The 63,829-nt window shown below is 57.5% G+C and overlaps 3 protein-coding genes across 7 annotated transcripts in view; all 3 read right to left on the reverse strand.

Moving 5' to 3' along the window:
- The window catches only part of KIF21B (kinesin family member 21B), a 41,519-nt gene extending 29,275 nt beyond the window's left edge, over positions 1-12,244 (reverse strand). For all 5 annotated transcript variants that reach the window (XM_017821388.1, XM_017821387.1, XM_017821385.1 and 2 more), the window contains exon 1: positions 12,183-12,244. In XM_017821388.1, the coding sequence (XP_017676877.1) occupies positions 12,183-12,220 (38 nt within the window). In that variant the 5' untranslated portion in view covers positions 12,221-12,244. The remainder of the gene's footprint in view (positions 1-12,182) is intronic.
- Positions 12,245-15,237: 2,993 nt separating this feature from the next.
- On the reverse strand, positions 15,238-57,875 carry CACNA1S (calcium voltage-gated channel subunit alpha1 S). Its single transcript, XM_017821382.1, has 44 exons — positions 57,638-57,875; positions 53,956-54,061; positions 47,542-47,681; positions 46,946-47,079; positions 46,216-46,368; positions 45,810-46,015; positions 45,124-45,227; positions 43,370-43,518; positions 42,310-42,391; positions 41,632-41,792; positions 40,863-41,088; positions 40,090-40,297; positions 39,642-39,762; positions 39,104-39,218; positions 38,884-38,977; positions 38,074-38,143; positions 37,712-37,844; positions 37,296-37,425; positions 36,446-36,505; positions 35,748-35,854; positions 35,261-35,348; positions 34,908-35,015; positions 34,049-34,101; positions 33,644-33,790; positions 33,177-33,378; positions 31,661-31,819; positions 31,260-31,370; positions 30,681-30,764; positions 27,253-27,309; positions 25,341-25,469; positions 24,681-24,746; positions 24,085-24,176; positions 23,470-23,629; positions 22,877-23,004; positions 22,357-22,453; positions 20,969-21,071; positions 19,958-20,059; positions 19,716-19,840; positions 18,786-18,914; positions 17,923-18,122; positions 17,168-17,232; positions 16,627-16,724; positions 15,945-16,061; positions 15,238-15,727 (listed from the first exon to the last, which is right to left on the reverse strand). The coding sequence occupies exons 1-44, from the start codon at positions 57,796-57,798 to the stop codon at positions 15,449-15,451; spliced, it is 5,559 nt and encodes a 1,852-aa protein (XP_017676871.1). The 5' UTR covers positions 57,799-57,875; the 3' UTR covers positions 15,238-15,448.
- A 2,763-nt stretch (positions 57,876-60,638) lies between these two features.
- Positions 60,639-63,005, reverse strand: LYZ (lysozyme). The gene is made up of 4 exons (XM_017821327.1): positions 62,809-63,005; positions 62,306-62,464; positions 61,988-62,066; positions 60,639-61,631 (listed from the first exon to the last, which is right to left on the reverse strand). The coding sequence occupies exons 1-4, from the start codon at positions 62,963-62,965 to the stop codon at positions 61,571-61,573; spliced, it is 456 nt and encodes a 151-aa protein (XP_017676816.1). The 5' UTR covers positions 62,966-63,005; the 3' UTR covers positions 60,639-61,570.
- Between the last annotated feature and the right edge of the window lie 824 nt (positions 63,006-63,829).

Here is a 63,829-nt window from a genome sequence, read left to right on the forward strand (position 1 = left end):
TTTCTTCCCTCAGAGGGTGGTTGGGCACTGAACAGGCTCCTCAGGGCAGTGGTCACAGGCCCAAGGCTGCCAGAGCTCAAGGAGAGTTTGGACAGTGCTCTCAAGCGCACAGTGAGATTGCTGGAGTGTCTTGTGCAGGACCAGGAGTTGGGCTGGATGATCCTCGTGGGTCCCTTCCAGCTCAGGACATTCTACAATCCATGCTGGAACCATGGCTGCTGCCGGCAGGGGATGGGCAGCACCTCTGCCTGTGGCATGGAGCAAACAGGGCAGGGGATGCTTCAGCTCCTGCATCCTGCCAGGGCAGGGGTGGGCAGCCAGGCTGCAGCACAGCCCCACTCGCTCCCAACACAGACAGATCAAACTGCAACTACAAAGGCTTGAAATGCAAAATGCAAAAACACGACGAGACAGTCCCAGCGCCAAACCCACCGTCTGCACCAAACCCCCGCCCAGCCCACGGGCTGTCCCCAGCCCCGGACCCGCCGACGGGACAGGGACAGGCTGGGCTGGGCTGGCTCCTGGCTCGGGCAGAGAGCAGGACCCACCCGCCTCATCCCACCCACCGCGTTCAACCGCTGCCGAGAAACGTGGGAGCAGAGCGGCAGGACCCGCACAGACCCCGCTCCGCCTCAGGGCTGCGCAGCTCTGGCTGCCGGTGGATTCACCAGCTGCAGGAAGCTGGGGACTCCCAGAGGGCTCTTAGAGAAAGAGGGGGTTTGGAACCAAGTGCCATGCAAATAGCTCTCCCCAGCGCTAATGACTGCGCGGCTCCCCTCCCCGGGTGCTCCATAAACACAGCTATTAATTCCTCCAAACCGCATCCCTGGCAAGCCACATCACAACCTGAGCAGCCGCTGTGGGGACTGGGACTCAGAATCATGGAATCTCCCGAGCTGGAAGGGACCCCCAAGGACCATCGAGTCCAACTCCTGGCCCTGCACGGGACACCTCCAACAATCCCACCATGGCCCTTGAGCTCCTTGGCAGCTTTGGGGCCGTGACCACTGCCCTGGGGAGCCTGTTCAGTGCCCGACCACCCTCTGGGGGAAGAACCTTTTCCTGACAAGCAGCTTAAACCTCCCCTGGCACAGTTTCATGCAGGAGCCACTGATCCATGCCCAGAGGCAAGCAAAGCCTGGAGGGGGGCAAACCCCTGGGCCGTGTTTGGGGGCACAGGGTGTCCCTGTCGGGGACAGGCAGCAACGGGAGCACCTCTTCACCCCCTCACCCTGCACAGCAGACGCGTGGGAACAGCTCTGCGCCTCCCTGGATATATTTAGCTCAGCAGCCACAACAAAAAAGCAGTTTCTGATGTGCTCAGTCCCAGACTCGCTCCTGTCGCCTTCCCAGGTCCCACCCTCCTCCAGGAGAATTATCCCCGACTTTTAATTACTTTTGGACCAAGATGATGTGGTTCTGCCACCCCCACCCCAGACACGCACAGCAACTGCAGCCCCAAGGAATGGGCAGAGGAACAAACTGGAACCACAGTATGCTTGGGAATTCTTTTTCCTCTCGGGAAAAATGAGAGCAGGTTTTCAGCAAAATATTTCTTTCCCTCTCTGCCCCCCCCCCCTTCACTCCTCCAAGGGGAGTTGGCAAGAGGATGAGCAGCAGCACTGGAGGGGTGTGTGCATGTTAACTTTCCACAGGGCATTTAGGAACCCACCTCCAGTCTGGCCATGCTGGGCTGTTCCAGTGTCCACACACCAACACCAACATCTGCCCCACTCCCCACAGCATCATGGGGTCTTATGTGGCCACCAGGAGACATCACAGAGGGTTTCTCTAGGCCAGTGCAGCTGCTCCCCTGTGTTCAACTGCCCCAGCACTCCCACACCAGGGTGTCCCATCCCTGCCCTCCCAGGAAGCACACCACCACACTGGGCACCAGGCAACGTGAGACTCTGGTTGGGCCAGGGAGGTGCTCATGTGTTGTTCAGGTCATGGCCAGGCACCACAATACCTCCATCAAACAGAGAATCGTGGGATTATTTAGGTTGAAAAAACCCTCTAAGATCACCAAGTCCAACCATTCCCCCAGCACTGCCATATTCACCACTAAACCATGTCCACAAGAACTGGGTGTGACACTGTCAGGGCCCAACCTGTGGACGATGGAACTGCTCCCTCACCTGCCTCTGGACACAGCCAGCCAACCTGCTCTGCACCTGGTCATGGGCCACCAGCCAGGAGGACAGCTTGTGCCAACCACCAGGACCCACTGCAGAGCCAAGCACACCAGGGTGCTGTGGCCAGAAGGGCTGGGACACCACCGAGAGCCCTTCTGCCCCCCTGGGAGTCCACAGCACAGGCTCCTGTGGTTATGTGGCAATTAGGGACATCCCTGGTAAGCAGCAGCCAAAATTAAGCAGCAGTTCACCAGCAGGGTGCTGCCTTGACACCCTCCAGCTCGGCAGGAGCGACCCGAGCCCCAGCTCTCCCAGGCAGCCCCACACTGGCACTGGTGATGGCTCTTGCCCAAAGCCAGCGTGGGGAGGACACAAGCTGTCCTGGGACCAGCAGGGTGCTCAGCACCACCCCCATCTCCCTCCCACCCATATGGATAAACCGACCTCAGCACAGGCAACACCCCGGGCAGGAGAGAGCCAGCAGGAGCACAGTGGTACCGACCACCACCGCGCTCCACCCCACCCTCAGCCCCCTGCGAAGGGACGGAGCACCAGGACAGAGCTGCACGGTCCCAGCCAAGTGCTCCTGCCAAGAAAACCTTCCCAGGCACCCGGCACACCGGGCGGGAGGCAGATGGATGAACAGACAGACAGAGGAGCCTGCAGGGGTGGAAAACATCCCTCCCCAACCGGCAGCTATCGCTGGGGCGATGACGGGCGGCGCAGCAGGAGCCTCATCCAGCATCAGCATCCAAACGCGGCAGCACAAGCGACATCCGTGCCAGGAGAGCTGCAGCCGGCACAGGGACACAAAGGGGACCTCGGCTGGAGCCTCTCCATCGCTCCCCTTCCCGTCCCCGCCGGGCTGGCAGGCTCTGAAAGCGCGTCTCCACGGCTGGGCCGCCGGGGACACCGAGCATCTGGGAGGAAGGGGGGAGCGGGTCCTGCACCCCCAGGGGCAGGAGCTCCGGCAGGCACAAAGGGCGAGTTGTTCTGCACCACTGCCCTATGCCAGGCTTGGCTGGCGGGAGCGGAGAGGGGCCGGGAGCCAAGTGGGCACTGTGAGGCAGCTCCACAGGAAGGGTCAGCTCAGGAGTCCCTGACCCCAACAAGAGCAGCCTCCCGGGCAGGCACCTGCCCATCCCAGCATCTCGAGCCCTGCAAGAGGCACGGGGGTGGGACTGACCATATGGGGCACAGCCCCACTTCAGGGCTGCACACACCACAGACACCACCAGGCTCCTGTACTCTGAGGGGATGCTGTCTCCTTGCACAAGGTGGCACAGTTTGGCTGACATGTCCTCCTCACCCACGTGTCTGAGCTTCCACCCTCCCAGCCCACTACTATGGCAGCCCCAAGGGGCTCAGAGCATCCTTTGGCCCCCACCAAACTGCCTGCACCCATGGCTAGGCATATGCCAGGCCACAACATCCTGCTGAGACATGGCTGCCCTGGGGCACGGCAGCCCTCCCATCTCACTTGGCCATCCCACTCAGCATGGCCCACAGGAGAGGGTGGGCACAGGGACCCAGCCTCCCCCAGACCCATCACCCACGTCACACAGGGGCTGTTCCCGCTCCCAGGGAGCCTGAGGACACACACCCCTCCCAGCATTTCCCAGTGCTGGCAGGGGGCTGCAGGGCTGGGGGCTGCACAGACTAGGGGGTCACCGGGAGCTCCTGTCCCTCCGAGACCTCTCTGCGAGGCAGGGAGGCTGCCTGCAGACCCTACAAGGAGCCTCTCCCTTCCCAAGGAGGCTGCCCAGCCAGGCAGGGCTGGTTTCCCAGGGAGCAGAGCCAGGGAGCGGCGGGTGGATGAGTTCCACGGGATTTTCCCTCTCTGTGTCAGGCCCCGGAGGCTTGGAGCCACTACCCCTTGTCCACCTTTTCTGCAGAGGGGCAAGGCTGCCCACTGCAATGGTGGTGAGGGGCTGGGCACTGTGCCTCACCCAGCCACGGCCATCAGTCACCATGGGGTGGCAGAAGCTGGAGCTGGCAGATCCCACCAGGGCACAGCCCAGCTCTCTGGATGAGCCTGCCAGGACAGGTGGGCTGGGCAAGCCCAGACAGCGCCTGGCTCCTCTCCCCACATTGCCTGCATTCATTCTGCTCCCATCCCCATTCCTTGCATCACCTGTGTTCACCCCGCTCCTGTCCCACAACACCCCACTCCCCACATCACCTGCACTCACCCCCCTTCCCCTCCCCTTGCATTCAGCTCACTCCCATCCCCACATCAGCTGTGCTTGCCCTGCTCCCATCCCCACTCCCCCCATGGCCCCATACCTGCTCCCCCTGTCACCAGCCCCCTCCAGCCCCCACAGAACTGCAGGGGCACCTTCCCAACTGCCCAGCCTCACACACAGCCCCTCTGCCAGGCTTGCTGTCACCTCTGCTCCCTGCCCACTTCACCCTCCTCTGCCCCAAACCTGTCTTCCATGCTTTGCTGCTGCCCTGTAATCCCACCAAGCAGCACAGGGCAGCCAGAAGGGGCAGCTCTCACATCTTCCTGTGCTCCCCCAGCTCACCTCAGGGGTCAAGGACACCCCAGGCATCACAGAGCCAACAGGCAAGGCGGTGTGTGGCACATGGGGCACGGCGTGGCAGTGTGTGGGGCACTCAGCTCCCCAGGACAGGATCAGAACAAAGTGCTCCAGGTTTTCCCATGTCTCCAGGCCAACACTGCAAGCTGCCCACAGCCCCAGGAGCCAGCAGCTGCCCCAGGCCCAAATCCCAGGGGGGGATCTGCCCCCTTGCCCGCAAAGGGATCTCCCAGCTTCATCCCCCCTGAGCACAGGGTCCCAGGAGAGGGCTGGCTGCCAAGGGCTGGCTCTTTGCACACAGGTTACATTGGACCCAAACCAAGACAAAGTTCAGCATTTAATTATTGTGGCAGGGAAGTGGCTCAGCAATCAGAGAAAATTGAATCAGGCTCCCTGGGGACTGCCAGGTCTGGTCGGCAAACGTTCCAATTAAGAGATATAGCCAGGCACCTCCCAGCAGGAGTGAGCACAGCACAGAGCCACCTGTGCCACTGTGCCCCAGTCAAACCCTGCCAAGGCAGAGGGTGCCACAGCCAGCGCATCTGGACCAGCACTGGGGCAAGACAGAGCTCCTGGGCAGCCTGGGGACACCCCACAGAGCTGGGGTGCACCCAGAGCCTCACTGGGCACAGCTCTCGGGGGGGAAATGCCTTCACCCCACATCCATCCCCCAAGGAAGCTGCCCCAATACCACCCAGCCTGCTCCCCTGCAGGGCAAACCCCGCCACCTTGGACCCAAGAGCCCCACGGGCTCCTCCTAATCCTCCCACTCCAGATTTTCCCAGGCTTAGAGAAACCTTTAAATCAGGCCCTGGCAGGCACCATGTGCTGCTCATTAGCTCTGGCAGGAGCACGTGGCGCTGAGTTGCACCATCTGCTCTGAGCTGAGACCCGTCTAGGGCAGGGATGAGGGATGTGCTGCCTGCACAGGGCCAGCACTGGGGACACCCAGCCCGTGGCAGTGGGCACAGACCAGCAGGGCCCAGGGGGATGCACAGGGTCGTGCTCTGCCCAGCCTAGAGGGGAGCAGGAACACACTGAGTTTGGGATCTCCCCAGATCCCCCATAAACAACCGGCCACGCCATCGGCTCCATGTGGGACCTGCCCAAGGGGAACACCACGAGGATGTTTGCAAACAACAGACCCAGGACAGTCACTTGTAAAGGGCTGCAGTGTCCCCAAACCCCAGGCAGGGTGGGAAGCACACGTGTGGCAGCACACACAGTGTGACACATGCCTCAGCAGGGCCCCCACTCCCTCCAGCCCATGGGGTTGGCAGTAGCTTCAGCAATTAAGAGAGAGGGAAAGGAAATCATCATTCACCAGGAGACCCCGGGCCTGATGGGCACAGGAATGTCACGGGTCCCATGGAGACAGCCAGACAGACTCCCTCACCCAGCTCTGCACCCCAGTGTTGAGGCTCCCACTTCCTCCCAAGCCAGTGAAGCACATCCAAAGGCTCCCTCCCTTTCCCAGGAGTCCCTGGGAGGTCCCCATGCCCCAGTTCCACCCCAGTACTGGTGCACCCACACTGGAGATAAGGTTTCCCTAGAGCTGGCATGCTGGCAGCCTCCTGGCACGCTCCAATTGCCACTGGGAAAACAACAACCCCATCTTGGCAGAAGATACTGCAGACCCAGAGCCCACAGGGAACAGCAGAGCAACTTGCCCACAAGACAGGGGAGCAGGTGGCACAAAAGAGGTTCTTCTCCAGCCCCTCCCTAAAAAATAAATAAATGTCAAGCCCTTGGCCAGCAGGATGGGGGATGCTGCAAAGCACCCAGGAGCAAACCCGGTCCTCTGGCTGGGCAGGGAACAGGGAACATTTTGCCCTAATGTCTCCCTCAGGCAGGTTCAGCCTGAAATAATGGATGAGCAGAGACCACAGCACCATGGACTAAGAAACCACCCCACAACAGGAGGGGCCAGGCTGCACTTCCCAGCCCTGCAGTGTTGGGCCAGGGAACTCAGTGCCTGGAGGGCAAAGGAAGATGAGGAGGAGGAGCTCTGCTCCAGCCTTTCCCCTCCCAGACCAGAGCAGGCATGGAGACATCCCACTCTGCCAAACAAAGCCAGGCATGGGCGGTGGGCAGAGATGGCCCCAGCCCCGCACGGCTCCATGGCACGGAGGGACAGGGGAGCCTGGGGCCAGGCTCCACTACAGCAAGCTGTGACAAGAAATCTTCCCTGCCATGTCAGGCTCCAGGGAGCTGCAGAGCAGGGGAAGGGATTCCACTGGGATCCCCGAGACATCGGGCTCAGCCCTGAACCCTCACTGGGAAATGGGGGTGATGGCTGTGTGGCATCCACATGGAAAGAGCAGAGGGGCAGATCCCAAGCAAGATGAGGCAGCCCCCAGACACACAGCAATGCAGAGCCAGTGGGGATATGGGGACATGCCAGGGCAGCACTGGACCAGCTCCTGCTCTGCCCAGAGGGGGAAGGGGTGGCAGGCAGACCAGTCCCCTTCCCTCCCACCAAGCCAAAGTAAAACCCATCAGCAACTGACCTGGGTGCACAGTCACTCCCAGCACGATGATCTCCTGCAGCAGATTCCAGCACCAGCTGCCCTCACAATCCACCACATCCCAAATCTGCTGGCTGTTTAACCAGCAGCATGGAGTGTTTTGACAGCCTCCAGCAGAAAACAACCCCGTGGGACCACCAGGGCCAACCCCCTGCCAGCAGGAACAGCAGGACAGCCACAGGCCAGGGCTGGTTCACACCAGGCCCACGGGGGTATCGCCTTCCCTCTCCCGGGGCCAGGAGCCATGTTCCTGACAGCTTTGTTTGGGGCTTCATCTCCTGCAATTTTCTCCTGCCTCCAGTTTCACTGCTGAGGTTGCAGCTGGTTAATCCAGCCCCAGCCTCCCAAGATCTGAGGCTCCATGGCATTCAGTTAAATCCCCTGCCAATGGGTGATGTGTGCAGGCACCAAAACCCTCCTCAAGCTGCTTGAGGCACATCTGGTGGGACCACGGGGTGCAGCCCTGCTCCCCCCTCGCAAGGTTCTGTCCCCTGTCTAACATTTCCGCTGTAAAAGCCATCGAGTGCCTGACACAGAACCCCCTGTGCCCACACACCTGGGCTCAGCGCTGCCCTCTGAGAGCCTGCCATGGCCCCCAACACCACCCTACAGACTGGAGGGCACTACACGGTCCTGTCGCTCCCCAGAACATGCACCACCTCCTCCCAGAGCTGCAGAAGGCTGAGAATGCCCAAAGTGAAAGCAAAGAGCAGCAGAGAGAGCAAAGGCTCAGCCCTGCAGCAAAACAGGCACAGGATGGCAGGGGGGGAAGGGAAGGGGAGGGGAAAGGGGGAGGGCCGCTGCGAGGGCTGAGCTGCCCTCATTAGGGGCAAAGGATGAAGAAAGGGGCTGGGGATGCTCTGCCTGTCCAGCACCCTCAGGATAAAGCAGCCTCCTGAGATCTTTCCTTCCTGGGATCAGGGCTGCTCCCAGCCCCTGCAGATGGGAGAGGGAGCACCCTAGGGCTGTGCCCCACACCAGGATGGGCTGTTAGCCTCATCCCACAGGAGCCTGGCACATCACATGCCTTGGGGTGGGATTGCCTTATCTCTCCCTGCATGGCCCTGTGATATCTGAGCAAAGCCAACCCAACACCAGCCAGACTTGGCAAGAGAGTGTCCCATGCACTGCTCCACAGTGTCCCCCTGGGACCACACCGAAGGGGCTCTGAGGTGCCAGAGCAGCAGGTGGGCAGGAGGTACCAAGCTGTACCCCCACCTCTCCCACTAGAGCCCTTGGACAGCACGGACACTGGCCTGGCACAAGTTGGGTTGAGACCACCTCTCCAGCTGGACCCAAATCTGTCACAGAAGAGATGGTTTGAAAGGGCTACAACACATCCACCTCCTCGGGGACCGACCCCAGCTGGTGCTGGAGATTTCGGATTCACAGAAAGCATCCCGGCAGGCAGAGATGCCAGGACTCTAGCAGGGCTAGAGCCCAGCTGATCCCACCATCTGGCCTTTGCCAGCTCAGTCCCTCAGCCAAGGCCCCCACAGGGTGATGGGCACACGAGTCTGTCCAGCCCTCCTTCCCAAGGAAGAGTTGGGGGTCATTCCCCGGGGCAGAAGCCAGCACGGGACTGCCCTCGTGGAGCACAAAGCATCGCAGCAGGAGTGTCTCCGAGAGCAGCAGAGCACTGGAGGTTGCAGAGTTTAAATAAACTTGAAATCCGACTCAACTTCCTTCCCCAATTTCACAAGCTCCGTTTCCTGCGTCTCCGCAGCCGGCCACGCGTGCTCAGTGCCACGGGCAGCTCTGGCACAGGGGATGCCACTCTCTCTCCGATGAGCTGGCCAGTTTGGAGGTGCCCTCAGGGAGCAGCTCTGCAGCCAGACAGGCTGCTCAGGCCTCCAGCCAAGGAGTTTAATGGCCTCTGGGGTCAATACGTGCCATCAGCCCTTCCTGACACTGCAAAACTGCTCGTGCGCCCAACAGGGCTGAGCTCCGCTTCCTGCAGCCAGCACGGGGAGTCCCGTCCCCAGCCCACTGCGGCTGCCAGAGCTGCCACCACCTGACTGCAAGCCTGGAGGGGGCTGCGGGGAGGGGGGCTGCTGAGCCTGAAGGCACAGGCCTTAAATCCCTGGCACAAGCCTCAAATCAAGGCTGTGCTCCCGGACAGAGGGCAAGGAGCGGGGAGCTGCTGCGCTGGCTGCACCGCAGCCACCCTTTTGAAGGTCACCTACAGAAGGAAGCGGCAGTTGCTGCCTGAGGAGCGTGGGTCCCCAGGCCCCCCCACTCAGCACCATCGCGGCAGGCGGCAGCTTCCTGCTGACACCGTTACCCCGGCGCAGGGCACGCGGGCACCAGCCCCAGCGCCAGCCCCAGCACCAGCCCCAGCACCAGCCCCAGCACCAGCCCCAGCACCAGCCCCAGCGCCGCCGGCAGCTCGGCCCCGGCGGTTCCTCCCCACGGCGTCCATCGGAGCCAGCAAGCTCAGCCGCGCCCATGGAGCCACGAGTCAGACTCGAGGCTAAGGGGCAAGCGAAGGCAGACCCTGCTGGCGGGGAAGGCGGCGGCCGGGGCAGGACCCAGCCCTGCCCTTGCAGACAGTGCAGGTCTGAGCTGCAGGTACAAGGTACACGGACAAATCAGCCCCTGGGCCAGGAGCAGCTGCTGGGCCTGCATTTCCCTCTGCTGACAGCAGTGCTGCTGCAGGTACTGGCCATTTCCCTCCTGGCACGCAGAAAGCCTAAATAATGCCCCTGCACTCCAATACTGGGCTCAGAAACCGGATTCTTTGGACTCCCAGTGCAAAAGGGGCAGATGGGGGTCTCAGGGGTAAGATGGGAACCTGTGAGGTCAACAGTGAAACACCACAGCGTCGCTCCTGCCTCCTCCTGCCAGGCCAAGAGAATCAGCAAGAACTGGGGTGCAGAGCTCCAGCACTCCTGTTCCTCTGTCCCCATTCCTCCCACCCTGAGGGCTCTCCACCCTGGGACCACAGAGATGGGTCCTGGTGGCCTGTGGCACCTCTTGACATCAGCTGGACCAGCCCCAGTCTTTTGACCCCATCAGCCCACAGTACCTTCCTCCAACACCCTCATCACCTCCCAGTGTCCCTGGCCCTTCCCCAGGTCCCACCTCACTCCCACCAGCAGCACAGACACACAGACCCCGAAGAAATGGCACAGCTGGCCCATTCATGTTATTATGAAGGGACAAAAGGGGAGCTTTGATCCGTGTCCTGCCACACCCCAGAGGCATTCAATCCCCTCCACGCTCCGATGGGCAAGGGAGGCAGATCTAGGGCAGGTTTGCTCCAAGGGTGGGGGGTCTTGGAGACTCCCCCAGCCCGGCTGCTCCACCGGCAGGGTGTCACTTGCTCTCACAAAGGAAAATCTCACTCTGCTCCCAGCCCAACACAGGACAGGACCCAACCCCAGTCCCCCAGGGCTGGTGTGTCAGAAAAGGTGAGTGGTCCACAGGGAGAGCATCTCGGCCCTTGCACACTCATCCCTTGCACACTCAGCCCAGCCTCGGAGCCACCTTCCTGCACAGCGCTGCGACCTGCCGGCTTTGTCTGGCAGCCTCCCTGCTCTCAGCTCTGCTCCTTTGTCCTCCCAACTCACCTCCACCACCTCATTGCCCCAGCTGCCTGGCTCCCACCGGCTCACTGAGTGGGATGCTGGCTCACTCCCTCAAGGAAGGGACAGGAGAGGGTTGGACCTCTCTCCTCTCCCTGGTTCCTCACCATGGACACTCCAGCCCCACTGCAATGCTGCATATCCCAACCACCTCCCGGCTGCAATCCTTTCCCCGAGCACCAGCCAGCCTAGGATCCCACTGCTGGCAGACCCCGGAGGGATTAGGAGAGCCCAGCAGAAACGACCCCGCAGCCGCCATCCCGAGCGGCACCCACCCCACCTCCCGCATGATGTTAAAAGGCATCATCCCGAGACAAATGCAGCGCGAAGAGGGGAACAGTCTGGCCAGGAGGAAATCTCCACCCCCAGCGCCGGTATCACTCGGTTCCCGGGTCAATGTCCTGGCACGGACACTCTGCCTTGGCACAGCCCACCCTGCCCCTGTGCAGGCACCCCAGCAGCACACGCAGCAGGGGCTGCCGTCACTCCTCCTGCAGCTCCCCCATCCTTCACAGCCACAGCCTGGCCTCAACCCCCGGCTTCTCAGAGGAGCACGGCAGAAAATCCCCTCCGGCTGCTCCCCGGGCGGGCAGGCTGGAGGGGCAGGGGGAGCTGGGAGGTGTCCCGGTGCACACACACACGCGTGTACACACGCACACAGCCCTGCACACCCGCACGCACAACACACACCCAGCCCCACACCCACCCGCTCTCCCTCCATCACTGCCGCTGCACCAGCAGCATCTTTTGTGCTCCCGCTCTGCCCAGGCAGGGCCAAGGCAATGCCCCCCGAGCCCCGGCGGGTTCGGAGGCCGCCGGCAGCTCCCTCTGCGAGGTGCGGGTCTGGAGGCGCATTGTTCCCAGCACAAAGACACCGAAATGCCGCATCGTTCCCCCACCACCCAGGGACCCCCACCCCGCCCCCGGCATCCCGGTGACACCCCGGGGGGGGGATCCAAACCCACCCGCGCCGCAGCCGGGAGCTGCCCGTGCTGGGTGCCAGGCGGCTCTGCCGGCGGAGGGGCCGGGGGATGGCGGGGGGTGGAGGGCAGCGCGGGGCTGCGCGACGCGGGAGCCGGTGGGGAGGTGGGGGGAGACACCCCGAAACGGTGCGGAGAGAGAGCGGCGGGGGGGGGGGGGGGAGACACCCCGAAACGGTGCGGAGAGAGAGCGGCGGGGGGAGTGCGGGATGCGGCAGAACCCGGCTCGGGGGACAGGAGGGGGTCTCGCAGCCCCGGGAGGGGCACCCGCCAACCGCCGCCTCGCACCCGCGGCTGTAGCGCCCGCCCCGCCGGTCGGGCATCGGTCCCGGGGCGCACCGAGCTGCCCGCGCCCACCCCCGGGATGCACAGCCCTGCCCGCGCCGGCAGCGCCGAGCCCCGCGCTCACCTCACGGCCACCTTGACGCAGCTGTCCGGGGTCGCCATGGCCCCGCCGCCGCCGCCGCTACCCGGGAGCATCCGCGGGGCGGGGGGGCGGGGCCGCACCAGGTGCGGGGCGGGGCCGAGCCGGGGCCGCGCCCCCGAGAACCCGAGGCGCGGGCACGCGGGCGGTGTGAGCGCGCACGGACACACGGACCGAGCCGCGGCCGCACTCGCTCCCGCACGGTCTGTTAGACCCGCACCCGTCAGTCATCGCTGCCGCCTGCAGGGGCTGCTCCGGCTGTACCGGGGCTGTACCGGGGTTTTTCCGGGTGTACCAGAGCTGTACTGGGGTTGTACCGGGGCTGTACCGGGGCTGCTCCGGGCTGTAGGGGAGCAGTACTGGGGCTGCTCTGGGCTGTTCCAGAATTGCTCTGGGCTGTACCAGGGCTGTACGGGGGCTGTTCCGCGGGTACCGGAGCTGTACCGGGGCAGTACTGGGGCTGCTCTGGGCTGTTCCGGGGTTTGTCGGGGCTGTGCCAGGGCTGTTCCGGGCTGCACCGGATGGCATGTTCCGACATGGTTGGCATCACTCAGACACTTCCATGGCTCCACTGGATCCCATCCCAGAGCTCTGTGGTGTTGAGGGGCGACACCGTGGAGCAGCAGGAGCCAGAGCAGGTCAGGGATGAGCTGGATGCTCTTGCCAGACCCGCTGGGACTGGGGGCTGGTGATCCTGGGGGCTGCCCAAGGCTGTGGCGAGAGCCCATCCCAAGAGGACAGGGGATGAGGCTGATGGCATGACAGCACAGTGCCACAGTGCCCAGGTGCCAATACAGCTCTCCAGCAGGCACAGTCTGTACTGCAAGGCTGTGGGGCTCACACTGCAAGCTGGACACCCACGCAGCAGAGGACAGTGCCCACAGGGCCACTGGCTCCATCCTATGAGCTGGTCTCGGGAGGCTGGTGAGGGAGACACGTACAGTGGCCATCAGGGAGCAGGACTGGGCACAGGCAAGCACTGGGGAGCTCAAGGAACCCCTGTTACGACATCCCTGAGTTGCATTAACTTTGCTGGGGCTGACTGCAGTTGGACACACTGCCTGGGGACATGGCCAGGCCCTGGCTCAGCAAGAGAAAGCATCTCCCAGCAGGTGAGAGACCTACAGGGGACCCTCAGCTCTGCAGGTTGGTGTCAATGTCAGGGCAAATAGCAATGGAACCCAAGGGCAAACTGAGGCATACGGAGGTTTCCTTTGAGGAATCCAGACTGTGTCCTGGGAGAGGGACAGCCAGGACACGCCAATCCTGGTGGCTGACAGAGCCCAGCACCTGCCCTATGCTCTGAGGTCTGGGTACCTTCACCCTGTCCACTTGTGCTCCTTCCAAGGCTCCCAAGGTGACATCTCTGCACCCTGTGGAAGCTTCTCAGCACCTGCTGGGATGGGTGAGTTGCAGGGCACGTTATGCTGGTACAGCAGCATGGGGATGAACAGGACACGGCCTGTCTGTTCTCCTGCAAGGATGTGAGGAGCTGGTATTCCTCTTCCTTTGTCCCATGTTTGCAAGGACACCTGGTCCAGGGTGCACTTCCCTCCCTGAACTGCTGATTTTTCAGAGGCTGGACTCTTCCCCACTGAAGCTCCAGGCAGAGGGGCAGTGACTGGGCCGTGATGTTGCTGTGCCTCTCTTCCTACTCCCACCTATGTGCCAGCTGTGTCACAAATCTCATCTGTGCTATCACATCTGTTCAGCTAGAATCAACTCAAAAAGGACACACCAAAAACACACACCTCCTGTGCAGCCCCAGACCCTAGGAGAGGGTGCAGAGGCCTCCCCACCACCGTATGTCCCCACCACAGTGTCACCCTTCATGTTTAGAGTCCCTGGTGAGCACCCACCTGTCTTGGCAAGTGGAACATGCAGTCCCACACCTCCCTAAACCCACTAGACCATGACCACTCATCTTGTCACCCGTAACATCCCCTGGTAGAGCAGCTGCCAGAGCCACACTGCCCTTCCTCAGCAAGGTGTGCATGTGGGAAGGAAGGGGGGTGAGTGTGAGGGCATGTAGGTCCTGCCCCAGGGCAAGGAAGCAAGAGGAAGGGATGCAGCAGCTGCCCTCACCATCCATCCCCGCTGGCTGCACGGCACAGGGGGAAGCTGCTCTGCCATGGCCCAGCACCAGACTGGCTCTGGTGCTCAGCTGCAGCTGGAGCTCAGAGACAGCCGGTTCTCTTGATTGAGTTAACAAATAAAAGCCGTGCTGGAGAGCAGGCCGGCTCATTGATCGGCTCCTCCCTCGGGACTCATCCCCTCACTGCATTTTAATATATATTAGGTGAGGAAGAACCCTCCTGCTTCCCAGTTCTGCTTGGCTGGGAGCCCTCAGGAGCCAGATCCCAGCAAAGAGCTGGGCTGGGAGATGGGGCTGCTCCAGTGCTCAGCACCCAGACCCCATGGGGGCATTGCAGTCTGTAACACAAACCCCTGCACAGCCCCACAGAGGAACCACCTCAGCTGCTGCTCAGCAGGCAGCACTGGGAGCACTGGCAGGAACAGGCACTGTGCCCCCACACTCTCCTGGCCCGTGCCCTGCTGAGCCGTGGGGATGGCACGGGATGAATGAGATGTTCCCACACACCAGGACGAGTGATGGATGCCTGACCCCAAGAGCGGTGCCTGGAGACAGTGGGAGAGGCAGAAATGGCATTGCAGTGTCCAGCTCTCTTGGCCAGCCCCAGGGCTGGTGCCCCAGCTTGGACATGCACTCATGCCTCTGCCCCATCCTGTTTCACACCCAGCTGGGATAGGGAGCCAAGAAGCCCCCAGGCCCCATTTTGCTGCCCAGCCTGTGACAGATCCCCTACTCACAGGCCGGGCTCAGCTGCAGGCAGGAGGCCGCAGGGTCCAGCTGCTGGGATACCAGGAGACCCCCAGAGCTTGGACTGGAGGCTGCCACATGAATGGTTCAACATGGTCTCAGGTTTGCAGCCCCGTCCCCAGGCTGGGCAGCCAGCAGCTCTGGGCACAGGCTGTGTGGGCAGGGGGGCAGAGGAAGGAGGGGACTGGATCCACAGGGTCACACAGCAGGAACACTTTAATGACCTGTCCAGCTCTTGCAAGAGCCTGCTGGCACAACATTGTCCTGTCCTGCACCAGCATCCTAGAGATGTCCCAAAAATACTCCTGCAGCTGGCCAGAGCCCCCCAGGACTGCAGGCAGAGCAGGGGAGCAGTGCAGCTCTGCCCCAGCACCCCCTGCGGGCCCCTGACAGGACTGTGCCTGCTGGGCTACTTTGGCAGGTGGCTCACGGGCACGTGGGCAGTGAAGGTCTTTTGGGACCGGGCTGCACTGAGCCCTGGGGAGCTGGCTGGTGACGTGGCTGAGGTGTCCGGGGGGGCAGAGCAAGTTTTTGTGCCCTGCAGTGTTTGTCTTCCCTTCAGCAGCTCCACGGCTGCTCTCTCCACTTCATCCATCCCCAGCTGGCTGCTGGCTGCCATCTCGTCCCTGGTCACTGCTACAAACGACGAGTCACGGGCCAGGCCCGGAAGGCCCCCAGAGATCAGAGCCTGTGCAGAGGACAAGGTCACAGCCCGTGGGTGCTCGGCCTGGGCAGGTGCCCCACTGCAAGAACCTGCCCTCCCCTCCTCCCTGCTGCCCCCTGTGCTGGCACATACCTGCTGCTCACCCTTGGAGCTAAGCTTTGCCCCCAAACCTCCCATCAGGGGCTGAATGTGGTATCCCTGGAATTCCTGCCATCCCTGCCCTTCCCTCTGCCAGACTTACCTCCTGAATGAGGAAGGTGATGGCTGGAGTGGAGGATGTGCTTGGCTCACCACTTTCTGCCTGCTGGAACCCTGAGCTGGATGCTGTTCCTGTCACAGTGCCATCCTCTCTGGGCAGCTGGGTGAGAGGAGAACAGAGCTGCAGCCTGGGCTGGGACACTGCCCAGGGAAGATCTCTCCTGTGATAGTGTGGGGGCTGCAGGTTCTGTCCCCTGTCCCTGTCCAGTGCCTGGCCAGGCACTGCCACCCTGCTTGAGCTCCCGTGTCCAGGGCACCCCAACAATGGGACCAGCAGGGCCATGTGGGCAGAGAGCTGGGAACCATCCCTGACCCCCTTCCCTGGCACCAGCCAGGCATGAGGCACTGTGGCCAGCAAAGGGCAGCCAGGGAGTGTGGGAGCAAACCTGATGCACCCCTTCTGTCTGTCCTGGCTCTGAAGGCAGCTGGGGAGCCAGAGGGATGCTGCTTCAAGCTGTCCCAGCTTGGAGGAGCCCCAAGTGACTGCTGCAGCAGTGAGGTTGGGGCCCACCTCCATCCCCAGGCTGATCCAAAAGAAAAGCTCTAGCAAGGCTGGATTCACATGAGGAGCCCTTCCCAGCATGGCTGTGACAGCCTTTCCCAGGATGGGAGGTTCACCCACGTGCCCCACATCACTGCCTCTGGACATACATTGCCCCTTTTACCTGCTGGGGCAGAAGGAGTGGCCCCAGCGATGAGGGACCCCCAGAGGTGGCCCTTCGCCTCCTGCTCAGCCTCTCCATGGGTATGGGGTGGTTGTGCTCTGCAGGAGGGAAAGGTAGGGATGTCAGATGGGTACAAGAGCAAGGACACCACTACCATGCAGAGCTGGGAAGGGGCTCACTAGAGTTCAGCACCACCCAAAGTCCCAGTGCCTGCCCCCTGCCTGTGCTGGCTCCTCACCCACAGCTGGGAAGGAGAATTCCCTGTTTGAGGAAATGAACGTGGTCTTGTGGCCCTGTTGCCTGGGGGTGGCCAGTGCTCCCCCAACCCGAGGCACTGTCTCCATGCTCCCTCACCCCAAAGGGTGGAAGGAAGGAGATGAGTCTCCAGACAGGTCCTTCTGTGCTCAGGGCTCTCAGCAAACCTCCAACTTGTTGGAGTCTGCATCTCCTCCTCCTGCCTGCCAAACATCAGACCCTTCCCCCTGCTCTGGCCCCTGGGCTGGTCCCAATCCCCCAGAAGAGAAATGAAGCCAAGACTCACCCCGTGCCCGACGCCGGGGTGCTGCTGGTACCGTCTTCCTCAGCACCTCGTCCTCATACTCCACCCTGGCAAGGACAGGCAGGTGGGTCAGCCTGACTGGGGACCACGCACCAAGCCCAGCTCCACCCAGGGGTGCAGCCCTCCCCACATCCTCCACCCTGGGGGGACAGACCTGGAGGGGTGCCTAGGACACATGAATAGGGTGGAGACCCCAAGAAATAGGGCTAAGTACATCCTCTTACATTGGTGAGCTTTGCCCCTTCTACCCGTGCCCAGGCAGTGCTGCTGGCCCCAACCTGGCCTTGGCACTCAGAGACTGGCAGAGAAAAGGGAAGGGATGGTTCCTGCAATCCCTGGAGCCCTGCTGTCCACCTCCATCCTCATGGCATTGAGACGAAGGAGTGATGGGAAGGACAAGAAGGGCATGTAGGGAGTGCTGGAGCCACCCTGCATGTTCAGAGGACACCTCTGGGACTGTGACCTCAGGCTGGTGACCGGGGAGCAGCATGGGGTGTCTGCTCTCCCTGTCCCCTTGTCTTGTCCCCATCTCACACCCCAAGGGCTGCCCAAAGTTCCTGTGTCCCCTTCCACAGCCAGTGCTCAACTCTTCCCCCACTTCTCCAGCCCTTACCTGTCCATGAAGAGCCCCTGGGCAGGACAGGGGGCAGCCAGCTGGCAGGACAGCCCCAGGGGAGCCACTGGCATGGCCAGCTCTGGCCCTCCTTGCCTGCCCACCACAGCTGACCAGCCCTTACCCCTCCAGCCAGTCGCTGCTGTTGGCGTTGTTGATGTTGGTGTTGCCTTCCTGGGGGAAGTCATCAAGGAACACGGGGGAGTCGAGGTCCTCACTGCCCACCTCGGTGAACTGCAGGGGCCTCTGGCTGGCCACCTGGGGCTGCAGGGGGCTGCTGGGCTCCATGAAGCTGTCAACCTGGCCAAACAAGCCACCTGTCCTCTGCAACCAACAGGGAGGGCATCAGGGGAGGCCTGGAGCTCCAGGCTGCTCTGGGGCCATTCCCATGGGAGCAGACACGTGGAGGTGCCTGTTGGAACAGCAGTCGCTCTGCTCAGGCCTCAGAGACCACACAGTTCCAAAAGTTATAACCCAGATGGAAAAACTGAGGCACTGAGAGTTGATGGCCATACAGCAGCACTGGCATGAGCCAGCCCCAAGCTGACAAATCCTGTCACCTCTGTGGGATAGCCTGAGCTGTATCTTTGGATACAGCAAGAGGGTGCAACCCTGCAACCCCACAGCTGCCCAGGCTGTCTCCAAGACGCTTCCCAGGGTGTGGGAAGTGAATGTGCTCCTGTGACACCTCAGTGTCCTGCCTTAGCCTGGCAGACTATACGAGTGGGAACTTCCAAACCAGCTGGTGACAAATGCAGCACACCCCTGCCAGGCACACGAGCAGGGTCCTTTCACAGAGGTGAACCAGGCAGAGAGCAGCTTGCCCAGGATCACACAACCAGGATGTCCTGATGCTCACAGAAAGGGAAGAAGTGCTGATCCATATCCATCCTTGTGGTCCACACTCTGTGGACTGTCCCCTGGTGTTAGTAGCCATGCTGACCCACCACCACCACTTCAGAGCTGGGTGGCCCTGAGGGCACTCACCCTGTATATCCCTTCCTCCATGGCAGCCTCCACCATGGCTCTTTCCAGCTCCTCCTCGGCAGTCAGGTCCCCAGAGATGGCCCGGTGGATTTCAGGAGCAGCTTCTTCTTCAATACTCCTCAGCCCAGCCTGGAGGGGACAGGAAGGCTTGGTGAAACAGCTTCTGGCCTCCTGCTGTCCCACAGCTGCCCCACAGCTTCTGGGCTCACACAGTGCCACAAAAGGGAATGCCAAGGGCAGCCTGACAGAGGGTCGGGCTGGTGATGCCCAAGGGGTGGCTGTGCCTCTGTCCCTGATCTGGGACCTGACTCTTTTCCCTGCCTTGCACCTTTGGGGCCTGGTCTTTTATCTCTACAGGTGATTTCCTCCCTATAATATCAGGAGAGGCTGAGGACATCCTAGCTGCTCTGGCCAGGCACATAAATCCTCCCCCAGCACCCCTCAGGGCTGCTGTGCAGAGAGACACAGAGAACAGCAGGCACTGCTAGGGGGAGAGCAGGGAGAAGGCCCTGGGACTGGAGCAGAGCAGGTGGATAAGGGCCTGGATGAGCAGCATTTGGAATGGACATTGCTCTGTGGTGGGAATTTCCAGGTCTTAAAACTACTTGGTGAGGCACCAGACCCTGCCAAGCCCTCCCAGCAACGGGAATCAGTGAGGCAGAGAGTCAAACCCCTCCTTTGCTTCTGAAGTCACCTGGACTCTGGACACTAAAGTCACCCTCAGCAGTGGGGTCTCATGGCCAGTTAAGTGCTGGTTTACTTGGGGCCACCTCACTTCCAGAGCCTGAGGCACAGGGGTCCCTGTGTGTCACTGCAGCTCTCTGAGTCACTCTGGACTTCCTCAGCCTGGGGGAAGCCTCTCCCTGACCTGCTGAACTTTCTGCCCACCTCCAGGAAGGGTCACCCCTCCGGCACCACCAACACACCAACCTGGATCTCCACAGGGTTCTTCTTGGGCCGGTATCCATAATACTCCTCCTGGCGCTTCATGAACTTCCTGAAGTGCTCTTGGATCAGGAAAGTAGCGTAGAATTTGCCCACTGTCACCTCATCATCTGGAGGGAGGAAACCAACAGGATGATGCCACCTGTCACAAGGTCTGAAGTGGTCAGAACAGAGACCCTGACCAGGAGTCGCTCTGTCCCTCTGGGAAGTGCCACCTGGTGACATACCTCCAATGGGTGGGATGACCTGGTCCAAAAGTTTCATACTCGTTCGCTTCCAGATTTTTTTGATAATAGCTCGGAGCTCCTCATTGGCCTGTTCAAAGTTACCTGTGAGAAAAGCCAGCAGGACAGAGCAGTTAATTCCCAGGGAAATGAACAGGAGTGAAGACAAAGCATGTGAACACCTGTCCAGTCTCCTCCAGGGTGTGACAGTTCATCTGTGTCCCCAGCCAAAAAAAATGAGCTTTGTAAGAGCAAGGCTTTGATTTTACTCAAAATATTTTAATTATAGAGTGAGTCAGACCCAGCCAACGGGTGAAGCATTAGTGCCACTGTCTCTGTTCTCATGTTCAACAGCAGATTTTGACCTTTGGTGCTCCCACAGGCTTCACCATTCCTGCAATCCCAGTCTGCTCCCATGTGTGCTCCAAGATCTCCTGTGCTCCTCCCAGACTGCTGTGTTCCCACCCCAGCCAAAGGGATGCACTGCACTGTGGAAGGCACTGCCAGCACTGCCTGGTCTCACCTGCTGCCTCAGCCAGCCCAGCCCAGAGCCAGTCGTGGGACAGGCACAACCCACAGGCAGGGAAACAAGCTGGAGGGACACCTTCCCACAGCAGGGCTCAGAAAGTCACGCTGCTGGCAAGGAAGGGTGAAAGCAACTCCTCCCCAGCACAGCTAAATTCAAAGGATGGGAGCTGGGCCAGCCCCACTCCCAAGCTGTTCAGGGTGGCACTGGTGGTACTGGTTGACTCCTCAGGGCTGCAACACCTGTGCTTGCAGCTAATAACGTCCTCCAGGTCAGCCTGAGCAGTGCTGTGGTCTGAGCCTGGACCACGGGCTCTGGTCCAAAGAGAGAATTAACAGCATGGAGCCGAGGGTTTGTCCAGAGGGTCTGATCCCACAGGCAAGTGCCTTGAGGTCCCCAGACAGTGGGGGAATGGTGTGTAACCTGCACCCAGCAGCACAAGGAGGGTCCCCTGGCAGGCTATAGAGGCAGACAGGATCACCACCCACCTTCTGTCTTGATCTTGAGGGCTGTCCTCACCAGCGCAAAGAGGGTGGCGTTGAAGGTGACGGTGCCGTCGCTGTTCAGGGGCATGTTCATGCACACCAGGCGCTGCACAGCAAACCAACAGCTGTGACCCCGGCGGGCAGAGCAGGCTGGCAGCCCCCCAGACACGCTGCCTGTCCTGGCCAGAGGCTCTGCTCAGGGCATGGGGCCCTCCCAGCCCTGCCTGCTCTGCCCAGGCCAAGGGGCTCTGCACACCCCTGGCAGCACAGGGGCCAGAGGCAGTGGCACCCCTTGTCCAAGCCAGCTGAACCAGCAAGTGTCAGGGAGAGCCACAGGGGAAACAACCCAACCCATGGGGCATGGCTGCCATGGGAGAAAATCATGGAATCATGGAACTGTTTAAGTTGGAAAAGACCTTTAAGACCAAGTCCAACCATTCCTCCAGCACTGCCCAGACCACCACTAAATTGTGTCCCCAAGTGCCACATCCAATTCAAGTGTCTTTTAAATCCCTCCAGAGAGGTGACTCGTCATTCCCCTGGGCAGCCTGTGCCAGGGCCTGACCATCTTTAGGTGAAAAAATTTTCCCTAAATCTCTCATGGTGCAACTTGAGGGTGTTTCCTCTTGTCTTGTTACTTGAGAGAAGAGACCAACTCCCACCTGGCTTCAGCCTTCTGTCAGGGAGTTGTAGGGAGCAAGAAGGTCTACTCTGAGCCCCCTCTTCTCCAGGCTGAGCCCCCCCAGCTGCTCTCAGGGAGAGAGGAGTCATTCTGCACTGTGCTCCCCCCTTCCAAACATGCTCCAGGCTGCTGTGAGGGATCTGGGGATCAAATCTCCTGATGCCTTTGCCCAAAACCCAGGAGGAATTACACCAGTGCCTGAGGCCCTGCCCATGCATGTCACATGTGAGGCCCTGGATTCCAGGATGAGCTAAGCCAGGAAAAGTGTATTCCTGCCAACAGTCAGGGTTTCCCACTCCCTCAGTGCTATCAGCCCTTGGGAACAGGCTCCCACAGCCCAGCTGACATGGCCACATGCTCAGGCACCCCTGCACCAGCTGAGGATGTGGGGCCCTGCAGTGTGGCTTGGGAGTGCCCCTGTGCTGAGGGCTCCGGGCAGAGCCCAGCCCACCGGTGCCACCCTCTTGGGGTGGGGGGTGAGCACAGGGAAGCCCTTATCTTCAGCAACCTGAACCATATCAGCTCCGTGCAGGTCAGCAGCACCAATCCTTGCCCCTCAAAAGACCCCCTCCATTAAACAGGAGAGGCCAGAGCAGGGTACAAGCCATGGCACTGGGGCACTGCCTGGACTGTCATTCTCAGCCTCCTGGGGACAGCCTGGGGAAGGTGTCCCTGTGCCCACACACCCCGTCACTCCCTTGGCTCTTACCTTACAAGCTACACGGTGTGGGCAGAACTTCCCAAAGCCCAGGGGAGGTTGGATACGCCTCAGCAGAGTCACCACATCCAAGTGTTTGATTCTACCCCTGCAGAGGAAACCCACATCAGCAGGGAGGTGGCAGACCCATGGTGGCTTGGGGAGGGGCTATGGGGGCTCATCCCTGGGGTCTGCCCTGTGCTCCTGCAGTGGGAAAATCCCTACACTTCCATATGTTCCTCTTGAGGAAAGCAGCTGCTCCCCATGGCACCTGGCAGCAGGTAACAGTGTGAAGTGGCATGGGAAGAGTTGGCAGCATCACCAGAGCTGGATGAGGAGGGAACTGAAAGTGTCATATTCCCGAATATCCTCATGCCTTGTATCAGCCCTGGAATATTCTGGCAAGTCCACATCCACCCCTGAGATGCTGGAATCTAACTCCTAGGCAGTGCCACAGCTTACCCTGCCACACATGTCTCAGGTCAGCCCTCTCCATGGAACCTCTCTGTGCCACTCACCCCCCAGCACTCACTTGGCCTCGGGGTCGTACTCAGCCCAGATCCGTTTGAACTCGTCCAGGTGATGGGGCCCAAGGATGGACCAGTCCCGGGTCAGGTAGTCAAAGTTGTCCATGATGACAGCCACGAAGAGGTTAATGATCTGAGGGCAGAGGAGTGGGTGGGAAGGACCCAGTTAGAGCAGAGACCTGCTGGCAGGTACCATGAAAACATGGGCAGATGTGTTCAGAGGCAGAAGGGGCTTGGGATCCTCTGGGATCAGGGGATGCAGAGTGAGGGTCTCCCATGCTGGGAGGGACCTCCTGCTCAAGCAGGTCATGTGAAAGGGCAGGCACAGGGCATCTCATCCCTCTCCACCCTTGCAAAGGTCAACACAGACACATCTGGAGGGCAGCACATGGAGGCTGTGGGAAGGAACTAGAGGGGGATCCTGGGTCCCCCAGGAGTGCAGTGCCAGTTTATAGCATGGCTGGGTGGGTGGGCTGGGGGATAATGCCCCCAGGAGGAGGGTGCTGTGGGCCCACCCCATGAGATGCACAGCTGACAACACCGGGGCTGCCCAGGCAGGACAGGGGTGCCAAGGGGAGCCCCGTGGGAGCTGGCATACCAGGAAGGCACAGAGCATGTAGAAGCTGATGAAGTAGAAGTAGGCAAAGCCGGTGCCACAGGTGTACTCCTCGCCCTCGGCGTACTCCGACTCGGGGTCGCAGCGCCGGCCGTAGCTGCAGTCCAGCAGGATCTCCTGCCACGCCTCGCCGGTGGCACACCTGGGGACAGGGGATACCTGCTGTCCCTGCCTGTCCTGGGCACGAGCTGGGCATGTGGGGAGGGCAGGGGCCAGCCCAGAGTGCAGGTGAACGGGAGCTGCTGGGAAAGCAGCAGTCAAGGCTTGCTGCTGTGGGGCCACTGAGAGCTTCAAAGTGAAGTGTCTGGAGTCTGTCTCCTGCTTCCCTGTGAATTTCCCCACAATACACAAATTAAAACCCGGCCTGGGAAGGGAATATTCAGAACAGCAACCCCAAAATGCCACTCTCTTCTGCAGCCCAGCCACACCAGGCAAACCCACAGCTTCTCCTAAAAGCTCCCACTGAGGCAGGAGATCGTTCTGTGGGACAAAAAAGAAATCAGCTGAAGAAACACTGGTCTCCCTCACTCCAAAATGGGGGTTCCCACTGGCTCAGAGCCCAGCTCACTTCTGGAGCTGCTCACAGACAAGACTGACCTGAAGAGCAGCAGCACAGCTTGTGGAAAGGTCTGGAAGTTGTTGTTTCGGTTGATCTGTGTCCCGTCCACCATGGCAATCTTCCCAAACATCTGTAAATCACAATTGTGAGGTCCTCAGCACCCTTTCTCAGGCACTGACCATCCTCCAGAGCACCTCTGGTCCCTGAGCTCCTTTTTCTTTTCTTTACATGGCTTTGGGCATCCACAACAGAGACTGAGACCAGGGTGTGGGCGCTCTGCAGCTCAGGAGCTACTTGAACATTCCTGCCTGTGCTGAAAACAACACTGACTACAACTGCACTTTAGCTGGGCCAAGGAAAGGAGGCCTCAAGAACCAGCAGAAGCACTGGTGCCTGTGTGTCCAGGTTGTGCCATTGACTCCCAAAGTGCTCTTTGCTGCCATGGCTACACCCGGGGATGGGAGGCTGCTGGGGTGGCAAGCATCCTTGCAGACCAGGGTAAACCATCATGTGCAGGTCCTATCATGTGCAAAGTCCCAAAGAGGGCCTGGCAGAGGACCCAGTCCCTCCCTGTCCCACCTCCCCAAGTACTATCAGGCTCAAGGCACTTGCTCAAGACCAATTCCCCTCTCACCTGCATCCCGATCACAGCATAGATGAAGAAAAGCATCACGATCAGCAGGGCCACGTATGGCAGAGCCTGTGTCAAAGGGACATGGCTTGTGTGAGACACCAGCCCAGCACCAAGGCAGGCCAGACACAGGGGGTTGGCTCTGGAGCTGCTGCACAAGGCCAGCATCCATGTCCCCATGTGGGGAAGGGACAGCTCACCTGCTGCTCCAAGCACCCTCCTGTGGTTCTCACACATGGGAGGCTAATGCCAGCTCCCAGAGGAGCACCTGAGCACACCCCAGGGCTGAGGGAGCTGCCCACGTCAGGGCTGTGAGCTGATGCTGCAGCACACCCCGAGGTACCCACCTGGTGCAGAGCCCAGCCTTGCTGGGCCCAGGGCAGATGGGCCTGGGCAGGTGCTGCCAGCGCCCAGCCCAGCTCTGACACACAGTGCTGTCAGCCAGGGAGTCCCCACACCCCACCCACATGGGCAGTGATCTCCTACAAACTACAAACCCCCAGCCCAGACTGGAACCTTCCTGGAACCTTCCCTGCCAGCACTGGAGCCTTCCTCCTGTGCCTGGTGAGGATGGGCTGCTCACCCCGCCAGCCTGAGGATCAGCCATTGCTGCCAGCCCCAGGCACATGCGTGTCTGAGAGGGGAGCACTGCTCCTCACACACCTGGAAGGACTTGATGAAGGTCCACAGGAGGGTCCTGACACCTTCCCCACGGCTCAGCAGCTTCACCAGCCGCATCACCCGGAACAGGCGGAAGAAGGTGATGGAGACACGGGAGTTGTCATCAGAGTCCTGCAGGCAGAGCACAACAGCTGGAGGGCAGCGAGTGCTGAAGCCTCCAGGCTTTCAAGGGGATGTTCAGGTCCTGGGGAGAGGAAGGGTAAGGAGATCCCACCCCCAGGCACCAGTCATGGTCCCCACAGCCTTTGCCTGCACAGAGGATCAGGCTGCAAAGGGGATATGCAGGCACTCTTCCCCCCAGCCTTCCCAAGGATCCCATCTCCCCAGCCCCCTGACTCACACCTCTGACACTGGGACACTGCAGGAATGAAGGCATGCTGCCACATGGGCTGGGAGAGCTGTGAGGGTCACGGGGCCACCAGGGACAGGCTCAGTCCCACCAGGCTCTCACCCAGCATGTCCTGTATTTGTAGGGTGAGGTGCAGGGTGGGCACCAGGCACAGGAGGAGTTAATGACAGCTGTTTAAACACAGAAGGGCTGTTTTGAGAATGGCCCAGCAGGACTTTCACATATCAAAGGAGGGACTGAAGGCAGGTGGCTCTGGGGGTGCTGCCCAGTGTCACCCTGGCGTGCAGTGATGCCTACTCTCTGTGGGCCTGCCCTTGGAGGGGTGAACAGCCATGTCCCAGGGGTTCAGGGCAGACTGGTCAGGCAGGAAGAGAGCCAGCAGGCATGGCTCCTGGCCTGACAGGACCAGTTTTTGTCTGGGAGCACCTAGGATAGTGGCAGTTGGAGATGCTGAGGGCTTGGTCACCTGTGGCCTTGAGTGCTCCAGCATGGCACAGCCTCAGCCCCAGTCTCTGCCACCAGCAGCCACGATCAGACCCTCCTGGCACTGTCTATCTGGACTCAGTGACTGCCTGTGATACTTTTCCCACTGCCCCCTCAGCCTCCCAGAGCTTTACTGCTGCCACTGGATGCCTCTCACTCCCATCATCCAGCCCACCCACTCTCAGCTACTTCAGGGCAACAAAATCCAGCTGCAAACACCCCTCCCTGCAGCTCCACCTTCCCCAGTATGGCACGTGTGAATTCCCAGGGCTGCACTGGATAACTCCCATCTCCTCTCCTACCTCTTTCTTTTGCCTTTCTCTTTCCAGGTGCCTCAAGCCCATCCAGTGAGTGCAGTGGTCAGGAACATCCCATTATCCCCAGTACACCACATTCCCACCACCAGGACCTGGGCAGTGCCCAGGGGAGACCAGCCTGCACTCCCAGCACCGGGGCCCTGTGACCCCTGGGAAGAAGGTCCAGCACGTGGGAGCCCTCAGCCAGCCCCCTCCACATTTTCAGAGCTCCTACAGGAGCTCCTGTGGGCCAACCCAGGACACCCCCACACCACTGCACCCTCATGGTGATCTCAGCTTGGCCCACTCAGCCCCCAGGACATCAGGATGCAGCCACGGGGCACAGCCAGCTCCGGGGGAAGGCACAGTGCAGAGGTTGCCCCTCTAGCCGTGGTTAACAGTGCAGAGGCTGCATCCCTTCAGGCTTATGGAGGCAGGGTGATGGGCAGAAGGACCCAAGGCCAGCTTTCCTGCCCTACAGGGACACCTCTGATGGCTGTTCTGAGATGGCAGTGCCAGGGGGTGGATGGCAAAGGGCAGGGCTGGGCCACCAGATGGACCCAAGAGGACTGGGGAACAGCCCAGAACCTCTTAGGGTGGGAAGGGGTGTCTGTGTAGCTGGTGTGTCACCCCAATTCCCTCTCAGCAAAGGCAGAGGGAACAGCTGGGTGTGGTGTGCCTCAGTGACATGCAGGACACATGCAAACACTGGCCAGGGGCAGCAGGGCAGCAGGATGCACAGCAGGCACGTGCAGCTCATATTTACAGTGCCATCACAGCCTCCGCCCAGGCAGTACAATCCACCACTGGGGGCAAGAATAGTCTGTCAAGAGAACAAGAGAGTCAGCAGAAGTGAGGCAGGATGGTAAGGGAGAGGGGGAGGGAGGGAGAGAGATAGGGAGGGAGGGAAGGATGGGTAGTTGCACAAGAAGACAGACAGAAGAAAGGGTAAGATGGAAACTGGGGAGAAGAGGAAGGGCAGAGGGGAAGGGCAGGCAGAGCTCCACCATCCCTTGGGGTCACGGACAAGGTGATGTGACTGTTGACAAGCAAAGGCAGTATGTGGGTGGTCAGGGGAACACACTGACCATGAGGGACTCGCCCACCTCTGTGCCCTGCTGCATCTCACCTGCTGTGACACACATTTAGGGCAGGGCTGTGCAGGCCAGGAAGGCTGGTCCAAACCTCAGTAATTCTGCTGCCTCCCATGGACACCTCTAGTCAGGCCCATGGATCTGGAGGCAAACTGACCCACTCAGCCAACACACAGCTCCTCCACAGCAAGCTGGGCTGCCCCAGCAGGGCAGCTCAGACACTGAGGCAAACTGGCACAGGTTTGCCAGGAGTGAGCACCAAGACCAGCAGTCCCATAAATGGGCAGTAGGAAAACCCTCTGAGGCTCCTCAAAGCCAGCCAGAGACATGCTGCTCTCTGCAGAGAGCCCAGGACACGCTGGGGGACTGGGACTCGACACCAACCCCTGCCCCTCAGTGGGGTGGTCCAGCCCCAGGACAGCCCAGGCTCATTCCCGGGGTCCCAGCAATTAAAGGGGGGTTGGGTAGGTGGAGGGGGTTGGCCCTTGTCAAGGGGCTGAGCTTCCAGGGCAGGCAGTGACAGGAGTGACATAGCAGCAGGAGCACTCCAGTCCCCTACACTTCAGAGTCTGGGGTAGCCCTTTCAAAGGGGTCCCCATCCCTCCTTCCCTCTTGTCTCAGACCCCTCAATATCCCCCAGGATCTGGGGGGACTGAGATTAGCTCAGCTGGTTGGAGCATGGTGTTAATAACACCAAGGTTGTGGGTTTGATCCCTGTATGGGTCATTCACTTGAGAGCTGGCCTTGGTGATCCTTGTGGGTCCCTTCCAACTCAGAACATTCTGTGAAATTCCTGTGAACTCAGCGACTGAAGAGCCGTGAGGATATGGCTGGGGTGGGTAGCAGAGGGCTCCCAACAGCACAGCTCTCCCCTGCTTCACCCTGACAGGGGAAGATGTGAGGGAGGAGGAGAGAGGCAGAATGGAGAGAGAGAGGAGGGGAGGGGAGTGGAGGGGAGAGGAGAGGAGAGACTTCACAAACCGGTGTCGGGTGCCTGGGTGCCACCAGGAGTGGCCCGGCTGCTGTGGGGTGTCACCCACCACCCCCACACTGCATTGCTACCTTGTGCTGTGAGAGCACTGCAGCCCCCCAGGGGAGCTCTGGTGGGTGCTCTGACAGCTGCAAACAGCTTCTGGGGACCAGAGGTGACAGACCCACCTTGTACTGACCTCTGAGCAAGGAGGAGACTCACCGGAAGGGGAGGTGAGGTTGTCCCCACCCCAACCCCTCTCTGTGCCTCCTAATCCTAATCTCAATCCCCCTGCACACCACCAGATGGTTGAGAAACACTTGGTGATGCTGGGAGAGTTGTGGGCTGGATGGAGGAAGGAGCACATGGAAAAAAGGTGGGACAGCCCTGGGGGACATAAATGATCACTGCCAGAGCAGAGTCCTTGTGACAGAGATCCTGGAGACCTTGGGGGGCTGGGGAAGGAGACCAGTGCTCTTAGTGCCCCTGTGTACAGCCCTGGGGAAAAAGACCCAGGAAGCTCAGCCCACACAGGACCATTCTTGACATTCTGCCTGGCTCTCTGCACAGCCCTACTGTCAGTGGTGCTGTGGCACACAGAGCACAGTCCCTGGGCCAGTCCCTGCCAGCCCAGTGAGGGCATCAGACTCCTCCAGGCACCTGTGACCTGTGTCCTGGGCATCCCCACAGACCCATGGCCAAGCACAGCAGGATTCTGGCATCTGTGCCAAGTGGTCTCTTGCTCCCCAGGGACTGAAAATCTCTGCCCAGTGCAGGGCCTTGAGCACCCACTTTGAACTTCAGTTCTGAGTGACAGCAGGCTGGGGAAGGGTGCAGTGATGCCCGACAGGCAACAGGAAACCAAGTCACAGGTACAGAGAGCTGGGGGCAAGGAGGGGACCTGGGGGAGATGGTGACAGATGAAAGCTGCTGGCACTGGCATAAAAACTGGGAGCTCATCAAGGCTGAGAAGCCCAGAGGCTAGAGGATGGCTGTACTAACATGCAGGTCTGTGCAGAGAGGAGCACAGGGCTGTCACAGGAGAGGAAGATGGATGGTTTTTGCTTATCCCAGCTCTGTGAGGCCTGGACCACCCTCCAGAGAAGCTGATTGGCCCCAAAGGCCCCTGAACACCCTCACCTCCCTGCACAGAGAAGGTCTGAAGGCGACCCTGTGCAGGGGTGGCAGGGGCAGCAGCTCTGCCAGACCCAGCCCTGCAGCACACTGGAGCTAGTAAGGAGCTCCTGCAAGGAGACACATGCCAAGTCACTGGAGAGGGTGAATCCATCACCTGCCCCATCTGACAGCTGCTTCTGGAGTTACCATCAGCTCTGCTGGATGCAGCACACACCTCCCAGGGCAGGGGGGCATTTTCAGAGCCAGACACGGGTGTGGATGTCCCAGTGCTATGGAAGGCAGGGGCATGCTGGCTTCCTAGCACTGTTCTGAAAATGCTCCCAGCAGAGCCCTTACTGTACAGGCACTGCCTGAGGCACCAGCCCCACAGGTTAAATGGTGCAGAGCTCCTGCAGTGGTGCCTGGAGTACACACAGGCTCACATACACCACCAGCTGTGTATGTGGACGGGCCACTGTGTAAAGGCACAAAGAGGACACCAAGCAAATGCCTTGAAATCTGAAGCACCTGATCCTCCCCATGGGTCAGCAGTGCTCTGTGGGGACAGGGAGCTGTGGGAACCCTTTTCCTCCCACCTGCACTGATCTGAGGCTGGATGTGTGGTTGCCTGGCCAGGGTGAGTGGGGCAGGGGCTGGCATGCAGCCTGCTGCTCGTGGTTGAGTCCTGAATGACTGTTTTCCATAGGATCCCAGCGCCTACAGATCCAGGAGACCACGGGGGAGGGGGCAATGTGACATGTTGGCCAGCTGGGGATGTTCAAACAGTGCTTTAAGGCTCAAAGGGCCACAGCTGTGGCCCTCTCCACTCACTCATGCCATGGGCTGATCCTGGCTTGTCCCTCCTGAGAACCCAGCAGGGCAGGCAGAGAGGAGAGGGCACCAGCACCCTGCAGAGCTGGACACGACCCCAGCACCCCTGGCTTGTCCCAGGGCAGGTGCTGCAGTGCAGTCCTGGGTGGGGACACCCTCGTGCCCGAGCCCCCTGACACTCACATCAATCTCACTGAGGATGACATCGATGATGCTGCCGATCACTATGAGGAAGTCAAAGACATTCCAGGGGTCTCCGAAATAGCCCTGTCAGGAAAGAGCCAGAGAAGAGGAGTGAACATCCAAGGGTTTAAGCCAAGGAGGAGACAGATGCTGGAGTCCAAAGGAAGGGGTACCAGAAGGATCCTTGCTGACTCTGCCCCTCACAAGAAGGGATGGTGGTCAGACCTTGCATCCTCTGCTCAGTTGTTTGGTCCTGTCTTGCAATGGAGTGAAATGAGGAAGGTGGACCAGGGTAGCTAGAGCTGTAACCCCACCAGTGACATGACCCTGAGGATGGGAACAAGGGCCAGCGGGACTGGGTCAGGTTTGGCTAGCAAGGGTAGCCCTGACAAGCAGTACTCCTTCTAGAAACTTCCAGGTCCTGCTCATGGGGATGCCTGAGGGTCTCACAAGAAGTTCTCTGGAGCTGCAGGGCTAGGAGTGCTTGTACTCCAGAAATGCCAAATGCAGGATAAGTGAACCCCCTGGCCTGGCCTGAGACCCCTCCTGCCCTCCATGCTGACCATGCCCTCCTCTCACCTTGGCTTTAAAGGCCATGAGCTTGAGGACCATCTCCAGGGTGAAGAGGACGGTGAAGGCCACATTGAGGATGTCTGAGACGTGGTTCATTTCTGGAGACTGGTTGTAATGCTGAGGATAAGGCAGAAGGAGCCATGTGAGCCGATGGCAGGTCCAGCCTCCGCTGGGAGCTCAGAGGTGTGTGCTGCATGCAGACCCCCCTCCCACAGACAGGCCTACGCCTCAGCAAAAAGGAAATTTCCCCCCTGCAGCCCCTTCTCTGGGATCCCCACATGCCACCAGTCCCACCATGAGCAAACTCCCCCTAACCAGAAGCTCTCCTGGGGGCTGCAGGGCCGAGCCAGCCCACCCGCTGCCACAGACACCCCTCCACCCCCCACGGTGGGCACTGTGCCCCTCACCTGCATGCCCAGGCAGATGGTGTTCAGCAGGATCAGGAAGAACATGAGGTACTCAAAGTAGGAGGAGGTGACCACGTACCAGATCTGGTACTGGTAGGGGTTCTTGGGGATGTAGCGGCGCAGCGGGCGAGCCTTCAGCGCGTACTGCACACACTGGCGCTGGGGAGGGCAGGGAGGCAGGAGCTGTGAGCCCACCACAGGGCACAGGGCACACACTCAGCACCACCAACACCACTGCACATCCCCACAGGCCCAAGCTGGATCCCCCTTCTCCTCCAGCCCAGCCTCATGGGCCAGGTACAGCAGCGGGTCATTGTATCTGCTGTGCTTCCTGCAAATACACCCCAGACATGGGACAAGTTTCCAATGTCACCTCTTGCCTCCAAAAATGGCCATGTTGCCCTTGGCCTGACCCCTCCAGCCCGGAGCCTGCCTCCTTATCCTGGCTCTTCCCCATGGTCTCTCAGGGCTAGTCAAGAACATCCTGAAGACATCACACGATCAAGGGCTGAAGGGGGCACTGAGATGGCTGTGAGCAGGCCTGTCCCACCCCAGCAGCCCAGAGCCACCTCTGCTGGGTTCCTGTGTGACTCACATCACCCCAGCACCCTGAGCTCAAACTGCCTCAGCACAGGAGCATGACAGCACCCCTGGGCCGGCAGCCACTCCTGCCCAGTGTCCTCCCCAGCATGTCCCACGTCCTCTGCCAATGCCTCTGCTGCTTTCAGCCTTGCTGTCCCCAGCCAGAGTGACAGCACAACAGCATCACAGCAGGGCTGGTGGCAGAAGGTGCCTCTGGAGATGGTCTAGTCACAGTTCCCTGCCCAAAGCAGGGCCAGCTGGAGCGTGCTGCCCAAGACAGTTGGCTTTTGAATACCTTCAAAAACGGAGACTTCACAGCCTCTCTCTGGGCAGCCTGTTCCAGTGCTTGACCACCTTTACCACGAAAAGGGCCTTTTTTAATGTTTAAATGGAATTTCTTGTATTCTTCAGTTTGTGCCTTTTGTCCTGTCACTGGACACAACTGAAAAGAGCCTGGCTCCATCTCCTCTACACCTTCCCATGAGGTATTTATACCCATAGGTAAGATCCCCATGAGCCTTCTCTTCTCAACACCAGACTCAGCTCCCAGCCTCTCCTCATGTGACAGTTGCTCCAGCCCCTCAGTCATCTCAGTGGCCCTTTGCTGCACTCACTCCAGTACATCCATGTTACTTTTGTACTGGGGAGCCCAAAACTGGGCACAACCCTCTGCTCCAGCTCACTCTGGGCACCCTACCTGTCCAGGGAGGCCCACTCCCTGTTCTGGTCCCCTCTGCCCTTCCCTCAGAAAGTTTGTTCTGTGCCAGCCGTGGGTCCAACTGGCCCTGCCCCAGCAGCAAACAGACCCGGGGGCAGGTTCAACTCATCTGAGTCAGCAGTGCCACCACAAAGAAGGGCTGATCCAAATCAGCCAGCCCCAGCAGTGCCAGCTCCAGGGCTGGTCCTCCTTGTTCTGCCCCAGCAGTCCCATTACCTGGTTCTTGTCCAGCTCACAGTTCTTGTACTCATTCTCCCCCTGCTCCTGGAAGGTGACAATGACAAAGCCCACAAAGATGTTCATCATAAAGAAGGCAATGAGGATGATGTAGATGATGAAGAACATTGCAATCTCCATCCTGTAGTTGTAGATAGGGCCTGCATCCTCAGCATTGGTGTCGATGGCCATGTACAGCAGCCTACAGCAGGGAAAGGGAGAAAACAGAGATCCTAATTAGGTGGGAAAGACCATGTCTCCTCTTGAAGGTCATGGAGAGCTCTGGGGACATGCCAAACCCAACAGCACTGGGACAGAGCTGCTGGGATAACCTTGGCAGCTCCACAGCCACTGCCAGGATGGCTGGCCCTGCTCCTCATCCTGGGCAGCTCTTCTTGCTTTACCCTGCCCAAGGCCTGTGGCAGTGCCCTGCTCCCAGCACAGACCTTCCCTTGGCACAGACTCACTCGGGCCAGCCCTCGAAGGTGGAGACCGTGAAAAGTGACATCATGGCTGAGAAGACGTTGTTGAAGTGGAAGTTGCTGTGCACCCACATACGCTCCTGGACCTCAATCTGCGTGGGGTCTGCGTCCACATAGTTGATGAACTGGCCCCTGCAGCAGAAGGGACACGGTGCTCACTGGCAGGGCCCCCTCAGTCCACACTGCAGTGCTGGCCCGGGCCTCCTCAGTCCCTGGGAGGGGAGGACAGCCCTGTGCTTGTTCCTGATTCACCCCAGGGTGAGGGAGAACAGCATGAGACCTCTTTTTGGATGCAACATCCCCATGCAGGAACACAAGCGGCCCCCACTACATCCCATCCAGCTCCCATCCCTGGCCACTGCCCCGCTGGGAGCTGCAGAGAGCTCTTACCTGCACTCCTTCTCTGTCAGCTTGGATGGGTCTGTGCACCTGTAGAACTTGCCCTGCATTTAACAGAGACCAGAAGTGGCCGTGGTGTTGCTGTGAATTCAGAAGCCCTGGGGAGTTCTGACTTTTACCCAGCCCACAGTCAGTCCCTCCTCTGCCACCTCCCTGCAGACTCTGGCCCTGGCCTCCCACCACCACTGGCCTCTCCACTCTGCCCTCCAACACAACCCAGCTCAGGAGCCAGCCATGGCAGACCTGGGCTGAGATCAAGAAATGATGCCTAGTGATGGGAAAAAACCTTCCAAGGCCCTAAGTTGAGGCCTACCTAGCTCATCCTATCTGGGAGTAACTATTTGGAAAAGAGAGAAGACAGCAGTAACCTGAGATTAACTAAAAGCTAAGGTATGCTGACAGGTCTGCTCAGTCTGCAGAGTGCCCTGAAAGCTCTCCCCACATCAGCTGAGAATTTCAGCTCAGTTATTAGAACAAAGCTGAGCTCAGCCAGGGCCAGCTCTGCCTTGGAGCCGCTGAGGCCCAGACGGCAGGAGTGGTGCTGTGAAAAAGGAAACTGTTTTCATCCAAGGCAAATCAGTGAGAAGCACTTGCTGCCTCAGAAAGAGGAAACCAATGCACTAAATGAGGTGAGGCAGCTGGGCCCTTCACAGGTGCTGTCTGGACCCTGAGTGCTTTCTGCCCTCTCCTCACTGCAGCCTCTTCTGCCAGGGGGGCTGGTGCAGCTGGGTCCCCTTACTGGGGAGACCCCACTACTGGCAGACACCACCCCCAAGGTGATGCCTAGGAGAACCTATCCAAGATGTGCTCGAGCAGAACGTCCCTCCTGCCCGCCTGAGACACCACTCACCTTGAAGAGCTGGACCCCGATGCAGGCAAACATGAACTGCAGCAGTGTCGTGACAACCACGATGTTACCGATGGTCTTGATGGCCACAAACACGCACTGGACCACGTGCTGCAGAGGAGGAGGACAGTGCACACGTGAGCGTGTTTGGGGAGAGCCCCTGCTCTGTGTCCCACACCCTCCCACTGCGGGGACGGGCCCCAGGAAGGGCGGGAGCCTGTCAAGGGCAGAGGGATTGGGCAGACCCCTTCCACAGGTGGGGAGTGGGAATTGGGAACAGGGTCCAATGCCTGCCCCAAGACCTCCCAGGAGGACTGGCACAGGCTGAGGGCCCCCAGTCCCAGCCTCCTGCTTACCTTCAGCCCCTTGGCCCTGTTAATGGCTCGCAGAGGCCTCAGCACCCTCAGCACCCGCAGGATCTTCACCACAGAGATGGTACTGGACCTGGGGAGGAAGGCAGAGCTGAGCTGGGGCGATTTTTCTGCCCGGGCCAGGCTGACACAGCCCCACCAAGGAGCCACAGAGGCCAGGCTGGAGCCAGGGCTGAGGGGAAAGGGACAGCAGAGTAAAGCAGATGTCACTAGGCCATCACCCCACATAAGGCCAAGGGAGGCTTGCAGCTGGTGAAAGCAGCCACAAAATTTAATTTCTACCCAAATCTTCTTTACCTTTGACACTCAAGGAGTTTGTCTGTCTCCCATTTGTCCATGCCCTGTCCCCTCAAGCACGACATTATGAACACATGGGCAGCCCTTGGGCAGCTCCTTCCCCACCCACCACCCCCAGCTGCCCTGCCAGCCTGAACAGACCAGTGCCCGTTCCGTGGCATGGGGAGGTGCTTACTCGAATCCCATGGAGATGAGGGAGACAGCGACCACCAGTAAGTCAAGGATATTGAAGGAATTCCTGCAGAAGGAGCCTTTGTGCAGGAAAGCACCATAGGTTGTCATCTGGGGAGCAGAAGGAGTTAGGAGAGAGGCCGGGCAGGGCTCAGGGGCATGGTCCCTCCAGAGCCCTGGGGTGCACAAGGGGGTCCTCACAGCTCCACGGCTTGGGGACCCTGTCCTTGGGGACCCCTGCAGCCTGGCAGGAAGTTGGCTTCAGCTGGAAATCCTCTATGTTGCACTGGCTGGAGACAAAACTCTCCCAGTCAGTCAGCAAATTAAAGAGGAGAATAGTAAGGACATTCGGAGTGGGAGCAACATACAGCAGTGGCTTGGACTGCTGTTTTTCTCCACAGATTCCCACTGCTTTCTCTTTCTCAAAGTTTTTCTTAACGGCACGTCAGGATGAAAGTCTGATCTGTCCCCATGTCACAGCACAGCTGACTTGGCTGCCTGACCTCACTGGAGGGCTCTGGGACAGGTCACGCACCACCCACACTGCATGAATGAACTCTGGAGATGTGAGGGTCAGCCAGCAGTTTCTCCTCACTGGGATCCTCAGCTTGTGCCCAAAGTGCATGACTGTCCCTGGCCAGAGCAGTCTAGACCCACGTGCTGGGCCATGCCCATGGCAGGACCATGGGGAGAAGGACTCACCTTCAAGACGATTTCGACTGTAAAGACGGAGGTGAAACCAATGTCAAAGTATCCGAGAATCTGGGGACAGAAACACCAGAACTGGATGAGATTTGGGTGACATGGGAGATGCTTCAGTGTGTTCAAACATCCTGGAATTGTGGTTTTGCTTCCACGCTGTGGACTGGGGAGCCCATCTAGCTCAACTGAGTCTGCAAACCCAGTGCCAAGAAGACTCGTGAACTTCCCCCAGCTTCGCTGGTTTTCTCCAGTGCAGTAATCCAACCTGCAGCTGGGACAAAGCTCTCCCTTTCAAGGTGAGTTAGGCTTGACCTGATTCACCTGAAAGCATCTGATCCCCAAAAGCACTGAGTGCCCTGGGAAGGGGTTGTATGTGAGATCTCCCAGTCCCTGCCAGATGCATTTGTGCCTCACAGGGCTGCAGCCACGGCTCCCACAAGCAGCATTCAAGGCCCAGTTTGCCACCTCACAGGACATCTGTCATGGTTTGAGATAGCCAGACTAGGGGATTGGATTTTGGGGCTATCTCAAACCATGACAACATCCCTATACCAAATAAGTCACCACAGGCTCAAAACAAGGTAATCTTGCACAGCACTCCCAGGTGGATCTCTTCACCCAGAAATAAACTGAGACACAGAGCAGTAAAAACTTGTCCCAGAGGCACCTTAAATGGAAAACACATCCAGCCTCCTCTGCCAGAGTGCACTGCCCTCCCAGAGGCAGGGTTGGAATCACAGCCACCTGCCCAGGGATGGCACCCAGCAAGTAAGTCCCTGCTTACTGGGGAGCTGGGGGACTCCACGAGATCTTCCCCACCCATCCCAACCCTCCACATCTCCACGGGCACCTTGTTGCGGAAGGACTCGGCCCGGATGGGATCCTCAGCTGCCAGCGAGATGCTGCTGAGCAGGATGAAGAGCAGGATGAAGTTGGTGAACCAGGTGGCATTGACAGTTCTGTGGCACAGCACCCGAAACCTGCCAGGGACGGAAATGCCATGAGATGCTGCAAGAGGCCAGAGGGAGATCAGTCAGGGCCATGGCAGCCTTGAAAAGGGTTATGGCTAAACCCTGAGGACAGGAAGGCCCTAGGCATGGAGGGATGTCTGTGTCAGTCCACCCACACAGAAGGCTTTTCCCCATGAGCTGGTTCCCTTCAGAGCTGGCACAAACACACGAACAGGACCCCACTGGGAAGGGTCAGTGCCAGAGGCACCTGGATCAGGCCTGGTTTCACAAGGCAGGGAGAAGGGGCAGCGCCTACTTGTTGGTTGGGCTGAAGATGAAGAAGGAGCTGGCTTCAGGCATGGGCACAGCCTTCTCTTTCAGCTGTAGCTCTGCAAGGGGACGTGGCCGAGGACTCAGGGGGATTTCAGGCTCATCTTCCTCATCATCACCTGCAGGGTGGCCATGAAGAGGGAAAAGGAAAGAATTATCCAGAGAGGGAGGGGGAATATGACCTTATGGCCAATCTTCCGATCCTGTGATCCTGATTTGGCACCTGTGCCAGAAGGACCTCAGTGCCCCAAGGCTGGCAGAGGGTCACCACATTCTTTGCTCGTCACACACCATCCCTCTGCAATGCCTCCTCGTCTTTCCTGCTGCCCTGCCAGGGACAAGTCTTACCTGGGAAGTCTGCAGAAGGGTAGGGGTCTTTGATCTCGTTGACATTGGATTCAAATTCGTCCACTTTCAACTGAAACAAGGGAGAGGCAGAGAAGAGGATGTGCCAGTTGGCCAAATCCTCTCATCTTGGAAGCCATGTGGGACAAGCAGCATCTCTGCATTTGGCCCATAAAAAGCACACGAAGTGCTGGCCCAGGTTGGAGCCAGGTGAGGGTAAACACTCAGGGATGCTGCAATTGAAACAAAGAGCAGCACCAAGAGGATGGGAAATAGGAATGTCTGCTGGGCAAGAGCCTGGGGCTGTGCAGATATACCAGGGGTGGAATAAGATATGGAGCAACTCCTGGGTGAGTTCCATGAGGCATCTCTGGAAAGTGGATAGGGAAGTAGTTGCTGGTGAGATGCTTCTCAGAGGCAGCTCAGCACACAGTCAGCACAGATGAAGAGGTGTTTGCATATTGGGGGTGCTGGTGTGGACATAAGGGAGATCTGGAATGCTTCTGACTTGCTCTGCTCCCCCCCACCAGGGTGTGCACCAGCCCACCTCAGCCACTGAGAACTGGCTGTGGCCAAGGAAATGAACTGGAGGAAAAGGATCCCCAGCAATGGAGCTGTTTCACCAGGCAATGTGTCCTGCCTGGGCCCAGTCACCAAGAGCCCCCATCAGCAGTGGATGCTAAGGTGAGGAGACACTCTGGCCAAGAGTCCAGACCCAGGCTGGCTCCAAGCCTTTGTCCATCCTGGCTGGTGGGAGGAGAAGCCTGGTCCCTCCTCAGGAGCTCTACATGGCCCAGCCCCACCAGCACTGACCTTGGCTGTTGTGGGAATCCCTTCTCCCTTTGCTTTCTGCTCCAGCTTCTTTGCCAGCATCTGCTTCTCCTCTTCAGACTTCTCCGGGTAACCTCTGAGCGCAGAGGAGGGAAGAGCAGGAAGTGAACCCTGGGCAGGGGCTGTAGGCAATGCCATTCTGTCCCCTCACACCAAAGCACCAGGTCTGGGAGCTCCCATGGGCAGGGACAGCAGTGCTCACCGGGACATCTTCCGCCGTTTGCGTTCCTCTGCTTTGGCCTTCTGGGCTAAGGTCAGGCTCTCGGCCTCAGCCAGGTTATCGACCGCGATGGCCAGGAAGACATTGAGGAGGATATCTGCAGGAACAGTGCTAAGGACATGGACTTGGTTCCTGGCTGGAGGATGTGGCCAGAGCTGTCCATGGTGTCCAGGGTGCCCTGAGAATTCTTCCTGGAGCTGAGCCCTTGAGATAACCCTGGTTGGTAATCTTTAACCAGCACCCTGTGAGCACTGAGCTCTGGGCTGGCTGCCCCCCCTCTGACTGAATGTCTGCCTGCTGGGCATCCAGACCTCCTCCAGGTGTGCCTTCCTCCACATCCCAGCCCTCAGCCACCAGTAGTGGAAGCCCTGAAACCCATGGTTTGTTCCACCGCTGTTCAGAACTGAAAAGCCTTAGGCAAGCCCTGAGATGCTGACAGAAGGTTCTCCCCTTCCCAGTCCTGTGCAGCTCTGGGACTGGGTGCAGGGAGCCCGGGCCTGGCTTTGCAGACTGAGGATACAGTTCCCACAAACGAAGAGGATGATGAAGTAGATGCAGACCAGCATGCCAGGAAAGGACGGGCCCCCGTAGGCCATGATCCCATCGTACATGATTGAATTCCAGTCCTCTCCAGTCAGGATCTGGGAGTAGAGAAGTAATACAGACTCAAGAGCCTCTGCAGCACAGCACAGCAGTAGCCCACAGGCCAATCCTGCCCTTCTGGCTCCAGTCCCAAACCCTCACAGCCCTTCCATTCCCACGATCAAACCCTCTTCCCTGCTCAGCCCTGAACCTGAACTACTGCTTTTGACTCCAGTTGCATTTCCCTGCTCGTGTCTCAAAGCCACATCACCCCCACAAACCCACATCCCCCTGAGACCCAGCTCCTGCCTGGAGACCCACAGCCCAGGTGAGACTCCCAGCCCCCTGCCCTCCAGCCCCCCACTGCCCTTCCTGCAGCCCCAAACCTGGAAGACACTGATGAGGGCCTGGGGGAAATTGTCGAACGTGCTGCGCCGCACTTCCATGTCCTCGAAATCAAACTTGCCCCCAAAGAGCTGCATGCCCAGCAGGGCAGCAACGGTGATGAAGAGGAAGAGGAGGAGGAGCAGAGAGGCAATGGAGCGGACTGAGTTGAGCAGGGAGGCCACCAGGTTGCTCAGTGATGTCCAGTACCTGAGGAGAGGAGAGACAGGAGCGTGTGGGAGGTGAAAGAGTGGGGAAGGCTGTGGGCAGGAACAGGCAGGCAGAGGGAACAGACCAACTGGCCCAAGGGGATGTGCCAGCAGCCCAGCAAGAGGGACTCTGGACCCAGGCTGGGCACTGGGACTGCTCCAGCCAGGCCCCAGGAGGAAGCAATGAAGCTGCAGGCGTGGTGTGACAGGCAAGATTCACTGCTGCCTGCACAGGGCACCAGCAGGCAGGGTGGGGAAGAGAGGTGAACACACAGTGGGTTGGGGCCAGAAAGAGAAGCCAGGAGCCCTGGCCCACAGCACCCCCATTTACAACAGCCCAGAACCCAGAGGTAGAGTGGGACCTCAGCTCTGTTCTCGCCACTCCCAGAGACAAACCATGTCCTGGGGACAGAAACCCCAAGCTTGGCCTTGCTGCTCCACCCAGGAGCTACCAGCTCTGCTCTGAGCTGCAGCCCTCCCTGGGGACAAGGCCACTGATGTCCAGGGACCGTGAGCGATGCCGGGGCACCGTGAGCTGCCAGTGCCCACAGAGCTCCCTCCCCAACCTGGTGATCTTGAAGATGCGGAGGAGCCGGATGCAGCGCAGCACGGAGATGCCGAGGGGGGACAGGGTGCCCAGCTCCACCAGGATGATCTCCAGGATGCCCGAACACACCACGAAGCAGTCGAAGCGGTTGAAGAGGGACATGAAGTACTGGCGCAGCCCCAGCGCGTACATCTTCAGCACCATCTCGGCCACGAAGAGGGCAAGCAGCAGCCGGTTGGAGTTGTCTGGGGAGGGAGGTACAACCTCAATCCCAGCGTGGGCAGGGCAGGCAGGGAAGGAGGGTGGTGCTGCTCTGCCCACCAAGCTGTTTTTCGGGGAGCACACAGGAGAGGAGGATGAGGAGAGCGGTGATGTCTGTGCACGGGGTGTGTGAGTCCCAGCACAGCAGGCACGTGGACTGGGTGTGTGCACGTGTGTGCACCCCTGTGCTCCATGTCCCTCTGTGTGTATGTGTGGGTGGAGGTGCAGGCAGCGTGGCTGCACTGCATGAGTGTGTGCCACGTGTGTTTATGGTACAATCTACGCTCTCTGTGTGTTCCCCATGCAAACGCACGTCCCTAAGAGCACACACACTGTGTATGTTCAGTGTGAGCTGTGTGACAGTGAAGTGAGGATGGTGCACACACACTGTGTTCAGGCTCTGTGTCTGTGTGTTTAACAGCCTCTGTGCCATGCCAGTGTGGCTTTGCAGGCACAGTAAAGACTTCACATGTCTCCAGGCAGCACAGTATCCTGGGCCCTCCCTCTCTCTCTGGCTCTTTGCTTACCTTGCACGACTGTCAACCAGTCTGGCTGCATGTGGTGCTCAGAGGCGATGGAGAGGGTGTTCAGTGCCACCATCAGGATGACAAGCCAGTAGAAGAACTTGGACTTCACCACATCCCTGCACCTCCTACGAAACATTCGGTTCCAACGCCTCCACTGACGGCTGGAGAGATGGCAAAGGATCAGCAAGGCCAGCCAGCAGGCCAGCCCCACGTCCTTGGGCTGTGCCTGCAGGGCAAATCCACTCCTGCTCCCTCTCCCAGGGGTCTTCCTTGAAATGGGATGAGGACCATAACCTGCCCCTGGAGCTCAGTGCATTCACTCAGGCACTGCAGTTCATTCACACAAACACCTCCTGGCTTCATTTTGGGTTTCAGCACCTCTGGCTGGGGGCTACAGGCACAGCTCCCAAACTACCTGCTGTGCTGCATGGGCCATGAGGGGATGCCTGGAGCCTGGTCCCACAGCAGCTGTTCACCTTGAAGCGCTTTTTGCCAGCACCACAGCAAAATTCCCTGTTTGCTGCCCTGCTGTTTGCATCTTCACCTGAGCACCAGCCCCTGGCTCCCTCCCAGAAACCAGTGGCTGAGCAGGAAAGCCTGGCCCAGTGGGGCCCCCAAGTGAGGGACAGTACAAGCCCCTGTGCAGAGCAGCAGGTGGTTCAGCCAGAGCATACTTACAAGAAGAGAATCCACTTATTCATGCCCTCGATTTCATACAAGCTCTCTGTCTCTGACCCTCCTTCATCCAATGGCATCATACCTAGGAGGGAATGACATTCCAGGCTTTTCTTAGAACCCTTGGGAAGAACACGTGGGAGGGAACCTCTTCCAGGAGCACACCAGGAAGAGCTTCCCTACCAGAAGTGAACACAAGCAGTGCCATCCCAGGGAGCCAGCATTTAAAGTTCGTGCAGAAGGCTTTGAGGGTCAGGAGCAAACCAAGCAGGAGGCACCAGGAGCACCTGCCCTGCAGCAAGAGCAGCTGCAGCCCAGACAGGGACAGCAGCAGGGACTCCAGTACAGAGAAAACTGGGGCCAGTTGTGATCTGAGCACAGGCTGAACAACAGGGGTTTGTACGAACACAGGCCACACCTGTGGAAGAGGTGTTTTGTCTGTCCCACTGTTTCCCAAGGCTCTTTGCACACATGGATCACTCAGCTTGGGGCACCAAAGGTGCTTTCACCAGGCAGGGTGGCGTGGCAGACACTGCAGCTCTGTGGTAGAGCCCCCCAGGCCTTGCTGAGCCTTCATCTAGATGCCTGTATATCCACCTCCTTTCCTGAGCCACTTCTAATCCCTTGAAATTTTCAAGTGATGGCAAGAAATTCATGCATCTGTTGGTGTGTGAGCTCATGACCCTGCACTGTGTCCCTGCACACCAAGGGCACACACTCCTCGTGCTCCTCATGGCCATTTCAAGTCCCTCTTTGCCAAAGGAGACCCAGGCCTTGCTCATAGTCTGCAAATATTAAATACAGCAGTTGAGGGGTAGATTTAGCATCAGGACCAAGACATAGCTAGTTTGGGTCAGATTCAACAAAATGATTGGGGAAATAAAAAAAAAAAAAGAAAAAGAGGGAGGAAACCTTTCTGCAGAAGTCAAAGCTTTTTGTTTCATGGGTTTTCAAGCAAAACAAGTCTTTGTGACTCCTCCAAAGGTTTCCACATTGCCTCTCTAGGATGGTGATAGGAACCCAACCCTCCCACTAAGGGTCTGTGACCAAGCAGAGCTGGTACCTTCTCCCCGGGCCCGATCGCTGTCCATGACCTCAGCGTGGGTGATCCAGTCCATGTAGCCCCGCAGGTCCTCCTCCAGCTGCTGCTTCTCCCGCAGCTTCTGGAACGTTCCCCGGGACTTGGCCTTCTCCCGCTCCTTGGTGAACTCCCTGGGACAAGGGAAGCAGCAGAGTGAGGGGAGGGGACATCGTGGAGCTCAGGTAGCACAGCTCTGGCCAGGCCAGGCCTTGTGGAAAGCTGAAATCCTGAAATACCCTGCCTAGGCTGCTCCAGTGACTTTCCCCTTTCTCGGCCCTGCTCCACAATGCAAGACCATCACCTGATGCCAGGCAAGGTTTCTTCCCCACCACTGCTGCTCTTTGGGACCTACGGTTGGAAAAGCCAACTGACACCAGATGTTGGAGGCTGGGGCGGCTCCCCAGCCCTGCCAAGGATCAGAGTGGGGTCTCACCCATCTGGGGGGCAGAAACCTGCCCCAAGCTCTCCATGTGGGAAAGGTGAGCTCATGACATGAGGTGAACAGGACACTCTTTTCATGGTAACATGGAAAGGGCAGGTCTGCCAATGTCCTTGCCCACTCTTCTCCTTCTGTTTCAATTAAATTCTTTTCTCTCCTGGTATCTGGCAGGACTGTAGGGCTGCTGCCCAGCCATGCTGGTGTTGCCATGTGTTAATAGGTCTCAGACACTATAACAATAATTTTCCTGATCTCAAGCATAATTTTGCTATATTTGCAAAAATATTTCAGAACCTTTGCTGTGCCTACAGCTTACTCCAGGATCAGATGACTACAGTCCAGCTTGTCCTGCTGTTACAGCTAACTCCACACAAGAGTCAGGTTCTTGTGGTCTACCTTGTGCTTTTAAACTTGTTTTATTTATATTAATATCCAATTTGTTTTAACCTTGCAGTTGTATGGTGCTTGCCATAGAAGAGGCCTAACCAATCCAAGTATTTAGGGCATAATTGACCCTGTGAACTAATAGAGAAGATGAGTGTGATCCACTTGCACATGCAGGACTGAAACATATAAAACAGACCCTAACCCTACACAGACCTGAGGAGAAAAGCCCCCCCCAAGGGCAACACACACTTCCCAGAAACAAAATTTGGATGGTGGCAGCCACACAGCAATGCATGAGTATCACATCTCAGGTATTTAACTGTACTACTGGGGGAATTAGCACTTATTGAGTTTGGCCTAGAAGTGCTACAATCATTATAACAGACTGATGACAGCTCATTGCTGTATTTGGAAGACTGCTGAAGCACTAATTAAACTAACAATCATTCTCTTGGATCCCTGACACTCATGTTAAAGATGTCCTCCTTAGGCTGGCCATAAGCACACAAATCATGTGTGCTCACAGCAGGATGGCAGCTGGGGGTACCAGTGAGGAGTGTCCAGCCCTACAGCCATGGGGTGATGACTGCTCCCCACTCAGCTTTGTTTGCTGTGTGTGCTGGCAGAACACAACACGATCCCCAAATCATGTGCTCCAAAGCTGGGCTTCCTGACAGCTGCTTGTGCCACAGGGAAAAGATTTCTGTGCTGGGAGTTGAGCTGAAACCTCAGGCACTCATGGACACTAACAAAAAAGTAACTCATGGATCAGCTTCTCTAAGCATGCAAAAATAAAAAAGGGAGAGGAATGAGGGAAGAAAAGGATCAGAATTTTCCCAGGCTTTTCCTTGTATAGTTCAAACCAGCTAAAACTCCTTTGCTGGAAGAGAAAGGATAGGGTGACACTTACCCACTGAGCACCCCCAGCACCAGGTTGAGCACAAAGAAGGAGCCAAGCAAGATAAGGCTGACAAAGTAAATCCAGGGCCATTCATTCCCCATGGCATCATTTACCTGGCAAGGAGAGATGCAGGTGAAGCATTCTGAGGGCACTTCCTGCTGTGTCCCCTTAGGGCCACTCAACAGCCTCTGTGATCTTTGCTCCCCCAAAGGAGTGCTTGGTATGAGTGGCACACAAACCTGGCTGTGAGCCCTGGCTGCTTAGAACTCTATATCTGGTTTCAGCAGAGGTAAAGCCAGACCCAAGCATTTGGGGAGCAGATTTAAACATCAGCCCCAAGCCCAAGCCTCAGCACGACAGTCTCCCAAGGACTACAAAACATGGGGCTTTGCTGGAGGGGCACCCACCAGTCTTTGCTGTGCCTGACCCACACCCCTTCACAAAGGTGGGACCTGGGCACTCTCCTGTCCACCTGAACAGCAAGGACAGCTTAGGCAGTGCCTGCAGGGATGCAGAGACATGCCTGGTGTGTTCTGGGATGTGCATCACAGCAAGAAGGTTGGTGGGGCAGGTTGTCTTTCACTGGCAGGGAGTCAGAGCCCTGCCATGAGGTCCAGGAGGGCACTCCCTGCCCTGAGGCAAGGTCAGCATCAGCTCTGCCAAGCTGAGCACCGAGCCCAAGCGCTGGAGCCTACCCAGTAGAGGACTTCAGTCCATCCCTCCATGGTGATGCACTGGTAGACGGTGAGCATGGCAAAGCCGAAGTTGTCGAAGTGTGTGATGCCGTTGTTGGGCCCCGGCCAGCCGCCGCGGCACTCGGTGCCGTTGATGGAGCAGTGCCGCCCGTGGCCGGAGCTGGTGCACGGGGCTGGCTTCTCTGATCCCACCGTGGCAATCACGTCTGAGGGGCAAAGCCGCGGTGTGAGCAGCAGGTCAGGCCAAACAGAGCAGCCTCCACCCACCCCACACCCCGCCTCCAGCAGAAGCCTTCCAAAAGGCACCAGCCCCTCCCAGCCAGCTGGGTGCTGTATCAAACATCCCACAGTCCCACCAGCCACACAGAGACATCTCTGCCACATTTCCCCCCTGGCACAGCTCCACCTGTCCCGAGGTAGTAGCAGGTCTTGTGCATCCTGCCCTTGAAGAGCTCCTGCCCGACGATGGCATAGATGATGATCATGAAGAGGACCAGCAAGGCAATGTGGAGCAGGGGCACCATGGCCTTGATGATGGAGTTCAGGACGACCTGAAGGCCTGCAACAGCAGAAGGGAGAGGTCAACCACTTCCTAAACAGCTTTGTGTGCACCTTGCATCCCTGCCAGCCCCACTGACAAGCAGCCTTTGAAATGTCCCGTGCCAAGGGAAGAGCGGCACTGGTGGGGCGGGACTGACATCTCTGAAGGAAGAAATCCTTTCTCTACCCACCATACCAGCACATGGAAGAGCTCAGCAGAGCCAGGTAGTGCTGGAGGCTGCTTCATGCCCCTCCATTTGTTCTGCTGCACTCATCCAGGCTGTACTCACATGAGTTACAGAAGGAGATCCCTGCCCTGAGAAACTAGAGCAATGTCCTGGCCCCTTTCACACCGTCCACCCAAAGGTGCTGACGCTGAGCCATGGAGGCAGCTAAATGTGTGCCAACCTGCAGATCCCCAGGGTTGACAACTGCCAGCCGTAGGGACGAGCAAGAACCTGTGGCTCCTCTACACCTGCTTCGTGGGTGGGCTTGATCCAGCAACAACAAGAAGCCCATCCCTTGGCTCCCCCACCCTGGCCAGGGGTTCCATCCACCCTCCAGCCCTTCCTGACGGCAGGGCACCCGGCACCCACTGGGCACTCCAGACACCAGGCGCAGGGGTCTCAGCACACGGAACGCTCGCAGGGCCTTCACGTCAAAGCCGCCTTTGCCCCCCGAAGTCCCTCCCTCCTTCGCATTGACCTTCTCCAGGGTCATGGTGACGAGCCTGAAAGAGCCAGGGCACAGGGAAGGAAGGAGGAGAAGCAGAAGAAAGGACAGGGAAAAAGAGAAGGGCATGAGAATAGACACCAAGAAATCTGAGCTAGAGGATTTAGAGTCCCAGATGCGCTCAGCCTCAGCCAGGGAGCAAGTCCAAGTGCAGCTCCCAGGCACAGCTCCACTGCTGAGAGCTGGGGCCCTCCCACCCCCTGTGTGCAAACCCTAGAGGATCCCATGCCACCCCCATTCTCCAGAGCAAGGAGATCTAAGAGGCATGAAGGAGTCAGACAGGAAGAAACAGGAGTTAGAGAGGATTTCAGTGGATGTCAGGGCAGGAAAAGGGGAGAAGGCCATGAACTGAGTCGAGGAGTTGCCCCCTGCAGCCATTAGAAAAAATGATGTCCCTGATGGGCTGTGAAACGGGCCTGACACAAGCTGAACAAGCAGCAGCCTCCCATCTTTCCCTTACCCTAGAGTTATGATGGAAAAGTCAAGCACATTCCAGCCGTTTCGGAGATAGGCATCCGTGTGGAACAGGAAGCCATAGGCGATTATCTTGAGCATGGCCTCGATGGCAAAGAAGATCAGGAAGGCGTATTCGATCTTCTCCTGGGGATTGCAAAGGCAGGCAGGAGAGGGTGCTCCATTAGAGCAGACTGTCACCTTCCCTGGTGTCCCCACCGTGCATGGCCTGACTCCGGATCAGTCCCTGCTGCCAACCCGTCTGTGATCCCCCATGAACACCAGGCAGCACCGTGGCTGCCCTGGGCAGGAGGGGTGGCATGCTGTGTCACCACATGCCACTTCCTGGCCTGCAGCACCATCCCCTCACCCCTTCAGTGGCCCCCTGCCAGGACCCTGCCCCGCAGCTGTGGGTACCCGTTCTTACAAACTGCTCCAGCACAGCCACCGCTTCCCAACCCCGCACCCAAAGGTGCCTGGCCCAGGGCACTGCTCCTCTCTGGCTCTCCTCCCTGCTGCTCACCCTCCCTCCACCACAACCTTCCTCCTGCAGGCAGCACTGACACCTTCTCCTCATCCTCTCCAGCTGAGGGCTTGCTGGCTCTGTCCTGGAGGCCCCACACAGTCCCCATGGGACACACCAGGCTTCCCTTGTGCCTGGGGTCTTAGGGAAGCTCCCAGGGAATTGAGGCCAGACATTTGCCTGGCAAAGTGAGCTGCTAGAAATGGGCCTGGGGACTCACTGGGCAGAGGTGCTGCACCCCCTCCAGGCAGGACCTGGCACCCCCACTGCAGGGGCTCGGCATGGCCCTGCAGACACAGAGCCAGGACAGCTCATGTGTCCTTGGAGTGCAGCCAAGAGCTGCCTGTGCCCATCTGGCTCTGCCTGTCACTGCCATCACTGCCCTTGCTGCCAGTGGCCCTTCCACACTGGGATTAAAAGCCCTCAGAAGCAGCCAGTTGCATAAAGCTATTTATATTTCTGATGTTCCATGGTCTCTCTCAGCCTACACTCTCTGGAGGGCAAGGAGCATCCCTGCTTGGGCTCTCCAGGGAAATGCCTCCAGAAAGGCAGAAACATGTCTCTGAGACCAAATGAGGACTGGGTCTCCCCTGGGGAATGCTGCAGGGCTGCAAACACACCTTCCCAGGGTCCCCATGCCCTGCCAAATGGAAAAACTTCTCCTTTTAAGAAGCTGGAGTCAGGGCTCACACAGAAGCATTACTTGCTCAATTAACATACTCAAAAGCAGTGGCTGTGCCAAGTGTCCCCATATGACTGTCACCCACACAAGCACCAGTTCCTTTTGGATCTGAGGGCAGCCATGGGAAGAGCAAAGACCTTGGCACTGCCTCTGTCTTTAAGGTTTTCACTAGGGCAACTCAACACTGCTCACCTCCCACCCTTATCAATGACAGATGCCACCTAGGCTGTTCCCCAAAGCCTGCCCTTGCAATCCCATGCAAATACAACTGTCATGAGGATCATTTCAGGTACAGAGAGGCTGCAGAGCCATTCCAGCAGCCACTGCTGTGGTGGGGTGCCTCCTCAGCTGCAAACAGAGGAGGAGAAACAGGGAAGCTCACTGCAAGCTCACTGCTCACTGCAAGCTACAGCTGCTGAGGCTGCTGAGTGCCAGGATCCAGCACTGCAAAAGCCAATCCCATGCCCTGATTTTCCAACAGGACAGACTCAGGCTCCAGGGTCTCTGACTATCAGGATCTTCCTCTGAAAACCCCCTGCCCAGAATCAGAAGGTGACTTGCTATTCCTTGGAGGGTCTCTTTGAGAAGCCCACGGCAGATGAACAGTGCTTTGGTGCTTTGGCCAGCTCCAAGGGTATTTGCCCACCAGGTCCAGCCAGCAAGGTTCAAACCTGGGCCAGGGAAGAGCCAGCAGGCAGCTCCCTGCCCCTGGCCATGCTCCCCCAGCCTGAGAGGAGGCATAATGGTTTATTCCCTCATGGCACCAGCTCAGTGCTGTGCTCTGCAGACACAGCCACATCCATGCAGCTGGATTATCCTGATCTGTCCTGCTGGGGTAGCCCCTCTAGTACAAGGAAAACTCGTGATATGGCCAGTAGGAAGGTTCTATACAGCAATGGAGGGATCCCCATCACTTGTTCTATAGTTGTGGGCCCAGTTCCCCCAGCTTATCTGGCTGTAAAGTGGGCATTGGTGTCACCAGAGCAAGAGGAACCAGGCCCCTGGCCAGGAAGACACTCCACTGGCATCTTTGTCAGTGGGCTGAGGTGGGACAGGTCGTGGCAAACACTCTCTGGATTCTCCAAGTGTTATGTGTAGCTGCAGACCTCAGAGAATCACAGAATCACAGACTAGTCTGGATTGGAAGGGCCCTTTACAGGTCACTTAGTCCAACCCCCTGCCACAGGCAGGGACACCTTCCATTAGTCCAGGTTGCTCAGGTCCCTGTCCAACGTGGCCTTGAACACTTCCAGGGATGGAGCACCCACAGCTTTTCTGGGCAACCTGTGCCAGGGCCTCACTATCCTCAGTGTATAAAATTTTTTTCTTATAGATAATCTAAATCTACCCTCCTTCAGTTTAAAACCATCACACCCTGTCCTATTGCAACAGACTCTGCTAAAAACTTTGTCCCCATCTTTCTCATAAGCCCCCTCCAAGCACTGGAAGGCTGCGGTATGTCTTCTCCTCAGAGCCTTCTCCTCTCCAGGCTGAACACCCACAGCTCTCCCAGCCTGTCTCCACAGCAGAGGGGCTCCAGCCCTTGGAGCATCCTTGTGGCCTTCTCTGGACCCACTCCAACAGGTCACAATGTCCTTCCCATGCTGGGAACTCCAGAGCTGGAGGCAGCACTGCAAACACCAGGGTGACCACAGAAATGGCAAAGCCACAAGCTGGGCAGGGTGCCAGCCCTTGCCAGCGGCCCCATCCCAGAATGAGGAGGAGGACAGAGGCAGGGGCAGCTCATATGGATGCATCTGCACCCCTCCAGGTGCCAGGTACCCGAGCAGCAGCCGTTTCTGTGGTCCCACACATCGAGTCAGTGCATGCAGAGGTACAGGCAGTGGCCTGTTCTCACAGCTGTTAGAGGACTCCAGGAGTTCAAGGGTGACCCCAGGCTCTAGGAAAGCCACCTGCAATCAGGACTCTCCTGCAGCAAGTGTCCTGTGCCAGCCTCTGGGCACAGACCCCAACAGCTCTTCAGAGCCAGCACTGGACCAGCAATCTCCGCTCAAGGACTGTGGGGCTGCCCAAACATTGCTGTTTTCAGTGCTCATGAGACAGTCCTGGAGTGACACACGTTCCACAGGGCTCACAGGCAGTCACAGCCCTCCAGAGCAGGTGGGGGGGTGGGACTCCTGACCCTGCATCAGATGCCCATATTCCCATGGGCCTGATTCCCTGAACTGTGCCTGAGACTGTGTTCAGGTTTTAAAACACAGAAATTCCTTAATCCCAGGGCTGAGATACAACCCAAAACAGTGGGATTTTCAGAAGCATACTCCTTGACATCAAACATCCATTCTCCCTAAACATAAAGCCATTATCTGTGATACCAGCAGAGTGCCTAGGCAGAGGCCATTACCTGTGTTATTTAAATTGTCTTCTTGACAGCCTGAGCTCCAGCTCTGTCCCCCACTCACTGGGCCCCACATCCTACCTGATACTCTTATAAAGCCCATGGGACTCAGCACAGCTGCTTTGGGTGCTCTGAAAGGGTGGCCCCCCCCTGAGCAGTCACCCTTGGGTCATGCTAGTGGGGAAAAACTTCAAACTGAAAAGAGAGTTGGCTTTAAACTGACAGAGAGTAGGTTTAAATTAAATATTAGGAAGAAATTCTTCCCTGTGAGGGTGGGCAGGCCCTGGCACAGGTTGCCCAGAGAAGCTGTGGCTGCCCCATCCCTGCAAGTGTCCAAGGCCAGGTTGGACAGGGCTTGGAGCAACCTGGGCTAGTGGAAGGTGTCCCTGCCCGTGCCAGGGGTGGAATGAGATGGGCTTTAAGGTCCCTTCCAACCAAAACCATCCTATAATTTTATGATTCTATGAAAACCAGGTATTTCAGTGTGTCAAACACCACCCAGGGGTGGACAAACTGCCCTGGGAGACAAACTCTGCTCTAAATTTGCCTTTATTTCTCCATTGTCCATAAACAGAGGAAGGGCAACCAGCTCACCTGCAGACATCTGTATTTTCTTGGGTGAATCCCCCTGAATAACCTACCTTGCTAGACACACTGTGAACCTACTTGCTCCTGCAGCAAGGCTGCCAGTGAAAAACAGTCTGAAAACTCACTGATAATTCTGGAAACTCGAGTAAAAGTGCAAATAAATGGTGTGAATTATTGAACAAGTCAAAAAAGTCAAAATAATTTCATTGGGGCTGAAGAAAATATTTTGATTCCATTAAAAAGAGACAAAATTAGGTGAAAACAGCATTACAAAAAAAATCTTCTGGATCAGGAGAAATCTAATCTAAAAAGAATAATAATGAAATATGTTGAAATTAAACAACTGTATTTCTTCCAGGATAAAGCAAAATGGATTCTCAGAAGATTTATGGATTATTAAATATCATTTTTTCACCGCCCAAAGTGAATTCTGATTAACCAAGCTTTCATGAGACTAATTCCAAACCTAGTGTAAACTCTGTTTGCAAATCTTCCCTTGCTGGCCGTGGAAAGACAGAGCTCTCCACATTTTCCAACCCTGCAGGAAGGAAGTGGCAGCAGAGGTCTCCCAGGAATCCCCTCTTCCTGAGACTCTGCTTGCTGGAGCCCCAGTCCTGCTCTACACAAACATCATGTCCTCACTGCCCTGACTCAGTTTTCCCTCACACATTTTGCCTCCTCAATGATTTCAGGGTCTTTATAGAAACTCGACCCTCTCCAGGGAGGACTGGGCAACGGAGACAATTAAAAAAGGGTCAGGGAGAGATTAAATGCATCACAGCACCTCTCTGCTGCAGGGAAAATGCCTCAACAAGCCTTTGTTCACTCCCTGCAGGCCCGTGCCAAGCACAGCCCCAGGTGATGGGGCTCAGCTCTCAGCTGGGTTTGCTCATACAAAGCCACCAGAACGTGGTGACAAAGGGGCACACACAAGCAGGGATGAAAGAAGAGCAGCCTGGGGCTGCCAGGCTCCTGATACCAAGGGCTGTTGGCATGGCAACAGGCTGAAAAATCCCCCAAAAGGGTATAGCATGAGTAATCTAATACACAGTAAGTAGAAACAGAAGGAATTTCATTCACACATGGCAGCGCTCGGTCCCTTCCCACCTGTCTCACGCTCATGGTCCTTGGGCAGCATCAGCCCCTGTCTGGGAGCCCTGTGAGGCCAATGCCACTCCATCCCCCGGTCATGCCACAGTGCCACCCACTGCTGGGCTTCCCCCAGCTCTGCCCTCACACATGCCCGGTCTGAGCCACATTCCAAACTCTCTCCCCATCCCCACTGTCCTCATCTCCTGCTTCCCGTGGTCAACCTGCCACAGCTTTGCTTTGCCTCTTTAACCTCTCACCTGAGGTAACTGCACCTTCCAAAACATGTTATGCCCCCTTGGCCAGGGAAGAAACCAAAACCAGTGTCCCTCAGTCCACAGGGATTAGGGAAGATGGTCAGACAGGCCAGGAGGATGAAAGGACACCCCAGGAATTAACCCTCCATGGGGATTTACCCTGAGGAGTCCCAAAACCAGCAGGAGAGAACATTTCATTAAAAAGGTGCATTTAGATGTTTTGATTCAGTCATCAAACTCAGTCTCTCAATGGAAATCAATGTGGATTGAATCACAGTGGGGATCTGAAGAGTGGAAAGGGCTGGCAAATCAAAAATAGAGCAAACTATCGATTTGTACCACATCAAAACAACATATTCCAGGCAAACTGGAGTGACTGAGGAAAAAAACAGAATAATGATTGCAAAGGAGTGACCTTTCTGCTTAACAGAAATGGTTTTTTCCCCTCATAAAGTAACAAAACTAAAATACAGTTTTGAAAGGAAAGGTCAGAAAAATTTATTCCATAAATGCCGAAACAAACCATCTGAGCCTTTCTGGAACAGGGTGTTTCCCTTTCAAAGTGTCACGATGAAAAACAGAGGGATTTTTTTTTTTCTTTCACTGGCATCGATTCTTCCTTCCTGTGCACTTCACTCACCAACCTGCTGCCTTTGATCTCAGCCCAGAGGCGGTTTCAGCCCCTCTGAAAACCCACTTTGCAGTCACTTCTCCCCCCCCACTGCCTCCCTCTGACTCTGCAGCAGCTCTGGCTGGACCAGCACTGTCTGACTGCAGCCCCAGGTGCCCTCACCACAGGTATTGCCCACCTTGCACCCACGTCACAGCAAGAGACCAGCCCTGCAGAGCCTGCAAAGCCCTCAAAAGGAGCCCTCAAAAGGAGCCCTCAGCTGCCCAGGACAGGGGAAAGGGCTGTCCCTTACCAGGCTGGAGTTGGCGACGTTGGTGTCATCTTCAGGCATGGGCAGGTAAATGGCCAGGGCAACACAGTTGGCAAAGATGGTGAGGAGGATGATGATCTCGAAGGGTCTGAGAGGGAGTGTTAAGGAGTGGAGACAGGAAAGAAACAGCAGGTGCACCCCTGGCCCTGCCCTGCCTGGGTGTGTGTGGGGGACCGACCTCCCCCTGGGGCAGAGCACAGAGAGAGCACTCAGAGCTCACCCTCACCCTTGGGTGCTGCAGGGCTGGGACACAGCACAGAGGGGCAGCTTTGGCACGGGACACACGGGGAGGGAGCACAAACCAAAAGGTTGCACTGGAGGAATAACAAAGGGATGGGAGAGCTGGCAGCTTCCCCCTCCTCATCCTTCAGTAAATCATCCTGAAGGGTCAGGACCCTTTTGCATAATGTAGGCCCTGAACCAAAGCATCCCCCTCTGGAGCGTGCTGGCCCTGGCTCCCCCTGGCTCCCCCTGCACTCAGCATCCATGGGGAGACACTGCTGAGCAGCACCTGCTGCTCAGGTCTCAGGTGGGCTGTGTGTCCCTGACTGGCAGGTATCCAGGAGCAGGGTCTCCTCCAGCAGAACATCCCCAGGTGTCCCTACAGCCTCACTGCACCAGTGCAGGCAGTGCTCCTGTGGCTGTCCCCGGGAGTGCCAGGGGCTGGGAGTGAACAGTGCTCAGCCTGAAGACTGTGCCACTCCCTTCAAGGTGGAACTGTGCTGTTTGGGCCCCATGACATCTCAGAACAAGTGGGGTGACTTGCTATTTCCCTGTGAAGACCCTGGGACTTGGTCACTCCCAGGTTCCTGCTGCTATCACTGCTCTGCTTGGGCCACTGAAACCTCATGGTCAAGCTCCAGCTACCACCTTCCTGTAGCCCCCAGGGAGCTCAAACTCTGGCTTCAGGACCCTATTTGCAGCCAGACTCTCACTCCAGGGACCCCCACTCTCTGTTCCCCCCAGGATCCTTCCCTGAGACCTGCCTTGGGCTGTGGTGGCCACACCAGTGTCCAATCCAGCATCACAAGGCAGGGGGCACCTGGGGGAGCATTCCATCCACACCAGCCTGCTGAGCTGGCAGAGTGCTGTCAGGCTTTTTTCCTTTTCTGAACCTTTCTATCCATCAACCTGATGACACTTTAAAAACTGAAGTCAGATGGAAAAGCTGTTCCCCTTTGTGTTCCAGGCACTGGGGCAGAGCCCAGGGGTTGGAAGGTTCCCTGCCTGCTCGGACAGGGTGAGACGAGCTCTCCTTGAAGGGTGACCTCGATTGTAACTGGAGCTGGAATCCACTTGCTGCTTATGACTCTGTGAGTCTGGCACTGTTATTAGGTAGAAATGCAGTGGGACAGATTTAACCAAAAAAGGAGGCATGTAGTGTCACCAGGCACAGTGTCTCTGCCTCCTGCCACTGAGCCAGAGCCTCAGCATCCTCCTCATCTACTTGTCCTGCAATCTCATTTCTTCCTCTCCAACAGTCTCCCACCACAAAGCATTCAAGGGTCCCCATATCTCCCTTGCAGAGGGAATTAGGCCTTAGTGTCTTGCAGCTCTGTGGTCCCCCAGGGTCCCCAGACTCCTCACCCATCTGCCTTGAAGTCCTCCTGGTTGCAAAATGACCTGGAATTCCAGGGTGACATCACATGTCCCAATAACTGTCGAGTTGCTGGACCAGCTGTTGTGCACACAATACCCATAAAGTTGCAGAACACACAGATTTTCCTGTTCTAACAAACATGTTTTTTGAGATGTGAGCAAATTTCAGCATAAAACCCACTCTGCTTCAAGCCAGTCTGGCCTTCACCTGCCCTGGGCTGAGTGAAGCGACACTCCCTGCCCTCCAACTGCCTGAAAAAGACCCCGTCCCACTGCCGAGGCTCAGCTTTGTGCTCTGACAGCAGCAGCTATTCAGCAGCAATGGCTGAACCCAGGGGCCAGGTATCCCCACAGAAGATGGTCACAGCTAATCTCCCCTTGGCAGCCTGCCTGGCCCCGCAGACCATAACAACCCCCAGGAACTGGAACGACCCTGTCGTGCCTCGCACACCCTGATCCCTGAGCGAGGGCAGCCAGGTGATCAGGGTATAAATACAGCCAAGGCCCTGGAGAAACCTGATTCCCTGGACCATTTGTCCTGCACAGGTCAGAACCACCTGCACAAGCCACCTTTCTGGTGGGGCACCCACCTCTCCCCTTCCCTCTCCCCTTCCAGAGCACTGATGTGGCAAAGACCCCCACTGTGCTATGCACTGGCTCTGGCATGTGCTGGCCCGGGGGGAGGAATGTGTTGGACCACGCTGGAAGATGTAAGTCCTATTTCCAGCTCTTCCCCTGCCACTTGGGAGGATGGAGAAGTTTCTTCCCTACTCAGTGCCTATTTAAGACACAGGCACAGTTCCCTTCCATGGGCTCGTAGAACAGCCCAGTTCTTTTTCTAGAGAAACAGAAAATGAGAATTCCCCAGTTTTGGCTCTGCTCCCACTCCTTTGAAGGACAGAGAGTCCCTCTGCAGTAAAGGAACAAGGGCTCAAACTCCAGTACCAGTAGAGCTGTGAGCATGCCCTCATACCTGCCAGCCACTCCCTGGGCATGGTTTTGGTGTCCCCATGGCACCGTGAGCACAGCAACACAGCCAGCCTAAGATGACCAAGCCACCTCCAAGAGGAGTAAAGCCTGGCCAGGGCTGGGATCATCCCACCAAGGCCAGGAACACACAGATAAGTTTCAGCAACTGAAATGAGGAAATCATGGTGGAAGAACTTCATTCCATTTCCCAGAGTCCATCATTTTACTTGAGCCCGAATGTTTTGCTGAAATCAAAGTTAAGTGTTTCATTTTCCATTCTCTTCCCTTATATAAAATATAGGTGAACAAAGCAATAGTTCCTGGATGCATGGCAGAAATATGGCATTTTGGTGTTTCTGAGCTACAATGTCCCAGTGAAAAGATCAAAGAGCAACACCCAAACCCCATCCCTCCATTAAGTCAAAGACACACAGAGGGACCCTCCCTCTGAGCAGTATCACCCACAAAAGCCTTCACCCTGTGACAGGAGTGCCAGGGAGGGATGGGAAGGGGAGCTGAGAGGACAATGGTGTCAGCAAGGATATAGGGGACACTGGCCAGGCCCTCCTCGGTGCAGAGCACAGCTGTGGGATCAGGCAAGAGGTGACACACACAAAGAGCCATCCCAAGCAACCCGCCAGGGTCTCGTTACCCACCCTAAACCTCTCTCCCCAGGTGACCTGTTGTCTCCAGCTCCACCCTCAGCTCCCCCAGCCTGACCCCATCCCCACCCCAGGATGGGCACTGTGCCCCTCCTCACACACCAAACGCCCTCCCCTCTCAGCGAGCTGCCCCGTTTCTCCCCAGCACACAGCATGTCCTCTCCCTTTCCCCAGGCTGGCCCTGCCTGTCCCTGCACCACCCCACCGAAGGTCCCCATGGCCTGACCCACTCCTCAGCCCCAGCTCTCCCCACCAACCTACTCACGCCCCAGTTTGCACGGCCAACACATCCTACCAGGGCTCCCTGAGTGCCTCACTGCCTTTTACAGACCTGATGAGACACCCAGCACGGGCTTGACAGCTCTCCTGACCCCCAGCACCCTGCTCACAGGCACACACACATGTGCTCCCAGGTGCCTGCAGCCAGAGGATACTTCCACTCCACGATGCTGATGCAGGCCTTCCGCAGCGGGTTCTCCAGGGTCAGGCAGAACAGAGCCCTGGGTGGCCGAGGGGCTACTGGTGGCACCGGCTTCTTGGACTTCTCCTTCTGTTGCCTCCTCTTCACGTCATCCTGGGGAGAAGCAGGCTCCATGGTGTTGCTCCCCCCGCCGTTTCTCCCCCTCCTGCCCCACGGCCCAGCCCCTCTTCCTCAGGTCCCAGCCAGCTGGAGCTCCGCTGGGTCCCCGTCTCCTCCGTGCGACGGGGCAGGCGGTGGGGGACTGGGGGCTGGAGCCTGCACTCGCATGTCCAAACACACAAAGCACGAGGTTAAATTTAGATCCCGGCCTGGCTCTGGGTGCTGTCCCAGCTCCTGAGGCAGCAGAAGGGCCCCTGCAGCTGTTGCCTCTTTACCCAACACATGGGGAGCTGGGCGAGTGCTTCGCGTGCCGCTGCCTGGGCTGGGGGTGGGACGGGCTGCCCAGCGCCTGTGTCCCAGGTCAGCTCTCTCCCCAGTTCCCCTGGCTTTCCTGGCCTGCACTGGGAAGCAATGTGCATTTACTGAATCACACTATTGGGGGTGAGATGGAGAACCCAGCTCTGGCCAGTTCCCAAAGATAGTTTGCCCCCCCGGTCCGATCAGCCCCCTCTCTGCAGGATTTCACCTTCACTTGGTGCACACTGCTCACCCAAGCCCAGACCATGTGATCACTGGCCTTTGGGGCTGGGTCCATTTCACTGCCTGAAGACCCCAGTCTCAGAGCTCTACAAAATCGTGGTAAGTCCAAAAAGTGCTCTGGCTTGTTTTTCTGGAGGCACAGAGGAAACCCTTGGCTGACAGCGGTCACTCAAACAACCCCTTGCTCAGCCTTACAGAGGTAAGCCCTGCATACAGGATATGGAGGATGCCAGGGGATGCAGGAACCCCACAAGTCTAGGTTGGATTGTGTCCTGGCAAGTCAAGCTGGGTTTGGGAAAGACCAGCTGGATGAATGGTATGAATAGGTATGGTAACTCCTGAGCTAGGGCAAGGAGAGAGGCAAGTTATCAGCACCTTTCACAGCAGGGGACTGAGGCAGGAGGAAGTGTTGTTCCTGGGGGTTTTCCTAGTGTTTCCTAGACCGTCAGCAAAATAACTGCAGCAATCTAATTACTTACATTAATGTCCCACAGTTAATGGTCCTACAGATGTTACAGAGGGTGGGACTGACCGGCTGTGCCCCACTCGACCCCGTGCATCCCAGGGTGCTGCTCCGCCCATGGCACCGCACTGCCTCACTCACAGCTTCCTCTCCTCTGCTTTGTTCCCCATTTCCTCTACTCCCCATTCCATCGGGGAGGGAAACGACTTCCCAGGTGTGCAGCCGGCTGTGCCGAGGGCCAGGAGGGAGTGACCAGGGAAGGAGCTGATCCCTGCCCACGGCAGGGAGGTTGGACGGGACAGCAACTCCTGCAGCTGCTCCAGCCAGTTTTGATGCACTTTGGAGGAGGGTACACTCGGCTATAAAGGTGTTCATAGAATCACGGAATGGTTTGGGTTGGAAGGAACCTTTAAGATCATCTTGTCCCAACCCCCCTGCCATGGGCAGGGGCATCTTCCACTAGGGTTAAATTAGCAATATGCCCCCTCCTACACCACTCTTGCATTTTGTGCGAAGTAAAGTCAAATCATTTCTGCTGCGGGGTCCAGCCCCATCTCCTTGTGAGGCAGGAAACTTGCACAACGTGTGTTCGCACTTCTCCCTTGGCCCTCGTTCCCCCTCTAAACCCCAAGCGAAAGCCAGGAGCCGCATTCCCGCTGCTGCCTGTGCAGAAGAGCCCTTCCCGCAAGGGCGCGGGGCCCATCTAGCGGGGATCTCCAGGAGGAACATCTGCCCTGGGAAGCCGAGGAGGAGGGCGGGCGAGCGGGGCGCGGGCAGGGCTGGGGGGGGACCCCCGAGGTCCCTCTGATCCCCCCGTGTGCAGCCTCCCCCCTGTGCTAGCACAGGGCTGTGCTGGCACCCACCGACCCGGCTCGGCCCCAGCACACCCGCTGCAGCGCTCCGAGCCGTTCCTACCCACCTCCTGCCTCGGGAAACCTCTCCAGAGCCATCCTCCTCTTCCTCGCACCCTTCCCGCGCCTTCGCGTCCCCCGCCCGCTCCATCACCGCACAGGAACGGCCTTGGGAAGGGTCCCAAAGGCAGGGGCTGTCTCCCCTCGGGGTCATCTCCTGCCGCCGAGCAGAGCCGAGCAGAGCCCAGCCAAAAACTGCATTCGCCGCTCCCCGTCCCGCTCCGCCCCCCTCCCCGCCCCGCTCCTGCCCCTCTCCCCGCCCCGCTCCTGCCCCTCTCCCCGCCCCGCTCCTGCCCCTCTCCCCGCCACACTGGAGTAACTGTACAGTCAAGGCTTATGAGGAGCCCCTGAGATGAAGGGGGCACAGGGGAGGGGAGGATGCACCACCCCAGCTGGGCGCCTGTGCTCGGCCTCGCTCCTGCTTGGACCGGGGGTTCCAGGGCTGCAGGAGGATCCATCGGTCGGCAGCAGGGACATGTTTTCATTTGCCGAGAGTTTACTTCCACAACCCCTGATCTTCTCTTGTTGAGTATGGCCCGTGGAGATGCACACGTGGTCTTCATATTTAGGTAGACAGAAAGCACCCCTTTACCAGGGTTGAACCCACAAACCAAAACCCCTTATAAGAAGATTTACTCAAATCCTGCAGTAGATGGAAATACCTGCACTGAAGACAGTGACGAGGTAAGGCTGTGACTCAAAGAGTTTTTTTGAGTTTTCTCAAAACTGTCATGGACAGTATGTAAAATAGCTCTGCCCTGAATTATTTGATGAGGGAATGAAGTCTTTGGGTCATGGAAGGGAAAAGAGCCACTGCCTGCCCTGTACTTGTGAAGAGGGTCTTCTGGCAAAGCTACTTTGAGCATTTTGTTTTTTTAAGATTCATCCATCTAAACAGACATGGCTTTCATAGTCGGTTTATACATTCACATAGACAAGAGTTTAAGCAACCCTTTATTGCATAAACATCAAAGCAGTCACTGCCTCCCAAAGCAGAAAGCACAAGAAGAAACAAATATGGTTTCAGTGACATCACCTTCCATTTGTGCACTGTTCCTGGACCCAGCCTTCTTCTGGGAAAAGGACTCATGAACTAAATGGCAAAACATTTCCCTTTCCCAATAGGCTTTCCAACCCATAGTTTCCTCACAGGGATGCTGCCTGCATTCTAGGCTGTGCTTGGTCAACTTCCTCAAAGGATGACAAGAAAAGCCACATTCAGCTGGGCCAGATGTCCACACGTTTCAGTGCCCTGTCCCTCACACCAGCCAGGAGCAGATGCTCAGGCAAATTTAAGGAACAAGGTTGTGTTTCATCATAGTTTCTGTTCTCTCTCTGTCAGTGAATTGTACTCCCCACCATAGTCAGTGACTGTCATAATCATAAGGCAACACAATTCTTCAGGTCTGATACAGCATTCATCAATTTTTGTTTTCTCACTTCAGACACTCCAATAAGGATGGGCAAAAAAATGAAGGAAGGGGAGGGAGGACTGGAGGAAGGGAGGGATGAAGGAGAATAAAGAGAATAGAGAAAGACACAAAAAGAGAGAGAAACACTAAATGTTGCAAAGCCCTGTTAGTTAAGGTAACAGAATCTTGAGATGGGATTATGCAAGTAAATGGCTGAAATTCCCCCTGTAGTGCCCTGCTGCTAAGCCTTGTTTGTTTTAAGCCACCAGCTCTAAGTTCTCTATTTGCATTGCGGCAGTACAAAGGCCTCCCAGGGTCAGCCAGCACAGCCAGCACCCTCTCTACCTTAATAATATGCTTTTAAGTCCCCACACCCATCCATTTCTGTAGCCTCTGTTCCAAACACTCTCACTCTTCACCTCTGGTGATGCTGAGAAAACAATCGATGCCTGTGGAGTGATTTAGCAGCCCTTGACAAAGGAGCTCAGGTTTCTGCCCTGGCAGTGGTTTTTCCAGCCGTACCTGGAGAACAAATACATTATGCAGTTTGAGGATTGAATTGGTTATAAAAACAGACTTGGTTAGTCTTTGAGAGTCTTGGGTGAAGAAAGGTGGGCATGAAAGAATCTAAGGGAGCTGGGGGAAGAGAACAAAAAGGGAGATCTCTGGGAGAGGAGGGAAATTTAGGGAGCTAGAGCAGGTGCTGAAAGGGAGGACTCCTCACTGCTTTCAGCTCTAGGAGAAGGACTGTGCTAACCTTTACCAAATACAGCTTCTCACCCATTGCTCCCTCCCCCCCCCCTCCCCCCAGTTAGCAGCAGGATTTTTTTTATCTCCTTTGCCCACTCTTCCCCAGTGTCCACTGCAAATATCCTTACCAGGGAGTGAGGCCACGAGCCTCCTGGGCAATCTTCTTGGCACACTGAATGTCATCCTCAATATTGTCATCTTGCAGTTCTGTAGAGAAAGGAGAAAAAGTCAGTGTGGAGGAAAGAGGGCCAGAGGAAGAGCAGGGACAGACTGGCAGAAGGAAAGGTGTTCATCAGGAAGGGAAGGTGGGACACTGAGAAGATGGATGAATAGAAGGACACATGGATAGAAATGCCCGGAGCGGCTGCTGGGCAGGAATCACGGACAGAGCAGGTGCTTTCAAGGAGTGGACAAAGAAAAGCTCTTTGTTCTGTCCCACCACTTACTTGAGCAACTGATATGGCAGGCATTCTTGGCTCCAGCTGTCCTGCCATCGTTACACCAGTACTTGCTGTTGATCTGGAAGATGCCGTAGTCCCTGCTCGGCCCGTTGTTGTTGTAGGCCTTGGTGTCGTAGCTGCTCTCGTATTTTATCAGGCACATCCCTGCAGGAGGAGGAGGCATCCCACAGGAGAACATCAAGGTATGCCCAAGGTAAATAAAAGGAAAGAGGTGGAAGGATTAAGGATGAGTGAGGTGCTGAAGAAGTAATTAAACTGGTGATATTGTAAGCTTGAGAATTGGATGGGTAAATGCTTGGAAGGATGAAGCTCTGGCTGGGTATTTGTTGTGTAAACTAAACAAGGGAGCACAGAAGGGGATGAGGAAGAGAGATGATGAAGTCAAAGGAATGGAGGGACAGAATAGTGCTGCTGGAACATGACAAAGAAGTTGAGAGGGAGAAGGGTGGGACAGGCAGAGAGGTCCAATGGCAGCTCGTTATACTCACAATCAGCAACAGTTTTGCCCACAAAGCCCTCAAATCCATTCCTACGTAGGATCTTCACCATCTCACATCGGGGGATGGTTTTTCCCTGGGTGCCTGGCAGAGCCAGAGCAAGGAAGGCAAGAAGGAAGCCGAGGAACAGCATTGACTTTCTCATCATGCAGTCCACAGCAAGATGTGCCAAAGCAACTTGAGCTGTCTCTCTGCTAAGGACTGCCTTTTATTCCTTCCTCCCGGAGGAGGATCAGCTGGCTAAACAAGCATGACTGGGAAGTCTGGGCGGTCTTTACAGTAAAAAGCCAATAAGGAAGTGGGCCAAACTCCAAAAAAAATCCTGGAAGGTGCCAGTAACTCTTTCACTGGTTCTGCAAGGCTGAGGCATTCCACAGACAATCCAGCAGTCCTCAGTTTGATATTATTCCAAGTATCATGGATCAGAGGTTGTGGTTGCCTTGTGTGAGTGTCATGGCTTAACCCCAGTACTCTGCTGAGTTACTCAATCTCTCCCACCTGGTAGGATGGGGGAGAGAATTGGAAGTTTAAAAGTGAGAAAACTGATGGGTTGAGACACAGACAGATTAATGGGGAAAACAAAAGCCATGCATGCAAGCAAAGCAAAATAAATATTTAACACACTTCTTCCCATCAGCAGGAAGATGTTCGGCCACCTCCAGGAAAGCAGGGCTCCACCACGTATCAACAGTGGCTTGGGAAGACAAACACCACCTCTCCACATGTCCCACTCCTTCCTCCTTCCCTCAGCTTTGTACACTGAGCATGATGCCATATGGGCTGGGCCAGTGGGGGTCAGCTGTCCTGGCTGTGTCCCCCCTTGTCATGGTTTAGGAATGGCATTCCCCAGTTTAGTACTCCCACTAAAAAGACCATGAGCTGCTCCCCTCTCTGCCTCCATGGGAGGCACAAAAGGCAAAGATCACGGGTTGAGATAAGAACAATTTACTGGAAACAGCAATGAGACAAGAAAATGAACAGTAACAGCAACAACATTAATAACAAAAGTGTG

Source organism: Lepidothrix coronata, unplaced genomic scaffold (assembly GCF_001604755.1).
Source record: "Lepidothrix coronata isolate B3197 unplaced genomic scaffold, Lepidothrix_coronata-1.0 Scaffold90, whole genome shotgun sequence".
Classification (NCBI taxonomy): Eukaryota; Metazoa; Chordata; class Aves; order Passeriformes; family Pipridae; genus Lepidothrix; species Lepidothrix coronata.

Bases quoted from the DNA above. Each gene is read 5' to 3' on its own strand.
- LYZ (XM_017821327.1), bottom strand. From the start codon at position 62,965: ATGATGAGAAAGTCAATGCTGTTCCTCGGCTTCCTTCTTGCCTTCCTT. The intron at 62,067-62,305 runs GTAAGTGGTGGG...CTTTCTCTACAG, and splicing joins CTGCCATATCAGTTGCTCAA to AACTGCAAGATGACAATATT. The intron at 61,632-61,987 runs GTAAGGATATTT...TTTGTTCTCCAG, and splicing joins GCTCGTGGCCTCACTCCCTG to GTACGGCTGGAAAAACCACT.
- CACNA1S (XM_017821382.1), bottom strand. From the start codon at position 57,798: ATGGAGCCTGCTTCTCCCCAGGATGACGTGAAGAGGAGGCAACAGAAG. The intron at 31,371-31,660 runs GTGAGGGGCACA...CCTTATCCTCAG, and splicing joins CCATCTGCCTGGGCATGCAG to CATTACAACCAGTCTCCAGA. The intron at 21,072-22,356 runs GTAAGAGCCAAG...TTTGCTGTGCAG, and splicing joins CACACCGTGTAGCTTGTAAG to CGCCTGGTGTGCATGAACAT.